At 35.1% G+C, this 72,089-nt stretch overlaps 1 protein-coding gene across 5 annotated transcripts; it reads right to left on the bottom strand.

The window, feature by feature from the left end:
• Nucleotides 1-29,621: 29,621 nt before the first annotated feature.
• On the bottom strand, nucleotides 29,622-39,396 carry LOC149260124 (uncharacterized). 5 transcript variants are annotated; one of them, XM_089379043.1, is made up of 5 exons: nucleotides 39,288-39,396; nucleotides 32,342-32,448; nucleotides 31,409-31,488; nucleotides 30,180-30,272; nucleotides 29,622-29,997 (listed from the first exon to the last, which is right to left on the bottom strand). In XM_089379043.1, the coding sequence occupies exons 3-5, from the start codon at nucleotides 31,445-31,447 to the stop codon at nucleotides 29,710-29,712; spliced, it is 420 nt and encodes a 139-aa protein (XP_089235169.1). In that variant the 5' UTR covers nucleotides 31,448-31,488; nucleotides 32,342-32,448; nucleotides 39,288-39,396; the 3' UTR covers nucleotides 29,622-29,709. The 5 variants fall into 5 exon arrangements, 4 of the variants coding, with proteins under 4 accessions (XP_089235169.1, XP_089235175.1, XP_089235160.1 ...); XR_016248028.1 differs by having other exon boundaries at nucleotides 29,624-30,007; nucleotides 32,342-32,400; nucleotides 39,288-39,394; XM_089379057.1 differs by having other exon boundaries at nucleotides 29,629-30,007.
• Nucleotides 39,397-72,089: the final 32,693 nt, after the last annotated feature.

Here is a 72,089-nt window from a genome sequence, read left to right as displayed (position 1 = left end):
GTGTGTGGATTGACTAGGAGCTCAACTCTTTTTCCCTTCAAAGACACCCTTTACATTTGTTCAGTCGACATTTAAGTTTCCAATTAATTAGTAGCTAGGGTTTTCATTTTTATAGTTAGGGTTTTCTCTCGGATTTTCAATAGTTAAGGGTTTGCCTTTCAATTATCAGTAGTTAGGTTTTTCTTTCCAATTGTCAATAGTTAAGGGTTTCTTTCAAATGTTGGTAGACTAAAAGATTAGTATTTGCAGTAGTTAGGGTTTTTCTTCTAATGGATGCCTATGATTGCAAGTTTAGAACAAGGGTTTGACTAGTGTTTGCAAGAATTCAAGAATGGTAATGAACAATTTATAGAGGAGTTTAGGATTTGGCTTTGTAGGTTTCTAAAGTATTGAAGTCTATAGACTGTAGATTGACATTAAATTTTGGGTCATATAGTGGAACCAACACCCTTTCATACTTCTTTCAACCGACCATTTTTATTATTGAAGTTAGCAATAACATTCTTGTACACCATTTCAACTCAAAATGGTTATTAGTACATTCATTTTAGATGACCTCTTTTATCTCAAATTTTAGCTATATGTTATTTTTTTTTATAATTATAATCCCATATAACTTAGCTACCAGAGGGATTAACCATAATGATCATATAAATAGAGGTGTTTCTTTTTTGCTTTCCTTAAGAATAAGAACAATAAGGTTATGAGTTCATGTTTTAGGAAGACAATTCTCCATTGTAGAATTGAAGAGCATGCAAATGTAAAAGAAGAGATTCAAATTTTTTAATTATTTTTTTAAGACTTTTGTATAATAATATTTGATATCCCTAACTTACCTTTTACAAAACATTTAACCCAAACTTGTATGTTTCTAAGTAAAAACCTCTCACTTTATAATAAACGTTAAAATACATCCTTTGAAAATTACTTTATATAAGTGTTTAATTATTATCTTGTTCTATCATTATCTAAAGCATTGATAAACTTAAAAAATTCATAAAATTTCTTAAAATAAAAATTGCAATCTCCTCTTTTATGTATATAACTTTTACTAATTTGAGTGATTGGAGACTTCCACTGTCATATTGTTAGTGATTTCCGGAATAATATTGTGTAACATGTGTGATGTGTCAACATTTTTTATGGTGACTTCATCCATCATCAAAGACCACACAGAGTTGTATGGTCACTAATGATGGATGGAGTCACCATCCAAAACGTTGACAAAATCACACATGTTACACAGTATTATTCCGGAAATCACTAACAATTTTTCTAATTTTTCTTTCCATAATTTTCATAATCCAATTTAAATACATATAATACCTTAATTATTTTCTATTTATATAATATATTTTACTTTAATAAATAATTTATAATTATATTTTATCAATTTTTTAGTTACAATTTTAAAATTATTATGTTAAAGTTTCCAAAAATATCTCAATCAATTTTTAATCCTTTTAAATTTTTTATTTTATAATTATTGAGAAAATATTATTATAAATTTTAAATGATTTTAAATTAATATTAAGATATAGTTAATAATAATTTAATAAAATCTTCCATTTCTAAATGCTCCAAATTTGTCCAACTAGGAATCTCTTGGGGATGGCATGAATCTCTTATAAATGGCATGTGTGACCAATCAACCCTACGAGAAATTATTTTGTTGGGATTTCGCTCGTATCATCAAGAATTTTAAAGGTCCACTGATATCATCACTCATAGGAAAAATTAAGCCGGGATGAGAACTTAGATTGACCATCATCTTTTACACAAATATATCAGGTTGCATTGCAAAGTATTAAGATCACTAATTTAAAGTTCACAAATGAGATTTAATTTTAAATCACGTTTTGGGTGATTCTTTCATTTTGAAAACCATTCATCTTTTCATCATGTTGTATGCATAAAGCAAGCCTCAAAGGCATTTCATATTACTATTTAATGTATTAAGTATATATTTAAATATTGAAAGTTAATGTATTAAGTATACATGAAATAGTTAAACATAAATATTATGTTCGTTGAAATTATTGTACACATTCCATTCATCATATCATTAATACCAGAGAGGCATTCAGTGTTTAGCGTAGTTGTTCGAGCTCACCCTCATCCCACCATAATTTCAGGCAGTTATAAGCATGAACCTTCATTAACAACATTAAATTCTTTGCGACAGACAACTCTAACATCTTATTGCATCCAACAACATATAATGTCCTGAGCTTCTTGAGTTGCCCCAACCTTGGAATGATCCTCAGCATTTTGTATCCAGAAACATCCAATTCCTCCAAAGATATCACATCTTAAGATGTGGCAGTGGTAGCTCCTCTATTCTTACACACCCCCAAACATCCATATTTTGAAGTTTTAACATACCACAAAGCACCCTTATTTGCGTCGATTTCCCACATTGCAGAAAATACAGGGACCGAAGGTTTGGGCAAACACACTTCGAAAATAATACCTCCAATGTTTTTGTAGAAAACCACAGTAGCATAAATAAGAATTTATCATCGTCATGGAATGACTCAAACGTATTCAACTCTCTACCTGTTTCTCTTTCTTCGTCAATCTTTTTAAATGGTAGTTCCAGCAAAGGACAACACTCCTTCACTAAATGTAGAAGATTGTTCATCTTTAGAAGTTCTTGTGGTAAGTATTCTATCTCAAGAAGTTTCATCATGATACACATAGTTATTGTCGGAAAACAACACATATTCAGACACAAAAAACATGTAAAGAGCCCGTAGTGAGAAGCACTTGAATAATTACAAGCAGCACACGAATAATTACAATTGTTTGACAAATTATGAAACTGATGCTTAAACGTTAGATTTATGAATCCCCAATTCAAGGACCGGTGCACCCAAAGCCCTCCCACCTGCGAAAACCTTCCCAAGTAGTGGCCCAAGCCCTACTCCACTATGCCACCAACAATGTGATCCCGTAGCACATCATGTTCGAAATAAAAGCAACGGCGGGACTGTTGGGGAGGCAGAGCCCCTGCAACATGCTAGTTTTTGATCTGGGCTATGACAACCTCCTCTGGGCCACCCTCACTTACGACGGGTGACAAATTTTTCTGGAGGAAACTGAGGATTAGATCGCGACTCACCAAGCACATAATGAGGGCCATGATAAGTTGATCCATCAAACCCTTCATCGTTGATTCTTAGGTCATGTACCAATGCAACATAAGAAACAATGCCACAATCACCAAAATGAAGAGCACATGAAAAGAAAGTTGTGACTAGTGTTGTTCATCTCTCTTCTCTGACATTTGAGATATCCATGGTGAATTTGGGCACCACCAGAATGACCTCCGCTAAACAGTTTCGGGAGCTGATGTTGAGCAAATAAATTAAAATATCAATGTTTTGGCGGGTTTCAAAATTCAAACCCAATTACAAAATTCAAAATGAGTGATGTATGGATGGTATGGGCACCGATGGTATGACATGGTACATAGGACACTCGCACTCAAAATTGAAATTTCAAATATCAAATAGAGTGCCACATGGGATAAGTATCACTAAATGTTGTGCTTTAATCAAGTCGTCTCGACCTATTCGTTGTTAGACTTCCGGGAAATGAAAAAGACGTCGCACAGAAAATAAAGTTGTCAGAAAATCAAAAGACCTTTCCCAAGGCTGCCCATGGCCATGTATGATGAACCAGGCAGCCAAAACCCACTATCAGGGTACTACCTCTCGTACTCTTAAGCTGTAATAAATATCCTATAGGCTTTATTGTGTATCCCACCAAAACTGGTCAAGGGATTCCTAGGCCTTTGGGAATGAACCTTGAGACCACCTCTACCTCAGATTCTAAAATCCATCTAGTAATTCCAAAGCTCAAAACCAAGATCAACATCCCAACACACCATGGAATTTTGAAAAAAGCAAGGCTAGGCTGAAAACCACTGTCATAACCCGGCAAAACCATGCCATCGGCAGCAACAGAACCATACACCAACATGCAAAGCCATGGATGTCAAAACCATCGAGGAAGTCACACATGCCATATGTTACCTGCAAGTATTCCTGCTAAAGCTGCTTGATCCTGCTCTTCCTTGCTTGATCCTTACTTTCCTTCCTTTCCCTTTTCTTTCTTTTCCTTCCTTACTCCAAAGCTAGAGTGATCTAAGAAAACTCTAAGTGTATAAGAGTGAGCGAGAGAGAATAATGAGAGAGCTCCAAAAATGAACTCACCAAGCTTAACACTAAGCAACTTCCATATGGAAGCGTGCATATATGAAATATGGCTTCCGTATATGTGCAACTTCTATATGCATATATCTATACAAAAGCGTGCATATATAGAATATGGATTTCGTATATGCACAATTTTTCTATATGCACATATATATGGAAGTTATCTTTTGTAAATGCACACTTCCATATATGTGTACATTGATAGAATTTTTGCATATACAAAGATTGCAAATATACAAAAGTCATTCTTCATATATGTACACTTCCATGTCTGTGTGTGTGTGTGTGTCTGTGTGCACACGCGCATATACAGAAGTCATCGCTTATATATATATGATATGTGTACTTCTATATATTCATGTAGATATGGAAACGTGCATATATGGAAGATGGATTATGTATATTTGCAACTTCTATATGCAAGCATGCATATACAGAAGATGTGTTTTGTATATGCGCAACCTCTATATATGCACATAGATATGAAAGTGTGAATATATGATAATGACACATGCATATATGAAAGTGTGCATATATAGAAGTTCCACGTATAATATATATATATATATATATATGCGTTGACTTCTGTATATGTGTAACTTTTGTATATGCACATATATATGGAAGCTTACATATATGGAAAATGGCTTATGTATACTTGCAACTTTTATATATTCAAAACCTCTATCCATGCACATAGATATGGAAGCATGCACATATGGAAGATCCCTTCCATATATATGTACATATACAAGAGTTGTACATATACGGAAGTCATCTTTTGTTTATGAACTCTTCCACTCCGTAGAAACTCTTGGGCTCCATGTCCTGCAACTTCTTCACGTCTGAGATGAAGGGCTTCATTTGCGAGAGCCTAGAAATAACTGTTTTCTCATATAAGAACAAAATTTTGGATGTGGAATCCCATTAACAGGCGCTCAGAATATCAGAGGACGACGATCTTTGGCTCGATGGGGATGTCTTCATGTAGTTATGAAACCCCACAACAAGGTATCCCATGAACATGAATTCGTTGTTCTTCAATCCATGGGCCAAAGCGAGCTTGAAAGACACGATGCCTCTAGCCAACATGCATTTTCCTTTCACCCTCCTTCTTGCTTTGAGAGTACTTTCTGTAAATCAGATAACATATCATGAGGGTCCAGCTAAGGATTGAGAATGATAGGGAGGTAAACTGGTGCTCATCAAACCCGCTTGACCTACTTTGTAGCCTTGAGAAACCTGGAAATATGCTTGACAAGGAACTGAATACCGGCCTTTGAGGTTTGGTAAACAAATTGTCGCCCCATGAGTTGATTTCCCTATTACTCTGAAACGTGAAAATTTGAATTTGAGAGAATTTTCTTGGACGTGGGAGTTAGATTGAAAATTTGAATTTGAGAGCATCGCCATCGGATTAATGCACATCGCCTGGCTGTAGCTGGATGAACAAATATTCATTTGGGGCCTGTCTTATCTGCTAGTTCAATTTGCATGCGGGGTTATCGGGAAATATGAGAGCCATCAGAAAACTAATGGTCATGAAATAACATGTATCTCATGGTAGCCATGCGGTAATAATCAGCCTGTACTTTTGAAGTGTATTAATGGACCTATAGGGGTGGAAATAAGCATTGCCACAAAGCAAAAGCACTTCCTGCATTGTCATGTCAAATCAAATAAATTAGTGGACATGATTGACATTTTACTTCATATATGACGAACACGACTACCTCAAATGCAAAAACCCGTTTCGTCACTTGAGAAAATACCATCATGCAGCATGAGAAAGTGGACTTGAGCACATTAAACAAACAGAATAATACATATTATTCAAATGCATTTCGTCCCTCCCTTGCTTTCTTGGCAACTGTCAACAACACAATGTTTAATATTGTGTTCCTCCCATGGACATTCAGTTAGTTCTTTAGTATTCAGAACATGTCGCCACCTTTGTTTTTCTTGTTGACCGCATATGTGCAGGGTCAACTTATTTTCTCCATATACTAATGGTTACCAGGGCCTCTCTCTCAGGGTCATCTTATTTTCTCCTGGTTATCAGGGAGTCTCTCTCAGGGTTGTCTTACTCTCTCCATATACTAATGGTTATCAGGGCATCTCTCTCCGTTGAACCTTTCTCTATTTGCTTTATAGGTATCTTAGGATAGTTGTCATATATACTAATGGTTATCAGGGCATCTCTCTCCGTTGAATATTTCTCTATTTGCTTTATAGGTATCTTCAGATAGTTTTCATAGGTACATGGTATTCATTTCAGAGTTTAAAAGGTGCCCAAATGCATTAAGATTTTGTGGGTATCGTTGTAACTAAAATGTATTACGCAAATTTTTATTCCTGCACTTGAATCTTTCCTCGATTTATATAACGAATTATCCTAGATTCCTTTCCATATTAAAATATCAAGGTGCTTTTGCCTCAACAATTTAAATGCACCCATCAACTACACTTTTGCAATCTATTCCAGTACACTTTTGTTCCCATGAACTTTTATTATATGGTGCATGATTTTATTGCACGCTCCATAGTGGACATAATAGGCCATCTTTTGCATTTCATGTTTCCAAATCATATTAACCTTACGTACATAAAACGTTGTGGGGAAGATTTTAAATATTAATGTTATGATGTTGTCTTCATTGTTTATTAATTTTACTTTTATTAAAATAGAAAAGTTTACTTCGTACAGAGTTTACATATTACAGATTAATGTTATGATGTATATGACAATCTAGTTATTGAGTGTTTATTTTTTTTCCTATTTTTTTTTTGTTAAATAAGTAACACAAAAAATATTTTTAGGAAAAAAATAAAATAACATTTTTTATTTGAAAAATTAGAAAATAATAAAATAATATATTTTTTTAATTAAAAAAAATAAAATAACATTTTTTTAAATTATGGTAATATTTTCTTTGTAATCGTAAAATTATAACTAAACAAATTATTATTTTATTTAATAATTTTAACTATAATTATCTATAATTAGATAAGGTTCTTGTTTTAGGTGACTAATTAAATTATACATCTATCCAAGACCTAATAATTTCCACTGGTCTAATGAAGTGGTGGAAACGACAACAAGAAACTTATGTACATGGACAAGGCATCACTATTGTGAATTATGTAATATTAGATATCTCTATATCTAAGTAAATAGTGATTTTTGACATTTTAAATTACCATAATCCTTCTAATCATAGACCTTTAACACTATAAACTCTAAAATGTGTCATGCATAAAAGTCTCTTTGAAGAGAACTTAGATAATAAAGGAACTTGCTTTTTGACAAAAATAAACTTGACCTTTCCTTAAAGGGTTTAAATACTAAATTAGATCTCCTCTCATATAAGAATAATATTGAAGACCTCTGTAAAACCTCCCATTTTCAAGAACTTGAATTGTTATGTGATGGTTATAAAGACCAATGCTAGTATGTGATAAACATGTGTTATTTGAATGTTTATATTCTATTAATAAAGTTATTAATGTATGATGGAAAATTCATGGACTGGCACCAGAGAAGAGGATGGAACTTGCCAAAATTGTAGAGGAATCAAATTTGTCATGATTTTTCCTAAGAAAAATATATATAGAAATATATGTGTGTGTGTGTGTATGTGTGTGAATCTCATGGGAGATAAAAATCGGGAATAAAAGCACTGCAAGTGGAAAATGCTGGATTTTAGCTTTAAGGAAAAACATGGAAAAATCATAAGCTGAGGTGAAACAGAACCACTGGATGCAGGACGCTACACAGGAAAAATATGTGAACATGATAATGATAAATAAGCATTATCAAGGGAGAGTAGAGGTTACTCATGCCTGACAAGTTGTCATAGCTCAGGGGGAATCAAAGGATTTATGGTTGGAAGGTATGGTGTAGTCAGCGATTGATTTTTCGAGCTAAAGTATATTGGTCAGAAAATTCCTAAGTGTGACTGAATGGTTTTATCATAGATATATGATGTTTTATAATGGATGCATGTTGATGATCAACTATCTTTCGTCGATGATTATTCTTATTAATTGCAGAGTTTCATGTTATGTTAATATTCTTCCTAGTTGCAGAGTTGAATATTATATTTATTAAATTCATGTTAAAGGTTAGATAATTATTGTAGTGTTAATATTCTTCCTAGTTGAAACGTTGAATATTATATTTATTAAATGCATACTAAAGGTTAGATAATCATTGTACTGTAAATATTCTACCTAGATGCAGAGTTGAATATTGTGCTTATTAGATGGATGCTAAAGATTAGAAAATCACTATAGTGTTAATATTTCGCAGAGTTGAATATGGTTTTATATTAGATGCATGCTAAAGGTTAGATAATTACAGTAGTGTTACTATTTCTTCCTAGTTGCAGAGTGGAATATTGTCCTATACAAGATGCATGCAAAAGATTGTTACCAACTGAGGTTAAATATTTCCTCTCAATTGCAGAGTTAAATTGTTGTGTTGTATCTAGTCATACTAATGTTTGGTTAACCACTGTAGTTAGATATTATTCTCAGCACAAGTTTATATAAATGATGGGTAGTGTATTGAATAGTAATTATATAAGGTATAATGGTTGAAGAAGGACCTGCATATTAAGGTGTTCCATGAACAGTTGAAAAGGAATATGCTAACCATTACGGTATTATGAACGACTTGGTTGCATGTAGGAAATTTTACAACTCATATAGTGAATACTAAATATAGGTATTTTGTTTTAATTAAATTGAAATTACGTAGCTAGCGTAGTAAAGAGAATACCACACAGATGAGCATGTAGGGGTTCTGAATGGGAATTTCATCCTTGAGATGGTCTTCTGTTTAAGGGAAATGGTAGAGTGACCACTTCTGTATATGCATGCAGAAGTTAAGGAAGTGTGGATGAAGATGAGGGAGACTACATAGGTAAAATGTAATTAACCGATACCCAACGGCCATAATATTTTAACTATAGATATAAGATAAACTGGTATTTCAGCAAGAATTAACTAAAATAATTAGACAAGAGGAAAAACATGATTCTTCCATTGGCATTCATACAATATTTCCATTCACATGTGTAGAAGAGAAAAAATACAGATGCGAATCAAAAGGAACCTAAGTTACTCTAAATTTTGAAAATAACATCCATCAAATTACAAGAAAACTGACTTAAATATCCATATTCATGAGGGGTGTTTAATTCAACTCTTTAGCAAAAAAAAATTACAAGATATCTTATAGTCCTGATCAATCTCGTATTAGAGAAAACACAGGGATAGACTGGAACAACCACAGTAACTCTCACTAGCTCTTATACATTCGGCATAGTCATTGTTGTATTCAAGCTAGAAATCAAATGTACATATAAATATGACTAATAATGGATCAACAAAAAGGAACTCAAGCCCTGTAACTAGGGATGCAAAATCACTTTTGGGTAGTAGAACCGCCACCACCAAAATTATGAACATCAAGGTTCCAGGGTAAAAACCCCCAAAGAACCAGAAATACAATTAAGTGAATCATGGATCCTAACCGGCTTCACTAGGTCGGAACCACACAGACCTCTATAGATAGTAGAACAGAAGCAATGGGGATAAAATTTCAAGCATCAAAACCCATTTTCAGCAGGAGTCACCAACCTGTTAAGTAGACAACCATCATGAGTTATATGTTGTAATCTTTCACATCTCTGTCTTAGATTTGTTGACCTGGAGTATACCTGGGATAAAAACAAACACCCACATCAGTAGAATAACTGAAAAACAAAACTGGGTTAGCGATTAAACAATACCAACCCTATTTTAAGGGAGAAATCATTGGTAAAAGGGTTACATGTGGAACCATGTGAACCTAGCACCACTCCTCAGACCTGCATGAGGAATCCAAAGAAAGGAATTAGAATAATAGGTTAAGAGAAAATAAAACAAGGAATCAAATGCCAATAATGGATTTTTCGAACTATCTAGGGAAGGACTCACCTAAGACTGGAGAAGCGCCTTTCGAAAGGGAGATGTGACAGTGAGAAAGTATGTGTATTCCTCTATCAGCATTAAAAAAAAATATGAACCAAAATGAAGTCTAGCCAGAGGAAAATGTGAATGATACAAGAAAAAAAGAATAGAGTTCATGGGTAGAAATAGAGAATAGAAGAATTACCCTACTTTGTCTGGGGTGGTCGCCTAACCGTGTCATTGCGGGACAAATCTTCTCTCTGTTATAAACCAAGGGTGGAAGGAGGAAAGGTAGATGTCCACTCTCTTATTAGAGAAGGGTATCAGCACCACAACAAGAAGTTGAAACCGTCCCCTCCACTTCGGCTCTGTAGGTCGCAAGAGGAAATGACAAACCCAACAGAGAAGATAGACAAATGAGGTTAGGGTTGGTGAGGATAATCTGAGCCATAGATCAATCATAATGGATCCTGAGCATTGAAACTCTCCTTGACCCACTCAATATTTAGGATGCATGCCTAAGAAACGGATACACAGAGTGTAGTCCTGTTGAAGCGACAGAAATTACAAATGGCATGGTGATAGCATGGAGTAAAAATTGGTTCGTAAAATATGAATTAAATGTATACAACTATTATGCACTGGAAAAAGACAAGTGCCTCTACCATTACACTAAGGGATGTGATGTAAGGAGGATAGAGTAAGGTAACATATATGTCATCAAAGCATCATCAAAATCTCATTACCGAGCTTAACCACATTAATGTACTCTAGCACCATGACTAACGTGGATCATTTCTCATCTACTCAACCAAAAATCACATAGTCTAATATTGAGGGTGAGGGCTTAGGACTACTAAGTTTAGGGGTGGGGTGTTATAACTCCTATAATAGCATAGATTGCACATGTAGTAAAGAAAAATGGTAAATAAAAAAAAAAAAAAAAATCTTCGAGTGAAAATTACGTTCGTTATAAATGGTATCAAAGCACAGTTCTACTTTGAGCTTGTATAGGGGAATCTACACAAAACAAACCCTACAGAAAAGAAATTATTTTTTATGTATGTGTATGTTTAAACTTACTATGTTAATTGTTTCTATCAAATCAGAATGATGGTGTAGGTGAGAAAATCTGAAATTGAACAAGTATGGAAATATCTCTGCCGCCAAATACTGAAAATGAGGAATTGTATGTGGAGATGGGGGAAGTTGGTAGTACTACTGCCATAATCTCTCAGTTGGTGGAAATGATAAAGTTGTTGCAATCAGAGTTAGTTCAACTCCGTGGCAGTAACGAAAAATTGCTGAGAACCAGTAAAGATCAGGAGAAGCTAATTCGAGAATGGATAGAGAAGTGTAGTAAAAAAAGTGTAAATCAAGAAGGTACAAGGAATATAGGATCTGACAAGTTGGGAAGTGGGGGAGAAACTGATCCTAAAACACCAAGGTCATATAATAAATGAAGGAAGGCTGAATTACAAGGTGAATTTATAAATATCAAACCACCAATGTTTGATGGTGAGAAAGAGGAGGATGTGAAGGCATGGTTGTTGAATATGAAAAAATATTTTCTAGTATACGAATATGAAAGAAACTTGAAAGTGCCATTGAAAATTTATCAATTTCAGGGTAAAGCCACTCTCTGGTGGGAGGAGTGAAAAAGTGTTCAAGCGCTAGAAGAAAAACAGTATCGTGGGAAGAGTTTCAACAACAATTCAAGGCAAGATTCCTAAGCGAGAGGTATTATGATGATAAGGCTAAGGAATTTCATGAGCTGAAATTGGGGAAACTAACTATGGATGAATTTGTAAGAAAATTCACCAATTTGTTGTGTTATGTACCTTATTTTAAAGAAGAGAAAGCTAAAATTCAATGTTTCCTAAACTTTTTTCCAGTCTCTTATAAGGAGAGAATTAAGTTTTGTTAACACAAAGACCATGGACAAAGTAATCAGAAAAGTGAGGCTATGTCATCAACAGTTCAAAATATAAAAATGAAGGTGGAAAACTATGGAAGACCAAGGATGGTGGAAGAATTGGTGGGGGAGTGAAGAAGCAAAAACTACTCTATTTGAGACATTTTGGTAGAGATCATTGAAAAAAAAGGCAGCTAGAGAATACGTACCCTTTCCAGCTCAATCTCACATGGGCTTAAGAATAACTGAACCGAATAGAAAAAGGTATGATGCCACCAAAGAATCACTAAGGTGTTGGGGATGTGGGGGACCTCATATGATGAGAGACTACCAACATAACTCCTACTCTATGCACAACATATATATAGTTCGGGAGGCCACTACAGTAAATGATGTTGCAAGGAGCATTCCAAGGATTAGCATCCCCTTGGAAAGCGAGAAAGTTGAAAATCAAGCCAGTATGCTTGAAATAGAAAGTAAAATCTCAAACTAGACTGTGTTTATTCTAATAGATCTAGGAGCTACCTTAAGCTATATTAGCCCCCAAACTATAGAAAGATGCAATCTAAAAACAGAAAAAATTAGAAATGTATGGCTAGTACAGCTAGGCATGGGAACTAAGAGAAAAATAACTCAGTATGTGAAACAGTGCCCTGTTGATTTTAATGGTTATTTCTCGGAAGTTGAATTGAATCTTCTTCCATTTGAGTCATATGACATATTAGTGGTAATGGAATGGTTAGAACAACAAGTTGTTATTATAAATTGTCTCGAAAAAATAGCGACATCTGTAGGAACTAATGGGGTCCTGATGGTCATTAAGGGAAAGTCGAAATTGTTAACGGTTTGATAAATTTCCGCCTTACAGCTAAAAATAAGAGACAAGAAAGGTTGTCAACTATATTTGGCATAGGTGGAGGCCAACCCTTAACTATATGAACAAGAAAAGTTGGAAACAATCCCAATGATCAAGGAATTCCTAAATTTTTTTCCAAAAGAAATTCCACAATTACCACCATCCAGGGATATATATTTCATGATAAATCTACTACCTAGGGCTATTTCAATGTCTAGGACTCCATATCATATGATAACTCCACAATTATTACAGTTAATAATGTAGCTACAAGAGTTATTGGACAAATGATATATCAGACACAACATTTCTCCTTATGGACATCAGTTCTTCTTGTGAAAAATAAGGACGATACATATAGAATGTGTATAGATTACCGTCAGTTGAACAAGTTAGCAGTAAAAAATAGATACCCCCTACCAAGAATAGATAATATATTTGATCAAGTGAGAGGGGCCTCAGTTTTTTAAAGGATTGACCTAAGAATGGGGTATCATCAGTTGCGAATTAAAGAGGAAGATATACAGAAGACAGCTTTTAGAACATAGTATGGGCACTATGAGTTCGTGGTGATAAATTTCGGTCTCATCAATGCTCCTATGACTTTCTTGTCTCTCATGAACAACGTGCTTCACTAGTATTTGGATCACTTTGTATTGGTCTTTATAGATGACATCTTGGTATATTCCAAGAATGAGGAGGAGCATCAAGAACATTTAAGGATGTTACTGCAAACATTAAGAGAGAATAAGTTGTACACAAAAAGTAGCAAGTGCAAATTTTTCCAAACCAGGATACAGTACTTGGGACATATCATATCTAAAGAAGGATTAGCAATTACAACCATTTTGGAATGGCGAGTACCAAGGGACATGTCTGCATTTCGTTCTTTTATGGGGATTGCACGATACTATTGCAAATTTGTGAAGAACTTTTCCAGATTGGCATACCTCATCACCTCATTATAGAAAAAGGCAACGAAGTTTGAATGGAGTGGAAAGTGTCAAGAAAGTTTCAATAAACTTAAAAAAATTCTTACCATGGCTACTGTCTTATGGATAGGAGATCTAGATCAAGAATTTGCAGTATGCATAGATGCATGCCTTGAGGGATTAGGAGGGGTTTTCCTACAAAACAATGCTATGATAGCCTATGAATCCCAGAAATTGAAAAACGCGAGCAAAATTATGTTGTGTATGATCTGGAGTTGGCTAAGTAATTCATGCGTTAAGAATGTGGAGACATTATTTGTTGGGTAAAAAGCTTGTTTTAATGATTGACGACTTCAGCCTTAAATATTTTTTCAGTCAATCTGACTTGAATGCAAGATAGGAAAGATGGTTAGCCTTCCTCAGTGAATTCGAATTTGAAATAAAACATATTAAGGGGAAGGAGAGTAATATTTCTAATGCATTAAGTCGACATGCTCAGGCTACAATTGGGCACATGGGAGTAAGTGTAAGAATGAATCTTGAGGAACATGTAAGATTATTACGGAAACATGACCCCCAATACCAAGAATTGCACAAGAAAATATAGCAAGGTAAGATAACAAGGTATGTGATAAATTCTAAAGGATTGATCACCTACCAAGGTAGATGGGTTATTCCTAATGGCACCCCCTCTCAAACAAATAATTTTTTATGAGAAACATAAACAGACATATGCAGGTCACCGAGGATACCAGAAAATGGCAATTGCATTAAGGAAACAATTTTTTTGGGCTGGAATGAAAAAGGAGGTAGTTGATTACTTGGCAAGGTGCTTGCAATGTCAACAAGTGAAAATATAACATCAGCTGTCGGAAACTCCGTTGAATACATTACATGCTCCATAATGGAACTGGGAAATGATTTCCATGGATTTCGTAACTGGATTACCAAGAACTCGATATCAACATTATTCCATTATGGTGGTAGTAGATGTACTGACAAAAGAAACCCACTTTATTCATGTACAATCCACCTTTGGAACAACGCAAATCATGAATATCTTCATGAAATATATTTTCAGATTACATGGTATACCAAAAATGATCATACATCGAGACACCAAGTTTACTTCAAAATTCTAGAAATCAATGTTTGAAAATTTTAGTAGAAAATTAAACTTCAGTACAGCGTACCACCCACATACGGATATGCAAACTGAAGGAAAAAATCAAGTCTTGGAGGACCTACTTTGAATGTATGTGATGGATAGACCCAAAAAATGGGAAGACTATCTACATTTAACTGAGTTTGCCTATAACAATAGTTATCAAGCTTCCATTAAAATGATCCCCTTTAAGGCTCTTTATGGAAGAAAATTCCATACCCCTCTCAATTGGATTCAACCGGAGGATCGATTGATCCTTGGGCCTCAACTCTTGGGTGAGATGGAAGAGACAGTGCAAAAAATTCAGAAAAATATTAGAACGGCTCAAGACAAACAAAAAATTTATGCAGATAAAAAAATATTTTTGAAGGAATTTCAAATCGAGGAACATGTGTATTTGAGGATTAGGCCTTACAAGAGTACCTTGAGTACTAGTAGCTGTGCTAAACTGGCACCACAGTCCTATGGGCCATTTGAAGTACTTGACCGAATAGGTTCAGTAGCATATCAATTAGCTCTACCTGCTCAGATTAAAGTACATAATGTATTTCATGTTTCGCTATTAAAAAATATGTGTATGATAGCTCTCACATAATTGATTGACATATTCTACAGGTGGAGCTCGAAGGAGATTTCTTACCCGAGCCACTCCGTGTTCTGGAATGGAGGGAAACTGTAGTGCAGAATCAACTCATATCTCAAGTTAAAGTGAATTGGCAACGCTTTACTCCTGCAGAGGGAACCTGGGAAGAGGAAGAGCTCATAAGGGCTGCTTATCCTGAGTTATTATGTGTTGAATAATAACACCAAGGACAATGTTAAGTTAAAGGGTGGGATGATGTAACACCTCCCATTTTCAAGAACTTGAATTGTTATGTAATGGCTATAAAGACATATGCTAGTATGTGATAAACATATTTATGTAAATGTTTATATTTTATTAATAAAGTTATTAATGTTATGATGAAAAATTCATGGACTGACCCCAGAGAAGAGGATGAAACTTGCTAGAATCTAAGAGGAATCAGATTCATCATGATTTTTCTTAAAGAAAAATATAGATAGAAATATGTGTGTGTGTGTGTGTGTTTACCCGGTGGGAGATAAAGACCAGGAATAAAAGAAATACAAGTGAAAAAGGAAGGCTTTTAGCTTTAAAGAAGAACAAGGAAAAAGCCTAAGCTGAGGGGAAATAGAACCCCTGAAGGCAGGATGTTGCCCAGGAAAAATATGTGAACATGAAAATGATAAATAATCATTATCAAGGCAAATTATAGGTTACTCATGCCTGGCAAGTTGTCATAACTCGGGGGGAATCAAAGGATTCATGGTTGGGATCAGGTCTAATGCAGTCAACCATTGATTTTCCGAGCTCAAGTATATTGGTCAGAAAAATCCTAGCTATACCTAAATGGTTTTATAGTAGAGGTATGTTGTTTTAAAATGGATGCATGTTGATGATCAACTATGTTTCCTATAGTTGTTGGTGAGAAATTTTCTAACATCATATTTACACTTTCAACTTTCCTTCCTATACATAAAGCATGCTATAGGGATTTATATTTAAAGAGACACATCTCATATTAGATGCTTTCTTTTCAAGTTCCCATATCTAACAAATTATTCTTTGAATTGTTCTTTAACTTGAGGCTCAAATTTTGGAATTTTTGAATGTGCTCTATTTGGAAACTTTTGTCAAATATTTAGCAATTGGCTGAAGAATTTATTTCTCTTAATATCCTAATAATTTTATATCACTTTGTAAAAATAGTGCATGGTATAATAGAATCATTTTTCCTTTAACAAAGCCATTGATACCATACATGTTGGCCTTTTCCTAAGAACATAGATGCAATATTGACCCTTTTTAAGGATGCAACCTAGTGTATATCGAAGTATTGCTCCATCTGGAAAAACCATGTTATAATATTTTTACCATCAAACTTCCTCATAGAATGTAGTAATTCCTTTTTGTTGATTTGAAGCCCTTATGATGTGTATCTTGGATTGAAAATTCATGATTATGGTTTCATGATTCAATATTTTCTCTCTCCAATTGTGATAACATACTTACCATATGATATTGAGTCTCAACACCATTCCTCTCCTAATGTTCATGATTTCCTTCGATCTCCATATAATTCTTTTATGGATTTTTGTATTTATTCCTTACTTTTGTTCATCTTATTTTTCCAATTCACCCATCATTTCTATTTTAATGTTTTCTTGAGAGCCTAATGAATCCACCTTTCTCAACATAAAACCATCGATTTCATTAAATTTGTTCTCTAATTGGGAGATGAACAATTAGGAGGCTTAATTGTTGTTGTAGGTTTTTGACCTTTCTTTGGATCCATGTGAGAAAATAATAATAGTACTCCTATCTTTTACATTTTCTAGTCACCTAAAAAAATGGAAATTCTAGTAAAAAATTATATTACTTTCAATTTGTGTACTTTTAAAACATTAATTTCGATAATATATGAATGGTTGACACTTTTCTTGATAGATCTCTGATATTTGAGCCCTTATGAATATGAAACATCAATCTATAATACTTTGGTATGTCTTCTCTACGATTCCACAACTCTAACCAAAATTTGATTTTCCAAGTAAATGTTATGGTAACTTTCCTAAAACTTGTTGATTTTTGGCCTCTTCCTAAGAGAAAACTTGTATAAAATTTCACATGTCCAATTATTTAAATATAGTTATGCAATTTTTAGTTGAGGCACATTTGTATGCCTTGTGTGATCTCTTAAATTTTTACAATATGAAAAGTCTCAGATAAATGTGATAGCAATAATATTAAGATGACCCATTTGAAATTGATTTCTAAACCATTGAGAAACCATCACTTACTTAAGACATATCTCTAAGGTATAACAAACTAAATTCTATTTTTTTTATTAGAGATACATAGAGTTTATCCTTAAACATAACAATATTGATATTTTTAATATCATCAATATTCCACAAAATAACTTCTTTATTGCCCAATTATTTATCCAAGACTCAAACATATTTATGCCATCCCTTCTTAAATCATTGGATATTTTGGTTGGAGTAGAAATCAATTTTAGGGATCCTCTTGTCATCCATGTTTTTTATCTTTTTATTATACATTAGTACCTAATTGTAGTTTTGTTTTGATAGGGGAAAACTCGCTTCTATGAGGAGGTTGGTGGATCCTCCTGTTGGCATCAAAACTATTGTCTGCAAATGGGTTTATAAAATTAAGTATAAGGTAGATCGTTCAGTTGAAAAAAAGAAGGAAGACTTGTGGCAAAGGGGTATTCACAAAACGAAGGTGTTGATTATACATAAAAATTCCCCCTGCAGATAAATGGGGCACTATTAGAACCTTATTTTCTATTGCAACTCAAAAAGGGATGGAAAATATATCATATGGATGTAAAAAGTGCATTCTTGAATGGTGATTTAAAACAAGATGTCTTCATGTTTAAACCAAAAGGTTTTCAGTTAAACAAAAAGAGAAAAAAGTATGCAAATTGGTGAAGTACTTGTATGGTTTGAAACAAGCACCCCAAGCATGGTATGAAAAACTAATTGAGCATCTTCTCAAGTTGAATTATAAGCATTTTGATCTAGATGATGCAACTTTATTTGTCAAGAAAATTGGAAGATCAATTGTATATCTAGTTGTCTATGTTGATGATTTGATGATCACATGGAACAATGATGATTACATAGAATCTGTTGAGAAGGAGCTACAAAATGTTTTTCTTATGACAGGTTTGCATTTAATTCATTAATATTTAGGAATTAAATTCAATGAAAAATCTCAACATATTTTTATTTCTCAGAAAAAATATGTTTTTCAATTATTGAGTAAACTTGGAATGCAGGATTGTAATGTTTTTCCTACCCCAACAAAGGAAAAGCTAAATCTTACTTCAAATGAAGGTAGAAGATAAAAAAAAGTACAAGCAACTTGTTGAAATTTTGATTTATATTGCTACTACTTGTCTTGACATAAATTTTGTTGTAGGAATACTTTCCAGATTTATTCATCATTCCTATGAAAGGAGTGTTCAAATATTTTAAAGGAACTCAATCATATGACATCAAATATTCCAAAGTTTCAGACATCCATCTCACTATTTATTCAGATGTTGACTTTGACGGTGATAAAGAGCATGGGGTGTCTACTTCTAGTTATTTGATGGCTCTTGGATCAGTAGTTGTCACTTGGAGATCACAAAAGAAATTTTTATTTTCTCATTCTAAACTAAAGCTGAATATGTTTCTGTAACACAAGATACAAAATAAATCATTTGGCTTTGAAAAATACTTGAATATTTGCAGGAGAAACAAAATTTTTCAACGCCTCCCTTTGTTAACAACATATCGCCAGTCCAAATGGTGAAGAATGCTAGATTCCATGACCGAACCAAATATATCAACACAAAATATCATTTGATTTGACATCATTTAGATCCCAAAAGAATTGAGTCTAACACATTGTCCTACTTCCAAGAAAATTGAAGATATTTTACCAAAGCATTGGGACGTGAAAAGTTTGAAAATTTCAAAATTTTACTTGGCATGTGAGATGCCCCTTCGAATTAAGAGGGGGATGTTAACTAATCCTTTACAATCAAAATGTATATTAGTTAGTATTAGTTCATTAGTTTTTTCCCTATATTTGACGTTAATATTTTATTGAGAAGTTATTCATACATAATTTTCTCCCTCTAGTTTTTCATTGCATAAATATTAGTTTTTGAAATCAATAAAACAATCTCTATTTTGAAGTTTATTTAATGGGGCATGTCTATATTATTTTATTTTAAAAGAGACATATATCAGCTTAACATTGATACATTTTCCTCATAACAAATTGTAAATTATATCACTCAACAATATCTTTTTTTTTTCTATTAAGAAAACTCTAAATATTATTATTAATAATAATTAAATTTAATAAATTACAATACAAATCAAAATTTATCTAATTTAACTAATTATGATATTACCATGGTGAAAATATCTCTGCTAAGAGAGATATACACCATCTACATCACACTTTTGATAAAAGCGAATAACGAGAAATAGAAGCTCAGCATGAATTATGCACTCTTGGTTTGGATTACCAGTCTCTCAATAGTAATAAACACAGTAAAAAGGAATTAATCGTAGACACTATCAGTAGAAACAATGAATTTTGAAAGTTGTTGAGCCTTTTAATATTTTTATTAAATCGCTCGTATAGTGTGCCACAATTATGAAAATTGAACAGAGCAATGTAAAGTTTACAATTACATATAGTGGTGAAGTGTATACAATAATTGTCGCTACTATTTTTGTAGTTCCTACAAGGACCTTCTTATGCTTTTGATCATCTACAAAACAAAATGAAGTTATCGCCATGGAAAATTTTAGGGGCTAATATTCGCATGAGGGCTAATTTTCCATGATTTTTCCAAAGAAATATTTTTTTTCCAATTTCTATTCTCTCTAAAAACGATTCGCCTAATTTTTACAATATAAAACTATTTGCCTTAAAAATAACCAACATTATATGGAGACTATATATAAAATCATCATAAATTTGAATAATTTTACAAATATATCAATAAATATTTTACAATTTTCATATTAGGGACTAGTGAGATTCACCAATGTCTTTAAACTTCAAGATAATTTTCCATCCTTAAAATTATCCCTGGCTATCACTATAGTCCCAAACACCACCAATGTGCAAGTGACCATGCTGGTTATTTTCCTCTACAAAAAATTTATATAGAGAGAGAGACAATAAGTCAAGGCCCTCCAAGGTGCATTAATTTTATCCAAGCGACTCTTCAGTTATGCTATTTACATTAAGCAAATATGTTGAAATTCCAATATCACCTAATATAAGAGAGATGTAAACAAAGCAATACTAGAGAAGAATCCAATGCCATTCACAACCATGATTATGATGTTATCCCATCCATTATTGATTAGCATGAAAATTGAGGCAGAGTGTTCTATTTTGGACAACATACGCAGAATTAATTCACTCAATTGAATTCTGCAATAAAGCAAAGATAAAAACACAATAAAATTTACACACGGTGAGAACAGGGAAAAACAAAGTGGTTGTGCCATAAAACTTAAGCCTAAAAACTATAGAAATATATCACAAAACAATATACTTTAAAGTATATTTTTGAATACATGAAAGATACATCCATATGAAAATGGAGGCTTCACAAAGTAAAACTATGAGTTCTTACTGAGATTTACACTCCACTAGGAGTTATGGAGAGTAACCTACTATGAACTCTATAACTAAATTATGTTACACACTGACCATAAATTTCTCCACTATTTTATCTCCTTGAAATATCAGTCTTACAATCGTCACATAGGAAAAGACTTCTACATACTTATTTTGTTCAAAACATACATTTTTAATATTTCAATACATGACAAGATAAAACATTTAAAACCTAGGATGGAAGTTTGTACTAAAATTTGATTTTTTGAACTTACAGATGCTGTGGAGTTCATATATCAACTATGGAATAAATGTGTGGACCATACATTTTACCAACCCTCCATTAAATGGCCATTTGTTCTTAATTATCTTATGTGTTGTAGAATGGGAAGTTTGTACTCCGGCTAAGAATTTCATTTAACCAATGCCCTTTAGCTTGCAAACAAAATCCACAACATGCAATAAAAATTTACTTGGTTTACTTACTCGTGTACCACAAATATGGTTGCTATCAATTTATTTAACGCTATGTTTGGGATTTATTTTCCAGCATAGAGGTAACCTGTAGAACTTGTAGAGAAGACAGTTGAAGAGCACTATTGTATATGGTTACCCCAGAAATCTCATTGTATTTCTCTTTTCTATCACCCTCTTGAATGTTTTATTGTTCACCAGCATCACCAAAAACATGTCATTCTGAAACCCAATATGGCACTTTATTCATAATCGAATTTTTATGTATTGATATTTTCACAATATATTCGCATTGGTGCTCCATACATGAAAATAGAAAAAGCACTTCCTGTAATGTCATGTCAAAAAAGAAAAATAAATGGACATGATTATGATTTTAGTTCATATACCACTAACACGACTATTCCATATGCAAACCTATAGGTCTTATGCAATCTATAAAAATAGAAATTCATATGTATGAGTATAGAGGACTAAAGCACAACTTAATATTAGGTTTTCGGTGATGCTTAGAGACCTAAAATTCCAACTCTAAAATGTACGAAGTTGTTCATCAGTTACTTGTTCTCAAATGTTGAGTTCCTTACTTGCATCATGACAAAAACAATACCTCTTAGAGAGGAAGTGGTGCAACTGGCACAAGTCTTGTGATTATAACATTTACAGTATGGGAATACAACTATGAGAGGGTGGGTGTCTAAAGAACTTTTCTTTCTCTCTGTCTCTGCACGGATATTCTCTCACTTGTTGGACACCAATTAAAAAATCGTAATGCAACATCAAAAAGTGGACTTGAGAAAATTAAACAAATATAAAAGTACATATTACTCAAATGGTTTTGGTTGATCATACCTTTCCTTCCTGACAACTGTCAACAACAAAATGTTTAATATTTTTTTCAATGCCACACAATTAGTTATTTATTTATATATTTTTTACTATCTGATCATGATTTCTATTGATATTCAAAAACCAAAAATTACAACTGACATTCTTTGTAGCATATTGTCAATGTTGTCAACCAGAAGTTATTATTCGCACAAGCCCAAGAGTGACAATTTCCTAGATGTACAAAAAAGACCATAGGTACTGACAACTAGATATAATGACTACACAATGATAACCATTGGTGAAACATACATACTACAGTAATAGAAACAAACATAACATAAGAGAACCAGAAAACATGAGAACCCAGAACATAAATCTGGATAGTGGAAGAGCATAGGTAGAGTCATTCATCAAGGATGAATACTAGTTCATCTAGAGATGATTGTCAACTAACCATATTGAACGATATAGCATTGATGATCACTTCACCATTCTAGGGCATTGTGGAGTCAGTATTTGACTCTAAATTAATGTATCACTCAATTTTGTTCATCCAAACTGTGATGTCATCCATATCATATTTGATATCCCTAATTATTCATTTGGTTTCCTCCTGACCCACAAATATCATGTAAGTATCAACCTATTTGTCCCTCAGAACCATGTGGAACAAAGAGGCCATTTTCCTGTGTGAGAATATTGAGTGAAGGAAAAATAACCAGTGTTTTCTACATTTGCCTAGGTCGAGTACCCACTTTGTTTTCCTTTCACAAGCCTTGAAATATGAATGGTACATTATTACACAAAATTATCTTGCCTCCATGGATTAAATTTCCTGTTGAACCTCCAGAGGCATAACATCATAAAAAAATTCCACTAACTTGCATCCAAATAGATGGTGTTTTGCATGAAGACACCGTAGATGATCCTCCCCTTCTACTGATGAGTTGTTTTCGTGGTTGCATCAAACAAAAAAACCTGTAGTACAACTTAACCAAAAAATATTGGGATAACCCATAATTAATTTTTCAATGGATGGCTAGGTCAGACCGTGACACAAAACCCTCAATTCCCAAGAGATTGGACACAACTAGCGGTGAGAAATACCTAGTGTAAACTTCATCCACATACCCATAATAATGAATATTCCAACCAAACATGACTATATCGAATAGGACTTAAAAATATAGACAATTCCTCCTCTTGACACATTGTAACATACCCCTGGTGAAATTGCATTAGAGGAAATTTGAACCTAAAAGTGGCCTCATAAGGAAAAATAATAAAATAAGAGCTCTGAATTTTGGAAGGAAAAGAAGAGAATTAGTTTTTTTAATTGTATTTCTAGCTTATCTCCTTATAGGTTTACTCAAATTTCAAGTGTAGCCACCAATTGGATGCATAATTAAATTTAGTATTCAATGCATACCCATTACGCATACTTTTGAGAAGACCCACATTGATAAAAATTGAAGATACATTAAAAAAGTGTGTTTAACATGTTTTTTAAATGTATCTTCAATTTTTATCAATGTGGGTTTCTCAAAAGTGTGCATAATGGGTACTAGTTGGACATGAAATTTAATTGTACATCCAATAGGTGTCTACACTTGAAATTTAGTAAACCTTTAAGGAGATAAGACAAAAATACAATTAAAAAATATAGTTTTTCTTCTTTTCCCTCCAAAATATTTACATTTACCCCTTTTTAACTTTAAAGGATTTTGATTGGTTTACATATTATGACATGGAAATTACTTGAAACATTCATAGGCACTTTTAGGCTAAAATTTCTTGTAATGAAAGCTCACAGTATTAAAATCAAATAGAAAATAAACCACGGTACTAGACACCAATAAACAAGACTGGTAATTTAAAGGATAAGCCAAAAGGTTTGAGGGATTGCAAGTCTACTAACGAGAGTACTACAACAAACAAAAAAGAAGGTCTAGTGGAGGAATGATGCAGAAAGCACACAAAATACATTTGATAGACACCCTTGACCCCACAACCCTGTCAACGACAATGATAGAGGGGAAAATACATAGAAGATACGATCTGAAATAACCACCACCCATAACTATATCCCTTAACAGAACTCGCACTAGGATGTCTCGACAAAAAACACAACAACACAATCTGAAGTTACACCATATGCAATTAAATGACATAGACTGATCGCATGACCACCTGAGCCCTAAATAGACCATCACATACCTGCTCAATGCTGGACATAATTAACAAGAATTGACCATGATAATTATTATCATAACAAGCAACTCTTAAAGTGTTGTGACCATGGAAAACACAATCCACCTACACATTCCTTGAAAGAATGAAAGAAGCATGGTGCCACCCTACAAACACTGGTGCTCTTCACCACCCTACAGTTGGGTTGTGTTATATTCTTTCCAGGACTAGCCCATGTAGTTAATTGGGGGGTTAGAGTGGGGGTGGAGCCCCCCCTTCGTTGTGACCATTGTGTAGTAGGGGGGTCACAGGGGGTTTGAGGAGTGCAAGTAACCCCCCTCTATGAGGTCCGAGGTAGCACCCCAATTTTTTTTTTTTTTTGACGTTATATTAGGTTGGGCGAACCTACCTATGGTTTTGTGCATGTTTTTCGCACATGGTTTTGGACGCGATGGTTTTCTATCCATGGTTTTGGATGCGATGGTTTTCAATCCATGGTATTAGATGCTTCGGCATGTATAAATATGTATTATAATATTGAAAGGAACATAATGGAAAAATCAATTTGGTAGTCCCGATTTTGGGATCCACGAGAACATCTCTATGTATATGTGTCTTATGTGTTATGCTCTCACACTGTTTATTTTCTGTGTTTTAGAATTCATATGCAGGTAATTTATGTATGGGGTTAAAACCTACACCTACAACAATGATAGAGCCTATATATAACTAAAATGTAATGGGACCAAATAAATTATCCTGATATCTTACCATAATCCTTGGTTCCAAGATAGAGATGATAAAAAAATTTTAAATAATTATACCACTTAAAACATAATCCACCAATGCATACCCTAAAAGAGTCATAATTTTTTGGCACCACCCTATAGACGTTGATGCTCTCTGCCACCCTACGTGCTCAATAGAGCCTATATATAACAATATTGAAAAGGCATGGTTAAACCATGAAACATAACAGAGCCTTTTTCATTCCTTCACGAAGCACCAAGTGTTAAACCCCAACCTGTGCTTCTTGTGCCCAAAAACACCCATAATTCGTGTATCATAAATGTTGTTCGATCTCCTGTTAGGGAAAATTTTCCCTATCTCCATTCTCCCGCAATCCTAATCCTCCAATCGTGCTTCAAAAACCTTAATTCTTGTTTGATGGTGTTGTCATAACCCACTACCTTGTACCATAATCCTGAAATAAACGCCACAAATAAACCACCATACAACACCCAAAATTAACACCTTTGGCCTTCTCCATGCATTGGGGACTTTGTGCCAAGTGGGTGGCTTAGCACACTCTCCCAGGGTCATGTCCACCTTCACCACTGAAATGTGTTACATGTTACTCATTATTTTCTTATTTCTTGTTCACCAGAAAACTGCCTACCTGAGATCGTTGATGGTTTGGCATCAACTAAACACCCACACTAGGGATCAACCTATCAACTCTTTTCCTATCCTATGTTGCCCATTGTTGTAGTACTAGGATAGAATTGAATGCTATAGCCATTCATACCACTCTTCCTTGAGAGCTACCTCAGTTTCTCTACTTTCCCATTTGGCTAAAACATCCACTACTTTATTAGCTTCACTCTTCATATGAACAGGGATAACATAATCAAATTGTAGTACGAGTTACCCAATGTTGCTTTCTATCTCTTGCCAATTCTGGTTGGAGATCGCTCTTTTAGGAAGGTGACCCAATAGAAGTTTGTGCACCATGTTGGTCTCAATTTGAGAGTCCCCATGAATTTTCAATAGACATATTCCTCTTCCTGCAGCAAGTTGAATTCCTTATTCCAATGCCCGGAATTTCAAAATGTTTTTTGTGGATTCTCCACATGATAATGCATAAACACACAACATATTCAATTGTACGTCTCTCAATATCCCTCTAATAGATGCAACCCCTGGGTTTCCCTGATGAGGCTCATTAATAGGTACATCATAAGGGTCATAATTCCATCCTCAATCTTTAGAACCATCTATTTCTCACATTTATTTATATTTTTTGTTATATTATGCTTAGTGAAAGGGGTAAAATATGTTTTTCTATGTCATGTGGCCTAATATAGTTTAAATGCAGGAAATGGAGCAATTTTGAGATGATTTCAATGCAGGATCTTGGAGTAGACAGTATAGAGAGATTCTAGGAGGTTGTCCACCTCCTTAACTCCATCAGTCACCCAAAATCACCACACACTCTCTCATCATCTTGAGGTCATTGGTAGCCAAGCAAGACGAGGTCATTGGAAGCCAAGCAAGTGCAGTTCAAGAAGATCTAGATCCACCCTTCTCGAGTTTTGGGAGACAAACATTCCTATTTTCTAGGGAGTTGTTAGTAGATACCCTCTTGTATAAATAAACATGCTAAAGAATGCATTAGGATTCGAACTTTGTTTTCAACTAAGAAGTTATTGAGCTCAAGCACTTGATACTGTTAATTTTTACTAGTTATGTGATGTATTTGACATTGATGCAATGATAATGAGAAGTTTCTTATTGATCCATAAATGAGTTAGTTCCATATGGTTGAGGCTCTTGGGTTTTGGCCCAACCCCAATGGATTAGGTCCCACTTATGTATTGGTATTTATTTTTTGCTTAAAATGTTTATTATTTTTTTGCATTTCATTAGAACATAACCCCTCAAAAATCTTGTGATTTGAACCTCTATCTCATTTCTCTAGTGGGAGCATGAACGGAAGAATCTATAATCAAAGCCCAAAAATGTTATGTTTATGATTTCTTGGAAGAAGTTCTAAGTTAGTCATGCTATTTTGCATGTGTTTGTTGTAGCGTAGAAGTTTTTTTGTTACTAGATCAGAGTTTTTGGCATAGATTAGATGGTATTTAAATTCAACGCATCTCTTCCACCATTAGTGTTATGGAACCAGCTCAAGAAAAGATAGAAAAGATAGATCAATGCCTTAGAATTCAGCCTCTTCGAGGGGACAACCTCCTTTACATTACATAAATGAACAATTCTTTGATGATTCAAATGAAAAAGCCTCCTTTCACTACAACAAAACCAGCGATTTGCGCCAGATTTAGCGCCAGATTTTAGTGCATTTTTTTTGTAATTGTGATGAGCAACCTGGCGCTAAATCTAGCTCTATTGTACAATTTTTAAAGCGTCCTTCTTTGCACCTGGTTTTGCATCATTTTTCACGCTAGATTTTGCATCATTTTTTACACCAAACTATGCATCATTTTTTGCATCAAATTTTGAACCAAGATTTGCATCTTATTTTATGACAGGTTTTGCTTCTAGTTTTGTGTCATTTTTTGCATCTATTTTTCATTCTCTTTTGCTTCCTATTTTGTGTCATTCTTTGCTTCCATTTTTGCACCATCATTTGCATCAAGTTTACACTGTATTCTGAATCCAACTTAACGTCTTTTTATGCATCCATTTTGTGTCAGTTTTTGCATCTAGTCTTACGCCAGGTTTTGTATCTAGTCTTACACTAGTTTTTGCTTCTATTTTTGCACCAGCTTTGGTGCCTATCTTTGCACCATGTGTTGAATTTGATTTAGCACCAAATTTTGCATCCATTTTTGTGCCCATTTTTGCATCTTTTTTTGGACCATTTTTTACATCCACATTTACGTTTGATTTGTCTCCATTTTTCCCATCTCATTTTGCACCATATTTTGCTTCATTTGTTTCATCCTATTTTGCATCATTTTTAACACCATCTCTTGCATCTAATGTTACATCATTTTGAGCATCCAAATTTGCATTTATATTTGCATCTTATGTTGAGTCATGTGTTGTGTCCACCTTTGAATCTTATTTTGTGTCTAATGGTACATTCAATTTAGAGCCATTTTTTACGTCTACTTTTGTATTTGTTTTTGCACCAAGTTTTGCATCCAATTTTAAGCTATTTTATGCCCCTTTTTGCACCATTTTTTTGTGTCTACTTGTGTCCAATGTTGCACCATTATTTACACCAACTTTTTCATCCAATTTTGCATTTTTTTGGTGTCTAGTTTTACATCATTTTCACCATCCAAATTTGCATCTTTTTTTGCCTCATTTTGTGTCCACATTTGCATATAATTTTGTGTCTGAGTTCGAGCCTAAATTTGCATGTGATTAGGAATCATTTTTTACATCCAATATGGCATGCTTGGTTTCACCTTTTTTCAGCCCCATTTTGCATCTTGTTTTATGTATTTTCTTACATCTTTTTTTTTTCCTTTTTTGCACCCAAGTTTGCATCCCAAATTTACACCATTATTTGCATCATCATTTGGCATATTAATTTGTAACATTTTTTGCTTCTTTTTAATGCTCAAATTTGCATCTTATTTTACATCTAGTTGTTGTCTTTTTTTGCATCTAATTTGGTTCCCATTTATGTGTCCTTGTTTTTTCCCAATTTGATATCCTTTTGTATGCCATGTTTTGTTCCCTTCTTTGTGTCAACTATTGCACAATTTTTCACTTCTAACTTAAAACACTTTGTATGCCAATTGTTTGCATTTTGTATTAATTCCTAGTTTAACATCCAATTTTACTTTCAATTTTGCATCCATTGTTACATCCGCATTTGAATTCTTATATAGAGTATATTTTTCTTTACATATATGACCCCCTTTATAGATTCATAGTGAAATATATGATAGTTTCTAAATATCATTAAAGCAGATATCACAATTCAAAATCATTTGTAAAGAAATTTAAGAGAAATTGACAACATCCATCCAAAAAAATAACAATGTGTCATTAACAATTTTCAAAACATGTATAAAATAGAAACATAATACTAATAAAATCAGTATTATTTTTAATCAAAACAAGAAAATTCAAATATGATTAACAAATCAAAATATTTCATGAATATCGTTATTCTACGATAAATTAACAACATACATAAATCAAACTCATCGTATGATTACAAAATCAAAATGTCTCATTGATATAGGGTAAATTCACAACACCCATCTAAACATAACAATGTCATTCTACACAATAATTTCTTCATAAAAAACAATGCATGTGCATGCCTAGCTACCACCACCAAGATCATCCTCATGATCATCTTGACCATCCTCATTACTCTGATCCACATCATCACCAACACCGCAACTATCATCATCATCTCCTCCTTCACCACCATCATCCTCATCCTCATCCTCATCCTCATCATCTCCTGATATATGTTGAACATAATTTGGATCATCGTCTTGGCAATCATTACCTATAGCATTCTGACAAAAAAAATCAATATTACATGTTAGTATTAATTACATAACACAACGCATGTTTTTGTTATACAATGTTAACCATAAAATGAGGTAAGATATAATATCTAATAGTACTAAAAAATAAAATGAAAATATGGTTTAAAAGTATATTGGAAATCCAACTAAGATTACATACCATAGAGTCCATCCAAACAACAAATTCAACCCATCTCTTTTGCTGCAGCACCTCCTTTTCCAAATGATTTGGAGGTCTTCCATATTTTAGTTCCTATCAATCAGTAAATAGGGAGAAATTAGATAACAATGACTTTCTTCTAGTACAAAATTTATTAAAAAAATATCACATGTTTAATATACTTACAAAGGTTGTTATCAGTGCTTTTAAACCTTTTTGGCCACTACGATGAGTGACTTTTGTCTTGGTTAACCTCGCCTTGGATGCCTTGTCCTTAAACATAAACCAATTCAATTTATTTTCACACAAATACATGTCTAAGATACTTATAAGTATTAATACATTCTAAATAATGTTTAATGAAAAATTCAATACCTTAATGCTCTCATTGCCAACTTTTCTTTGTGCATCCAACTTCTCATATGATTTTACAAGTTCTTTCCATACTTTAACTGTATGTCAATAGGTCTTTGTTTCAGTCTTTGATCTTGAGGCATTTTTTTAATTTTTCTTGTTTGGTTGCAACGAAACCTCTTACAATTGAGCGACATTTGCAATTTTATCTTCTTAACCGACCAACCGGTACCAAATTCATTCTCTATGTCTTGTACCACCATCTTTTTTAGGTGAAGTGGAATCTTGGAGAATGTGAGGTGAAGATGATCTCTAAATCGTTGAAGGCAGGAGTCCTTTAGCCTATTTAAGAATTGTTTTCCTGCTTCTGTCCTTCTTATCTCCCCTGAGACAGGGTCATACTCTATCTTGGTACCTAAACTACCAATAGATGATGCATAAGCTGAGGATGAACAAGAATTTGCAGTCCCAGGAGTTGCCATCACACAAGATGTTTCAACACAATGTTCTTCATTATTGGTGTTTGATGTCAATAACACTTTTTTCGATTTTTTTCTTGATCCAAGAGAGGATGGGGAACTAATGGATTCTCCTAAAGCTTGTTGATTACCTGGACCTAGTTGATTAGCTTCAGGGGATTTTGTCTTAAGAAAATGCATTAGGGATTCAGCATCCAAAGATTGAAGTTTTTTGAGTCCTTCTATCCCAAAAACATCTTCAAGCAAGGACTCCGTTATCGGATTCTTTCCCTGTCCAAATTTCAATGATTTACCACAAAGTATAATTATAAAATTATAATTCTAACTTCAAACCTTAAACAAAAAATAAAACATATTATATTATGCAATTATTCTATAAAAACAAAGTAAGCTTACCTTTTCCGATCCACTTGCACCTCCTTCTCCACTTGCCATATCCTCAAAGTAGAAGAGATCGATAGAAAAGGATGTTCTCCCTTAAAAAACAAAGGATTGAAGGTGAATAATCTCAAAATGGCTCTCTAGGGCGGAATTTGCAAACAACTTAGTTAAAAATCCAAGTGACAATTTCTATTTTGACAATTTCTTCCTTTCTTGGAATCAGATTCTCCAGTGCTAAATGATAAAATGGTTCAGCTCTTATGCTGTCATGTATATAAAAGACCTCATGCCATTGTTCCCCCCTTCATGTTTTTTCCTAAAAAAACATTACCCTTTTTACATAATTACAAAATATAAAAAGCAGCGGATTTTTACATACTTACATAATACAAATAGCAGATTTTTAGCAATTAGAAATTAGATTTACCAAATTTCCAAATGTTTTTTATCTAATTACAGAACATAAACAGCAGCAGATTTTTACCAATTAGAAATTTCTAATTGGTAAAAATCTGTTGCTGTTTGTATTATGTAATTATGTAAAAATCTGCTGTTGTTTATGTTCTGTAATTAGATAAAAAAAAATTGGAAATTTGGTAAATCTAATTTCTAATTGCTAAAAATCTGTTGTTTTTATTACATAATACAAACAGCAGCAGTTTTTATCTGCTAAAAATTTGGAAGATGAAGATCTTATTCAATTTCTGTATTTAGTTTCATGTGGCAAGAACAAGATTCTTCTAAAGGAACCTAGCACTGCAACAATATCTACAAGTGATAATTTTGAATTCAATCCTCCCTTTTCGCACAAGTTGAAAAATATTAAGATTCCACTTACAGATATGAATGCAAATGAGAGGAACAGAGTGATCGAAAATGTAAAAGAAGACAAACATTTCTAAAAAGATTCAAGAATAGTTCTCATCATGAAGGCTAGAAAAATCTTACCTCAGCAACAACTATTGAGCGAGTGTGTTGAACAGCTCCAAAGCACATTCAAGCCCGAACTTAAAGCAATAAAATCCAAAATTTAGGACTTGATCTCAAAGGAGCACCTGGAACGTGACAATGAAAATAGTAATTTATTGAGATATATAGCCTAATATTGCTGATTGAGATGCAAGTTGAAAACAAATCTGTAATGCAACTTATGGTTAATTTTGTTTTATTTTAGAGAAATAAAACATATCACAGATTGGATTTTCCATGTGAGTTCGATTGACTAAAATAGAAATACTCTGTTTTGTGATAGAGGATAGAAATACATAAACTAACTGTGGCAATTCATTGCCAAAATTGTCAACTCCCCCTGATTCAGTCACTAATGGAGACTGCAGAGCATTTTCAAATGGTGTGCCAGTAACAACCTTATCATTATCTTATGTAAGCTCACGATTTGTCAATGGCGTACTACATTTTGGTCCAAATAATGTGTACAAGCAAGGAGATATATCATGGCCCTCAGTATGTCCAAGAGTCTTCAGTGGTGTGTCGAAGGATTCCATCCTCTGTTCCAGTGTAGGTGATGACATATTCTGTGAAACAAATTGTTTACTTATCTCTTGAAAGGAAAAAATGAAAAAATGTCACACATACAGTGCACCAACTGTGTACTATGTTCCTTAAGATGAATCTGATAAAGAAGATGGAAAAATATGAAGTTCATACACAATTTAGCTTACCTTTTTAGAATCCATCGCTATTGTCTCATTTTCTTTCTGTAGATTCTACAACTTCCATAAACTAAGTTGTCCCACCAACCCAGCACAACTCTCCTTTAATGAACTGTGCATAACCTCATCACTTCCTATGGAGTGCCTTGGCCTGTAAACGGAAATGGTATCTATGGTTTTCTTTGTGCTTCCATTAAGTTTTCAATTCATCGGCCTTCTGGAAGGTGTAGCATAGAATGACTCCGAAAGTTGTCCTTGTAAGTCCAATTGCAAAGTTTGCAATATATTGCTCAAAGTCGGTATTCTGTCTACAATTTGGTTCTTTTTGAATCCCCTTTACTAGGAACATTCATATCAGCCAAAATAGTAGAACCTTCAGCTACTTCTCCAGATTCTACAGGATTTTCTGTAAGGAGATTACTTTCAAAATGCTCTGTCCCTTCCAAAACCATAGCGTCCTTCTCCATGACAGACACGTAGTCTCCAAGTAGGACATGCAGTGACGAATATTTAGTCTCTGATGTCACATCATTTTCTATAAGCTCAAGCTTTTTCACTGGGGTATCATATTCTAGTCCCTCAACATGTTCAAGCCTCTTCAATGGCTTATCCAGGGAAAGTTGTTGTTTGCACACACCTTGTCTTCTAGAAGAGATTCATTCATACTTAAACAAGGGGATATATTGTAACTTTTTCTAAGTTCTGAATTTTTGGATCGAATACTAGAGTCCAGGCCAAATAAGGTGCTTAAACAGGTTGATATATTATATCCCGGCGTAACCTCATGGATCCTCAACGGAGTATCCAGTTGGGAAGGTTCCTACTTTCTCACCACAATCTGTATATTTTCTCCAACTTTGAAATTTTGGTTCTCTCCAGCTTCCTGGCCATTGTTTCCCTCAATTTTGGCAGGGTCAATGAATCCCTCATGTTTTCTGTTGTTGTCCATATCAAACAAATTTTCTCTAATTGGACCTGCAGCAGTTATGCCATCAATAATAATAATGCTTTCCTGGCATGCTCCCTTCATGGATTTGACTAAAGATCAGTAGCAGGAGTTACAGGTGGTCCAGGTTCAGGAGTAGTAGCAACAGTAGCAGCATCATAGGGAGTCTCTTAGCTAAGTTGTTGATAGAATAGATCTAGATCCAGTGGTTGATGAAGCTATTGATTACCATCATCATGTTGAGATTGATGACCTATAAGCAGTTGCTATTTTAGTTCCATTACCCGGAGCATACCTGAAAGTTAGAGAGCCAAAGCATCCATCTACTGAAATTTGGGTCAATACCTGGGATAGCCAAAACCTACTGAGTTCTTATTTGCTGAGAAGGGATTGAAGCTAGCTTTTGGGTGAGAATACGAAGCCTATGGTGGGCACTGCTCTGTTGCTCCCTCTGGTTCATCTACATGACATGTTGGTTACTGTATCGATCAGAGAGAAAAATGCATCTCATTCTAATAGAGAAATAGGTTGATCGTGAAGATCAAAATAGAAGTTTCGGGTGAGGTATAAGTGGAGAGGATCCTTGATGTGTTCTTTTAGGAGCTCGAGTAATAGGTTATGAGAAACTTGGTCGAAACAGCTAGAATATCTGCATGCACTAATTGCTGAACCCCGCTCCATCGTTGAACGTCTAATAAGAAAGAAAGAGTGATTGATATTGACGACCATTGATATTGACAAAATATAGGAAGGTTTAGTTGTCAGGATAGAGAATCTCAAAAGGTGGTAAACCCTACTACTAATACTAGTATGAGTAATTACAGCAGTTGCCTGTATGCATTCACTAAAAAGAAATAATGCTTTGCTTGCTCAATCGACTAGTAATAATCCACATCTTACACTTTTGAAAGCTTTCATGTAGTTAAACACACATCCATTGACCACCAACCGTCGAAACATGTATCGTATTATGAACGAATTACTAGATCCCCTCCATAAGTCATATGCAATTATGTTATAACCAACCTAATGAATGCAGAAACGATACAGAATGCTGTGAAATGCGTCTCACTCTTGCTTAGACCCGCGGGTCACGAAGAAAGAATTATAGATCTTATTCACAGCAAGTAGGTGTATACTATGCATCCATGGATGGAAAGACAAATTGCACCGGTGAGACCAGGTGATGCCTTAGAAATTTTTGCATACCTCCCACCCAATCCAATTTGTTCAATTTCTCGTCGAAAGTAGCATAGATCAAAAGAAAATGTCAGTCACTGAGAACATCAAAATGACTATTGACCCACCCACCCCAATCCCCGAATGAAGTCGCTTGTCTGCATCTTGAAAGGATATCTGGCTGTCAAAATGGATGTACTAGGACCCTAACCATCTTGTGCTTGCCTGAAACCCCCAACTCCAATGGTTTTTCAGACTGGTTATGATTTGAGGCGTTGTGGGGGCCAAATATGATTATGTGGCTAGAATTATAGCTTATAGAGTAGCTTTATGGTATGGTCAATATTTTGAAACGCTAATGGTGGTGACCATTGAGAGGGATAGATCTATAAAGATCTTAGAGGCTAGATCAGTGTGAAAGAGGGAGAGAGCCAACAAGTACCATGGATAGTGAGTAGGTTTCATATCTATAGTCTCTTTATTACAGGATGGTATAACATTACTAATCAGTGAGGCACATAGACCAGTGTACATGTTTCCACCAAGAAAGCTCATAACACAAAGACTAATCACCCGGTTGGATTCTTCCCTGCACCTGCTTTGGCTGGATCGAATCCCTATATCGGGAGTAGTGCCAGCGGGGAGGTGGGCCGGCATCTAGCTAGTCCAAATCATCCATCCAGGCACATCAATCTCAATTTTATGTTTGAAGTGACAGGCAGGCCCCTGACTTATAAAGGGTTCATTCATGTGCTCGTTCTCGCTTATTGATCAGATTACCTTATGGATGCTCGACACCTTGATGAGGTCTGACCTAGATCGGATGCCCAGCTATATCGGATGGGCGGTGAGATGAGGGATGTTTCTGCTCAAGCATTGATTGACTAAGCCAGTTTTTTCCTACAGGATTCCAATCGGGGCCAACAGGATAGATAGATTGGGATGATTCCATCCATAGGTTCAGATTAGTGCGTCGCCCTACTTACTATTATCAGGCGACTCCTATTCTTATTTGATCTCTTCCAACCTTTTCACAATGTTAAGCAATTACCGAATCCACAATGGCTGGCAAGAGCACCCCCAGCTTATTCCTATAGCTATGGCCAGATCTTCCAATCACCTGGGAAAGCCGAACAAAAGAAAGTGAGGGGCCCTACCACTCTAGGAGCAATCAGCCAGCACACCGGTGCTCCACCTACTGGCCAAATTAGATATAAAAGGAGGACGTTAATACCAGTTCCCCATTCATCCCGGAATTCAGATCTTTTGACCGGGAATAAGAATATCGCTTGACCAATCTTGCACATAAAGACTCGTTACGTAACGTATCCTCTCTCTTGCGACCGAAAGGAGCTAAGGAACCAGTCACTAAGATGGGTGGGGTTCATGAAAGCAGTAAAAGGAGCTAAAGAGGGATCTCCTAGTGTCCAAACAGGACTAACTGCTTAAAGACTGGGATCTGCTAATGACAGATTTCTCACCCGGGGTCTCAGGATCAGCATGAAAATATTGAAACCATATTCCACAAAAGTGAGATCTTGAAACCATCCAGCATTCTCTCCCAAGTTCCCAGCATCTGGGAGATGAAGGTTGGTATTTCAAGTCCTTCACTTTCATACCTCCGACGAGTGGATTATCCAGAACGAGGTTTCGAGAAAGGCAGGCAAAAAAGAAATCAGAGTGTTTTCTGTATTTGGTAGCATCTGAAGTTCTGGTCTCCAACAAGCTAATCGCTCCCACTAGAAAGCCATAATGAAATTTCCATATGTGATATGTATGTTTCTACACTCAACATCTGCATTGCACTCCTTATAAACCATCTCCTAAAACCACTGTATCAATGCATACTAAGCTCACCAGAAATCTTTCTAATAATGACCATAGCTCCTGTAGGGATGGTATCGCCATAATGCATGCCACAGCAGTAACACACTAAAGCCTACTAAAAGAGAAAGCTTGGATTGTGGTGTGACTCCCTAGCATATGTGTTATATAATAATCCACCTCTATCCCTCTAAGTAGCTCTATAATGTATCTCTCCTCGCATCAGTGCCAAAATATGTCGCAGAGAAGCAATGTAGGTTGATGCCATTCATTCAAACCGACTTTGTTGTAGAGGAACGTGTCAGTCAACCTGTGTGTTAATGTTATACATATTGCAGAGGAACAAAGTCTTATACATCGTGAGCCATATGAACTGTGTAGAGCCAAGAGCCATCGGTAATAGAATTGGCAGTAACAACATACCAAGCAGCTCTACTACTTCTGTTCAATGAAGCTACGAAGATGAGCTGTGTAGAAATTAAATTAAATCTCTGAGATATTTTCTAAAGAGAATCATCAATACCTGAACAAAATAATGCATCATTACTCTCCATAAGATTTGGCTTATCTAATGGATCACTAAAGTCCAGTACCAAACAAAGAATTCAAGCAAGAAGACATATCAAGGCCTTCTGTAAGCATAGGCATCCTCAATGGAGTACCCATGTTAGAAGGTTCCTGGTTGCTAGCCACTGTGTCTACTTTCACAAGTTGTATATTTTCTCCAACTTTGAATTCTTGTATCTCTTCAGCTCCATTCTGTACAGATTGTTCTTCTTGGTCATCCTTACTACCATACTTGAAACAAGTCATTCATACTACAGAAATGGAGCAGCCCCGCTGCTAGATAAAGCTCAAACTTGATGAAGATCTTCTTACTGTTATTCAAAACTTTTTGCAGGGTTATGATTTGAAACCCTGCTTCGACTGAAACCCCAAGTGATTAAGATAGTTTTGATTTTGAAATGCTAATAGTACAGACAGTTGATGTCAACAATATCACTGACTGCCAGAACGATCTGCCCATGCATACACTCTTCCTTGATTATGATATTGAAGATAGGCAAAGGAGTTAATACCAATGAGATAGATCAATTCTTTAGAGAATGAAGATCGGTGGATACTCCTGGACTTGTTATGGAGATTGAAGACACAGTAAAAGTCTGACATTACTTAGAAGTGAAGTCAGATGATCTTTGGTATCATCGATATTTGTTCCTTTCACTTCTTCATAGGCACCTTACTAGCTAGTGCCAGTGAGAAGTATCAGTGAGTTCTGAGGTAGCAACATATATTTTCTTACTATTCCAACTATATGCCCTAGACTTGAATCTATACAGTGAATTGTCAACAATGGTGTCTTGTCACTTAAAAAGAAAACTCAACAGTGCCTTGTGTATCTTAAATTCAACAAGTTTATTTATGCTGATCTCTGTAAGATTACAGTCTTCATTAGGAGTTCTTTCCATGGTCATATAAGATGATGCCATTTGATGCTATTGGTTAGATTACATATAAACATCGAATTCTCAACAATGGTGTCTTATCACTTAAAAAATACTCAACGGTGCCTTATGGATCTTAAACTCAACATGTTTATTTATGCTGGTCTCTGTAAGATTACAGTCTTCATTAGGAGTTATTTCCATGGTCATATAGGATGACGCCATTTGATGCTATTGGTTAGATTACATATATATGGAGTATCGATTCCATATTAACTATGCATCAGTGCCAAAATATGTCGCTGAGAAGCAATGTAGATTGATGCCCTTCATTCAAAATGACTTTGTTGTATAGGAATGTGCCAGTCGACCTATGTGTTAATGTTATACATAATGCAGAGGAACAAAGTCTTATACATCGTGAGCCATATGAACTGTGTAGAGCCAAGAGCCATCGGTAATAGAATTGGCAGTAACAACATACCAAGCATCTCTGGTACTGCTGTTCAATGAAGCTACGAAGATGAGCTGTGTAGAAATTAAATCTCAACTAAATTTGGAAGATGAAGATCTTATTCAACTTCTGTATTTAGTTTCATGTGGCAAGATCGAGATTCTTCTAAAGGAACCTAGCACTACAACAATATCTACAAGTGATAATTTTGAATTCAATCCTCCCTTTTCGCACAAGTTGAAAAATATTAAGATTCCACTTACAGATATGAATGCAAATTAGAGGAATAGAGTGATTGAAAATGTAAAAGAAGACAGACATTTCTGAATAGATTCAACAATAGTTCTCATCATGAAGGCTAGAAAAATCTTACCTCAGCAACAACTATTGAGTGAGTGTGTTGAACAGTTCCAAAGCACATTCAAGCCCGAACTTAAAGCAATAAAATCCAGAATTCAGGACTTGATCTCAAAGGAGTACCTAGAACGTGACAATGAAAACAGTAATTTATTGAGATATATAGCCTAATATCGCTGATTGAGATGCAAGTCGAAAACAAATCTGTAATGCAACATATGGTTAATTTTGTTTTATTTTAGAGAAATAAAACATATCACAGATTGGATTTTCCATGTGAGTTCGACTGACTAACAAAGAAATACTCTGTTTTGCAATAGAGGATGAAGAAGTTTTCCAGGTCAGCTAATCAGTCACCTAGTTCGACCTTAAAGAGGAGGGACTTAGATAATGCACAGTTTTTGTGCCACAACTCATCAGAGGAGAGAACACTGCTCGACTCATGCTACTGTTCCTTAAATTTTGTTTTATGTTTCAGACAGGGAGTTCCATCCCTTCGTCTACAAGGAAATAAAATAAAGTGGCGATGGATCGATATAGAAGTTAAAATTATTTGGATCTAAAGGAGTGGTGGTTTTATCCACTACTCCAGCTAGTGCCTAAAAAATATAAAATTTGGGTTTGGTGGTTGTGAATTCCATTGTCACTGAAGGTAGGTATAGCCTAATTTTGGTCTCCACCAGAAACCTATCAATTACTTTGGCTATACCCTCTTTACCCTTCCTTTCATTACACCAATCTTACAAGTAGCATGCACTTTTAGAACCTAGTCAAAGAGCCCCCAACTCCAATGGTTTTTCAGACTGGTTATGATTTGAAACCCTGCTTCGTCTGAAACCCCAAGTGTATAAGATAGTTTTGATTTTGAAATGCTAATAGTATTGACAGTGGATGTCAACAATATCACTGACTGCCAGAACAATCTGCCCATGCATATGCTCTTCCTTGATTATGATATTGAAGATAGGCAAAGGAAATTATACCAATGAGATAGATCAATGATTCAGAGAATGAAGATCGGTGGATACTCCTGGACTTATTATGGAGATTGAAGACACAACAAAAGTCTGAAATTCCTTAGAAGTGAAGTCAGATCATCTTTGGTATCATAGAGATTTGTTCCTTTCACTTCTTGATAGTCACCTTACTAGCTAGTGCCAGTGAGAAGTATCAGTGAGTTCTGAGGGAGCAACATATCTTTTCTTACTATGCCAACTATATGCCATAGACTTGAATCTAAACAGTGAATTGTCAACAATGGTGTCTTGTAACTTAAAAAAAAAACTCAACAGTGCCTTGTGGATCTTAAATTCAACAAGTTTATTTATGCTGGTCTCTGTAAGATTACAGTCTTCATTAGGGGTTCTTTCCATGGTCATATAAGATGATTCCATTTGATGCTATTGGTTAGATTACATATAAACATCGAATTCTCAAAAATGGTGTCTTGTCACTTAAAAAATACTCAACGGTGCCTTATGGATCTTAAACTCAACATGTTTATTTATGCTGGTCTCTGTAAGATTACTGTCTTCATTAGGAGTTATTTCCACGGTCATATAAGATGATGCCATTTTGACGCTATTGGTTAGATTAAATATATATGGAGTATCGATTCCATATTAACTATGCATCCATGCCAAAATATGTCGCAGAGAAGCAATGCAGATTGATGTCATTCAGTCAATCTGACTTTGTTGTAGAGGAACGTGTCATTCGACCTGTGTGTTAATGTTATACATAATGCAGAGGAACAAAGTCTTATACATCGTGAGCCATATGAACTGTGTAGATCCAAGAGCCATCGGTAATAGATTTGACAGTAACAACATACCAAGAAGCTCTTCTATTGCTGTTCAATGAAGCTACGAAGCTGAGCTATGTAGAAATTAAATCTCAACTAAATTTGGAAGATGAAGATCTTATTTGACTTCTATATTTAGTTTCATGTGGCAAGAACAAGACTCTTCTAAAGGAGGAACGAAGTCTTATACATCAACCTTGTGTTAGTCAACCTGTGTGTTAATTTCATACATAATGCAGAGGAACAAAGTCTTATACATCGTGAGCCATATGAACTGTTTAGAGCCAAAATATATATACAGAGGATTGTGAGACACATATGTGCAGTGAAGCCTACTATGTCGCAAAGGAACAATGTCTCTATGTCAATGTGATCATTGATGAATGGATGAACAGTGTACAATGTAGTATACAAGAGATGGGAGACTGTAACTGAGAGCAATAAGAAGGTCCCTTAAGAACAATAAATATTTAGAGAGAGAGACTTCCTGTGGCGAGAGTCATGTAAAAAAACCTACAAACTTTGTAACCAGTCATTACATTAGAGGGAACAACACATCAGTATTATCATTACTGAGACAATCCATCTTTTATCTGGAACAAAATCATACATATCTTGATGAGGGAACACATTCTTGCAGTCTACAAAATCGATTGAAATTTCTGCTTCTGTTTCAAGAATAGAATCAGTTATACCTGAACAAGGGAACATATCCCACTGCCACCCTGACCCGTGCACTTTCCTTCTCTCCTACCACCAATAGCTTCAATAACTTCAATCTAACGATGATCTGGTATTGCTGGCCCTTTTTCGTTCCCATCGCGTCCTTTTCTGTTTTTGGTAATCCTCCCAAGTCCTCTCCTTCCACCTTTTTTCCTATCCAAATCAGGGTTTTCCCAGAGCGAATGTTCTATTGTCAGCATATTGAAGATGGAGGAGATCCATAGGTTCCAGCGCTGGCCCTTTTTCGTTCCCACTACGTTTTTTCTGGTTATCCTCCCAATTCCCCTCCTTCCAGCTTTTTTCCTATTCGAAATTGAGGTTTTCTGGAGCGAATCGGAGTTTCCTACCGCGAATGATCTACGAAGTTTTCTGGAGCGAATCGGGGTTTTCGTGTGCGAATGATCTATGATCAGCACATCAAACATGGGAGTGAGATCCATAGGTTCCAGCACTGGCTTTTTTTTCATTCCCACCGCCTCTTTTTTGGGTTATCCTCCCAATTCCCCTCCTTCCGCTTTCTTTCCTATTCGAAATCGGGGTTTTCTGGAGTGAACGGTCTGGTCAGCCCATTGAACATGGAAATGAGGGGCGGATCGGGGTTTTCTGGAGTGAACGGTCTGGTCAGGCCATTGAACATGGAAATGAGGGGCGGATCGGGGTTTTCTGGAGTGAACGGTCTGGTCAGCCCATTGAACATGGAAATGAGGGCCATAGGTTCCAGTGTAGTTAGGGCAAGCCAAAAAACAAAAGTCATTGTTATTGCCATCTATTGAAATTACAATAATATGTGATAAATACATAAATAAATATATATATATATATATATATATATATATATATATATATATATATATATATATATATATTATATATATATATATTATATATATATATATATATATATATATATATATATTCATCATCTCTAATTTTTTTTTTTAAAGAACTATTAACTTAACAACTAATTTTAAAATTCTTTTATATTTTTTTTTAAAGAACTATTAACTTAACAACTAATTTATAATTATTTTTATATTTATATATATACATATAATATATTTATATATATACATTATATATATATATATATACATATATATAAATAAATAAAATATATATATATATATATATATATATATATATATATATATATATATATATATATATTATATATATATATATATATATATATATATATAATTAGTTAGTTATACTTCTATAACTAGTTAATTATACGTTTTTTCTAATATTATATTTTCTATGTATTTATTAAATAGTTAATACTTTTAGCTATCTATTAACTCAACAACCAATTAAATTAAAATTACTTTATACATATAATTTATATATTTATTTGAAGGTAAGGTCCCTTATTAAAACTAACTTCCATTTAATTTATTAAATAATTATATATATATAATTATATATATATATATATATATATATATTATCTTGGTCCCAAGTCAAATTTAACTGTTGATCTAGTTAGCTGTTGGAGGCTCTGCTCAAACTATTTAACATGCAAAGTTGGATCTGATTCATCAACTTGTCCTGACGATGAACCACACTGGTTGGTTCGAAACACCTAAACAAATGATATATCTTGTGATTTACGCTGGAAAAATTTCTCGTAAAGTACACATTAAGAAAGTTTGTGCACTCCTATATGGATAAACATGCTTATTATCTTTCATGAGTTTCATCAAATATTTAACATATTATTCATCAACTTTATTTAAATATTCATCATCTCCAATTAACAAATATACATTAAGCAAGTTCATGCACTCTTATATCGATAACATGCTTATTATTTTTCATGAGTTTCATTAAAGATTTAACATATTATTCATCAACTTTAGATTTGGCGAGGATGAATTCTAGTATATTACCAAGTGTGTTTTTTTCAATTGTAGTTCTTACTTTCATGATTAATTTGGTTGTAATTTTTACTTCCACGATTAATTTAGTCTAAGTTCTCTAGGTAGTCATTAATGATCTATTCAGTGCTCTGTGGGGGTTTTACTTTTCAACAAATATGAAGTATCTATGTTACATTGGGACCTAGTGACCTTGTTGAAAAACCCTAGCAAACATCTTTGAAACCATTTACTAGCACTAGTTGAACTTGAGATATCTCAAAAACTAAAAGGAACAAATAAGGGTTTCTTTGCCAATCCACTCATAACCTAATCCACTTTGGTGATGAAGGGAAACCAACTATAAGATATCAAACACCTTCCCTCATGCACAGTGCATAGAGGCTCTACCCCTGTAAAGGTTTGAACATGTGTTGTTTACATTGTAGTGCCCATAGTTGTACCATTTATACTTTACTCATGTCTCTTTGGGAGGAATAGATCACTTAGGCATCATTTTAGGATTTATTTATTTATGAAATAATTCTTTTAGTCATTATTGACTTAGGTTGGAAATGCCATAGTGTTTTTTTTCCAATAAGAAAAAAATATTATTTGTGTATTAATATTAATGCAAAGGTGTAATTTAGATCATCTAACATATATTAAATATGCTTCACATGTATGACATGGTAGTATAATATGTTCAACATCTAATGTTCGCTAAATATTGAAATCTCCATAGGATTCAAACAACGCTATGTTCCTAATGTACATTCAAACTAGATAGGCAACTTGATATCCATGTTAAAAACTAGTATATATCCAAAATTCAATAGATATGACCCTAATAATCAGAAGTGTAGATCTGCATGAAAAGTTAAGACTTCAACTCGGGTTCAATCATTATCATAAGAGTGTCACAACAATGGTGGAGAATTTCATAATTGAAAATGCAAATAGCTAACATGAACAATAGAATGGTTGAAACAATAGAATAAGAAATAAGACTATAACAATTCCATAGATGACTTTAATAAAAATTGTTATCATTGTTGTGTATTGCAGGTGCTAGGAGAGGCCATGGAAACAAATGAATTTATTTCCAATGAAGACACACAACATGATTTAGGGCATCAGGTACTTGAATATTGCATTAATTTATGAAATATAATAAAATGAAATTTAGTTCCTGATCCTTGTTTTCCTAAACCTAGTAATATAAATAGTTTATTATTCAAACTTGAAAAAAAAATAATGCATGTCGTTGATTCTTTTAGGTGGAAAATGTGTTTTCAACAAATAAAAAGTTGAACCCTTTTACTGTAAAACAACCAAAATATGTACACAAGGGTGGACACCATACTGTTAAAGCACATCGCATGAGAAAGTGGGTGGAAGAAGATATGACAATTGAGTCTACAAATACAATAGAAATTCGTGGCAATGAACAAGAGGTTAGTCATGATGATAATACATGGAATGAATACTTTGATACAATTGTTATACTTTGTGGGTGTTATAAATAAGTTTAGTTATAAATTAATGGACGATATAAGTACATCATATAGTCTAATCTCTAACCTTGGAAAAAATAATGCATGTATCAATTATTTTAGGTTGGCAATGGAATCAGAACAAATGAGGAGTTTAATCATTTTGATAGACCAATACAAATACCTGCATATGGAAGTGGCCTACGTCGTACAGTTAAATCACGCAAAAAGAAATGGGTGGAAGAGGATATGACAATGGAGTTTGTAAATGAAATAGAAAATCAACACAATGAACAAGAGGTTGGTCATGATGATACTACATGCATAGATGAATAATTTGAGACAATTGTTGTTTTTGGATGTTCCTAAGGTAGAAAATCTAAGAATATGAAATAATGTGGCTTGTTTTTAAAATAATGTGTTCAAAAATAATATTTTTAATTTATTGTATACATGTATAATGTTGTTTTGTTGAGTAATTTATTGCGTATATCTTTGAAATGGATCCATGTTCTATACAGTAATTGCTATCTAACATTAAATAATGGTTGCATTTAATTATAGGTAAACGATGTTGATGATACACCTATTAATGATCAAGATCCAACTAGACCATTAAGAATTCAACGAGATGATCCAATTCATCCTTTAAACCATACTAGGAGAAGAAGAGAAGCATTGAAGAGAGCACTACCACGTGAAAAATTTGAGGAACTGATGAAATTAGCATACATTGATGACATGCCATCCACTACTCAGAGTAGAGATGTCGATGGAAATGTAATGCATGAAGAAGGATTGAACGAAATGTTCACAAGTTTCTTTGTGGATGGAAACAATGATGAGGGTGATGATCCTATGCATAATAATGATGATGCTGATATAGAGGGAAACTACCGCCAACATAATTATGATGATATCAACATCAATGCATCAATTAAGCAAGCATCAAAGACAGTGGTGTTCAAATCGGGTGCAAGTAGAACATCCAAGCTTTCATGCACATTAATATTATTGGAAATCAAGTCATTATTTGGTTGGTCAGACAAGAGCTTCACTACCTTACTAAAGTAATTATTTGAATTATTTTTCTAGTTTTGCACTGTCAATTTGTGTCCTCAATTAGAATATAAGTACTAACTTCATTTAATTTAATTTGAGGTGGATTTTACATTATGGTATATAAACAACGTTATAAATGACATTTTTAATGTGTAGGTTTGAAAAAAAACTTGCAGGGCTCTAAAGGATAAAATATTCCCTGAAGATAATGTGTTGCCATCAACTTGTAGAGAAGCGCGTCAATTGTTAGTCAAGTTGGGGATTGAATATAAGCAAATTCATGCATGTAAAAATGATTGCATCTTATATAGAGATGAATATAAAGACAATGAAGAATGCCCTTTTTGCAAAGAGAAAAGATATCGTACGGATGTACAAGGTTCTATAGTTCCAAATAAGGTTTTACGACACATGCCAATTATTCCTAGACTAGAACAGATGTTTTGTTGTAAATCTCTTGCACAATTGATGGATTGGCATGCAAAGAATAGGAGTAAAGATGGATTCATGTGAATTTCTATGGACTCCAAAGCAATGAAACATATAGAGGAAAAATGGCCAAGAAAATTCAAGGATGAACCTCGCAGTATTAGGTTAGGACTTGCAATGGATGGAGTGTGCCCTTTCTCTTTCCTAAGCTCAAATTATAGTGTTTGGTCGATTGGACTGATAGTATACAATATTCCCCCATGGATGAGTGTTAGAAAGGAACACCTTATGCTAACTCTCATCGTTCCAGGAAAACATCAAGTGAAAAAAATGGATGTTTACATTGCACCTTTTATTGATGAGATGCAATTGTTATGGAAAGGCATAAGAATGTATGACATATCACGTCCTCCATCAAATAGGTCCTTCATGTTTTATGGCATACTATGTTGGACAATTCATGATTTCCCAGGACTTGGTGTTTGTTCTGGTAAGAGATCAAATAATTTGCATATTCGTAGTACATCATAATTTATTTTCAATTCAAGTTGTATATAAGTATTACATTATTATTGTTTTCTTATGTAAGCTAGTTATTGATTATAGGGCTACAAACAAAAGGGATTTTTGCATGTCCAAGATGTGCAGAACAATTTGAGGGGCGATATTCTAAAGATCTACACAAATTTATATATGCAAACAACAGGGTTTTTCTACCACCTGACCATAAGTTCAGAAGCCGCCTAAAGAATCAATTTGATGGAAAAATTGAAAATAAACCTCGTCCCAAGGTTATGGGTCCATCTGATTGGCTTAAAATGTATGGAGATGCTGAATCAAAAGCTTGGAACCATTTTTTTTGTCATGATCATTCAATTGAGGAACCAGAACAAGTTATGGTTGAAATGCCAAAAGGAATGAAAAGGAAATCCATATTTTATGATCTCCCTTACTGGAAGGATCTATTAATATCTCATTTACTAGATCCTATGCATGTTTTCAAAAATGTCCCTGATTCTATTTTTCGACATATATCTAGAAAAGATAAAGACACTTTGTCATCAAGGAGGGATATTGCTCTTTCACGTACCAAATTTGATAGAAGACATTTGTGGCCAAGTAAGGAAAATGAATCATATGCAGAAGCTCCATGGATACTAAAAAGGAAAGAGTTAGATCAACTAAAAAATGTGATTCGTTCAATAAGAACACCCACTGGATATGGATCATCATTGAATAAAGCTTTTACAGTAGAGGGACATATCACAGGATTCAAAACACATGATTATCACAATTTTATGAAGGTATTAACATCAATTAATTGTTATTCTTATCATTTACTTACTAAAACTTATTTTGATATATTATGATAAATCAATACTAATGAACTATAATAATTTGGTTTGATAGCATATCATGCCTCTAGCAATAAGAGGGGATTCATGCCTTACAACTGACTTAAGGAATGCCATATGTCGATTGTCAGCCTTTACGAGGTATGTGGTCGCTTGATATTTACAAGGTTTTACATGGTATGAAATGTTCCTCTATATGATACAATGATATATTATATCTCATTCTAAATGTCACTAAAAATTCATACTAACTTAATGACAATATCTAATTAGGTGGGTGACCTCTAAAGAGATCCATGAGTTTGAAGTGCCAAGATGGAAGAAAGAAATCACAGAAATTGTATGTGTATTTGAAAAGGAGCTCCCTACAAGTTTCATGGACCTACAGGTCCATTTACTTATACATCTAGTTGATGACATTGAAATGGCAAGTATCATTTCAACAAGATGGATGTTTTTCTTTGAGAGATACATGAAAACCCTAAAAACATATGTCCGACAGAAGGCACATCCAAAGGGTTGCATGGCTGAAGGGTATGTACTAAATGAAGCATTTTTCTTCCTATATGAATTCCTTGGTAAAGATTTTGAAGATGGTGCACAATTTTGGGATCAAGAACGTGCATCTGATATTATAGATGGAGAAAAGCCTCAAACTAATGGTGTTCAAGAAGTAATTGGTATGTAAAATATTTATTATTATAGTTATTTTAGAATCATTTACTATATCATTTTGGGCTTCCCGAATTGAAAGAATAATATTTTAAGTTTGAATTATACATGTTGATTTTTAATAGGTGTTGATGAAAGTGTTGTGCTCAACAAATTTGTCCTCTACCAAATGGAATTCATGAATAAATGGATTGATATGTATGATATAAAAAGGAAAGAAGTGTTAGAAGCAAGGAAACAATTTAAGATATCAAACCCAAGGAATACCCCACTTCCCACTAATATTTCCGGTCAATGGGAAAAGAATGCACAATAGAATGGGTTTCTAAACAAATTCAAAACCAAATAGATGAGGAAGGAATAGATGCAAACATAATAGAAGATGAGATCAACATGTGCAGAGGATGTGAAAAAAAGGTAAATTTTGAATTATTACAAAATGTTGCTTGAATACATTAATCACATTGTTAACTATTTAACTATGCACAATCATATTTAATTTCACTCAAGTAAATGGCTTGTCACAGGTGAGGAAGTATCCTGCAATGTGGGCATACGATCATCAGTATCATGTAGAAAGGGTAGATGCAAAAAGACGATCCTTCGATTGTGGGGTCATGGTTGATTTCAAGCAATCAAGTCGAGCAAGTTCAAAAGATAAAAATGTTATTGAAGGGAATCTTCAATACGTTGGAAAAATACAAGAAATTATTGAGTTAGATTACCGCTCTTTCAAATGTATTAATTTTAAATGTAAATGGTATGAAGCATTTGACAGGACACGGAGACATGATATCCATAATGGATTGTTTTCTATAGATTCATCAAAATACCTACCACTGGATAAGGAGCCCTATGTTCTACCAATTCATTGTGAGCAGGTATTTTTTCACTAAAAAAATATAAGAAATATAAGAAATAATGGTTGTATGTAATTTTGTAATTCATTTTTTATTGTGGATATATACATTCTCATTGATAATAAAATTTGATACCATTGGAGATCTAATATATTTATCTTCTTCACATGTAGGTTTTTTTCTATGAAGATATTTTGGATCCAAAATGGATATTTGTCATTCATTATGATCCAAGATTAAGGCATATATTCGAAGATGCCTCAATCAATACAGAGAAAAGTAACGATGACCAACCAAATATAGTTCAAGAATCGGGGAACATAGAACAAATTGGCATCAATGATGATGTTCAAGATGATGATGTTCAACCAGAGGACTGTGAACTAGATGATGGTGACAACATTCCTTTAGCAGTATGGAGAAGCAGGGCTAGAGGTGTATTTTCACAAAATGATAAATTAGATGAGGCAATTCACCATGACAACCAACAATTTCCAAAGGCAAATGATCTTATAGAAGAAGGCAATATTGATGATATACAATATGAAGATCAAATTAATAGATCTGGTAACACTGATATTTTTGATCTAGAAACAACTTTTATTGATACAGAATATGACGAAGGTGAAGATGAGGATGATCACAATATGACTTTAGCAGAATGGTTTAGGAAGAGTAATATTAATTTCTTGCAAGAACATATGAACATTGACAAGGAAGCATTGGAAGACATAGATGCAGATGATAACATAAATGAAGACTTCTAGATAATTTATAGGGTATGTAATTCATGTTTAAATAAGGACAATTATTATGTCCCATTTTGAAATGATTCATTGTTATTTGGTTGTAATAGTCATTTAATTACCATGTTTAGAACTCATAATCTAAATTGGTGTTTTGAATATTCTTATAGGTATACTCATTACTTGATGCAATTAATGTCATGAAAATGTATGTTAGTTAATATGGTTTGTTGGTTGGAAATAACAAGCTCAGTTAGTTATATAAGAGTTACTATGGTTAGTTTCATCTATTAGTTGAAAATGGTTAGAAATGATATGAAGTTATCACTGAGACAAAATGAAAATAATTTATGTGTGCATAAATTGTCACATATTGTGAATATAGACAAATATAGCTTAACACACAAATATAACTTGTTAAGTTGAATTTATGGAATTAATTAACACAAATATATTAAACTACACTACAATAAAAATTCGAATTATTAAGGATATTTGGATGGGTAATGAAGGTGATTCAAATTGTCTACTGAGTTTATTCATTTTTGTGATCAATAATAACTTTCCCACACGTAGGTAATATTTTCCCCATGTAGGGAATCCCTAATGGCATAGGGTCCCTATCATTGTATTGTTGTCATCGTTATTTTCATTTAATCATCATCCTCATTGCCATTGTCATCGTCATCATATTCACCATCGCCACCACTATCTTAGGTCATTTTTGATGACGATTATCATCATATATTCCTTGGTTTCTAATATATATATATATGTATATGATGATGATGAGAAAAAAAAAATCATTGGTCATAAAAGCTTACCATACTAGACTATCTTTAAAGGTAGATCAAATTATTTTTTTGCACACTTCCAAAACATATGGTTTCTATTCCAAGGTAGATCTTGAACACATTGATGAAGGCAACTTTGTCTTGGATGTATCATCCAAGCATTCTGTATATTTACAAGTTCACTTGTCATTTTCATTGTTTTTTGAAATGTTAAATATTTTCACGCATGATATACTGAATAGTTAATGGACACTAGAAATAGTTTCCACGGTTGATATTATTCTACTTATATGCTCTTTGTAACTGAACAAAATTATTAATTTTGTCTTGAAAATTAGACTTGTAGCACAAAGAAAATGGTTGGGAATTATTTAATGACTATATCAATTCACAACTACTAACAATTTTTTTTGCTTCCTCCTTAAGTTTTGCAACCCAATTTGACTTAAATTTGCTTAACAGTGAAAAACCATTTGTCAATACTTCAGGTTTTACAAAATTCCTATAAACAACTATATCTACTTGGTAATCTAAAAAATATCAACAAATTCACAATCTCATATATTAGTCAGAAGAGGCCATCGTCAAAGTGAATCAAATACCAAGAATGATCTATGTCTGCTAAAACCTATAATCACATTGTTTCCCTAATAGCAACTAAAAACTTCTATACCTAGTTGTTGAACTTTTGCAACCAATTATAAACCTTCAACAAGAGGTAGTTTTCTAACGAGAATTCTTGCCATATCTTCCTTGGTTTTACGAGGAAAAAGAAATAAAATTTCATTTGTTATCAAAGGTAAACCAAATTCATTATTTGCATACTTCCAAACCTAGGGTTTCGTATCCAAAGTAGATCCTAACCACATCAATGAAACAAAATTTGTTTTTATGTATCATCCAAACATTATGTACAATTACAGACTCACCTCTAATCCATTGTTTACAAAAATGTTGAATATTTTCATACATGATATACTGAACAGTTGGACAATGAAAATAGTTGTCATCGCTATTCTTCCATTTATATGTTTTTTGCAACTTATTTGAAAGAGCAATTTTGTCCCAACAATTAGACTTGTAGCATAAAGAACATGGTTAATACATATGATTAGACCAAAAACTAGTTACTACCAAAATTCAACCAAAAAAGAAATTACTGCATAAAAATAGAATTAAAAACAAAAATATAAAAACAAAAATTTCCCAAATTAAAAATAAATAAATGATAAACTTTTTTTTACCAAAATTTAGTGATTTTTTTGGTGCTAATACTAACATCACCATTACAACAAGATATTTTTCTAGTGCTAATACTGCCATTACAACAAGATATAAGAGGGATATAATGCAAAAAGTTTAATAATAATATGTATGTAGAAGATGGTCTTCAGACTGGTGAATTCATGATAATCAATGGGACTACAGTCAAAATAATTGGATGTTATTTACTTTTTTATATAGATTGTCAAAATAATTGCATAAATCGGTTTTTTTTAACCAAAATTTAACAAAAACTTTGCTAGTGCTAACATTAGAACCACCATTACAACAAGATATCTTTCTAGTGTTGACAACACCATTATATTAAGATACCTCAAGAGAGACAGAAAATCTAAAAAGTATGATAGTAATACGTATCCAGAAGATGGTATTGAAACTAGTAATTGTTCACGAATCCATAAGATTGTAAGGTCATTCTCATTATCATAATCATTGTCATCATCATCACATCCTTGTCATTGTTATTGCCATCATTACATTATGATCATAATCACCATTCATGCCATCATCATCATCATTATGGACATTGTTTGCAATTGTTCATAATTGTAGATGTTGTAAGAAATATCATCAACCCAAAAAATGTGATCAGTGCTAGAAAAGGGTTGTTTAGGACACATTGATATACATAAGAGAAACAACAACTCTATTTTTGAGAGATGATCAATGATGATCATCATCACCACCATTATCATCGTCATTGTCATTTTTATCATCCCCATCATCATCATTAATGTAATTTCTATCGACATTGTTGTAATCATCATCATCATTCATGCCATTATAGTTTTTGATGATGACCTAGATGAAAATGATGATGATGACACCAAAGATAATGCTTATGATTATGAAAATGACAACATCTAAAATTGGGAAGATTTGCCAACGTCATTAGCATCGTCATCATCATAATCATTGCCATCATCATCATTGTCATTGTAACCACTATCGTCTTTATCATCATAATCACAATTCATGTCATCGCCATCATCTTCATTTTCATCATTGTCAATATTATTGACATTGTCATCAATTGTTTATAATTGTCAATGCCATAAGGAATATCATCAATGCAGAAAATATGATGAGTGTTGGAAAAGGGATGCAAAAGCGAACATAGAAATGGGGGCAACAATAGAAGTAAAATTGGATGAAAAGTGGATACAACATAAGTAGATGCACAACAACATGAAAAACCTGACACAAAAGTGGATGCAAAAGTAGATGCAGTTGTCAATGCAAACTTGGATGCAAACATGAAGGCAAAAGTGGAAGCAAACATGGGTCCAATGGTAGGTGTAAAACTTGGCACAAATTGTGGTGAAACAAATGTGGATGCAACAACGGACACAAAAGCAGATGAAAAAATGGATGAAACAAAAGTGGATGCAATAGGGGATGCAAACGTGGAAGCAAATGTGGTTGCAATGGTAGGCGCAAGATATGGTGCAACAAAATTGGATGTAACAATAGACAAAAAATATGCAAAATAAGATGCAAAAATGGATGTAAAAGTGGAAGCAAACATTGATGCAACAGGCAAAACAAAATTGGATGCAAAAAATGGATACAATGTAAGTAGATGCAAAAGTAGATACAAAACGAGATGCAAAACCCAATGCATAAACCTGACACAAAAGTGGATGCAAAAATAGATGCAATATTTGATGCAAAAGAGGATGTGAACATGGATGCAAAATTGGAAGCAAACGTGGATACAACAGTGAGTGCAAAACATGGTGCAAATTGTGGCATAACAAAAGTGGATGTAATGATAGATGCAAAAAAAGAATCAAAGTATGATGCAAATGAAGATGTAAAAAGGGATGCAAAAAGTGAAATTTAAAATGGGTGCAACAGTGGATGCAAAATTGTGTGGAAAAGTGGATGCAATAGAAGTCGATGCAAAAGTAGATGCAAAACGAGACACAAAACTCGATGCAAATCCTGGTCCAAAATTGGATACAAAAAGGGATGCAAAAATAGATGTAGTAGTTGATGAAAACCTAGACGCAAATAAGGATGCAAACATGGATGCAAAATTATAATCAAAAGTGGGTGCAAAAGGAGGTGCCAAACTAGGCGCTAATTGTGGCACAAAAATATTAGATGCAATAGTGGGTACAATAATAGATGCAAAAGAGGATGTAAATATGGATGCCAAACAAGATGGAAAAGTGGATGCAACAAAAGTAGATGCAAAATTATATGCAAAACTAGACACAAAACTCGATGTAAAACTTGGCGCAAAAGGGATGCACAAATGGATGAAAAAATGGATGCAAAAAATGATTTAAAAAAGGATGCAAAAAAGGATGCAAAAGTCGATGCAACAGTTGATGCAAGTGTAGGTGCAAAAAGTGGATGCAAATGAGGATGCAAAACTATGTCAAACAAAATTAGGTGCCAAACTTGATGCAAAACCTGGAACAAAACCTAGTGTAAAGGATGACACAAAACTTGGCATAAAATTTGGTGCAAAACGTGGTGCAAAACCTAGGGCAATACCTGGTGCTAAACTTGGTGTAAGATTTGGTGCAAAACTTGATGCAAATTTTGTGTCAAGTTTTGCACCATATTTGATAAATGGATGCAAATAGCACCAAAAATGGGCTCTAGATGCAAAAAAAGAAGTAAAAAGGGACGCTAATCGCTGGTTTTGTTGTAGTGTTTCTATATATAGGAGTCTAAGGAGTCACAATATAATCCAGCCGACCTAACAATAATAATATAAAGCCACAAAAATAACAATAGAGGGATTCCATGGGGCACAGAAATAACAACATGGGGGTAATAGGGGCACAACAATATAAATAAGGGGTATAACTACAATAGTAATGGGGTAATCACTAGTATTATAGGGACCCAACATGCCCCTCTCCTTCAAAAAAAGTGTTGTCCTCAACACTTGAGTAGTTCTGGATACTTCTGCATAAAATTCTCATCCTCCCATGTGGAATCTTCAGCGGATAAGTTCTTCCACTTGATAAGATACTCTGAAATTGATCGATTTCGTAGCTGTCGAGTTCTTGTTTCTGTGACTACTTCTGGTTCTAATATAATTTTTCCTTCCTCGTCAAGTTCTTGCAATATTGTTTGAACTGGGAGCTTGTCGCCTATAACCTTCTTTAAACGTGAAACATGGAAAACTGGGTGCAATCGAGAAGCTGCAGGAAGCTCCAATTTGTATGCCATAGTACCAATCTTTTGCAACACCTTGTACGGACCACAATACTTTGGTGATAATTTATTATCCTTCTTAGCTTACTTTAGGGACATTTTCTTGTATGGTTGTAGCTATAGGAATACCCAATCACCTACATCAAAACTTCTTTCACTGTGATGTTGATCTGCCTGTTGTTTCATTCTATTTTGTGCCAATACGAGGTTATCCTTTAAGAGTTGGAGGACTTGTTGTTGATGTTCGATGTGATGTTCCACTGCCTGAACCTTAGAATTTTCTCTTAAATATGATGTGATGGATGGTGGTTGATACCCATAAAGTGCCATAAATGGGGTCATTTTTTTTGCTATATGGAAGGAAGTGTTATACCACCATTCAGCCAGAGGCAACCATTTGACCCATATTGTCTGTTTATCAGATACAAAGAAATGAAGATATCCTTCCAAACATTTGTTTACTATCTTATTTTTCCCATTAGATTGAGGATGATAAGATGAGCTATGAGCTAACTGAGTACCAAGACAAGAAAATAATTTTTTCCAAAAACTTCCAGTGAAAATGGGATCTTTGTCACTTACAATAATCTTTGGGTTTCTGTGTAGCTTTTGAATTGTTTCCATAAATGCAGTAGAAACTATACTGGCTTTAAATGGATGTGATAATGCACAAAAGTGTGCATACTTGGTAAGTCTGTCAACTATCGCCATGATTACACTCTTTCCCTCAGACTTGGGTAAACCTGTGATAAAATCCATTGAAACCTCCTCCCAACATTGGCTTGGAATGGATAAAGGTTGTAATAGACCCGGTGTCTTAATTGTTTCAACTTTATTTTGTTGGCAAACCAAAAATTCCGCCACAAACTTTTCAATATCTGATTTAAGGCCATCCCAAAAAAATTCCTTCTTAACCGTGTGGTATGTTTTTAAAAATCCTGAGTGCCCTCCTAAGGGAGAAGTGTGCAATTCCATAAGAATCTTTTGTTCTAGCTGGGAATTCTTACAGAGGTATAAGCGATCTTTGTACCATAACGAATCATTTTTCCAGCTAAATGTATCAGACGTACTGGAATCTTGTTGTAGCTTTCGAATAAGTGCCCACACTTCTTCATTATTCTTCCATTCCTCCCCTGCTTAGTTTATCCAATCTGGTTGGATAATATAAATGGCGCACAACAATTCTTCCACATCCCCATCCTTTCTTGAGAGTGCATCTGCCACCACATTTTGCTTCCCTTTTTTGTAGATCATTTCAAAGTCATAACCCAACATCTTTGTGACCCACTTTTGTTGCTCTTCATAGGATAATCTTTGTTCTAAAAAGTATTTAAGGCTATCATGATCCGTTTTTACCTTGAAGTGTCTTCCCATTAGGTAGGGTCGCCATTTCTTAAGTGCATGGAGTATTGCCAACATTTCCTTCTCATAAATAGCTTTGCTTAAAAAATTTCCCTTGATTGGACGACTTTCAAAAGCAATGGGTCTTTCATCTTGCAAAAGAACAGCACCAATTCCATTTCCTAAAGCATCACATTCCACAATAAATGTTTTTTTGAATTCCGGTGTAGCTAAGACCGGTGCTTGGCACATTGCCTCTTTAAGATGCTCAAAGGCCTTTGTTGCTTCCGGAGTCCATGAAAATGCATCTTTCTTCAATAATGTTGTTAGAGGTGTTGCTATTCTCCCATAATTCTTAAAAAAATTGCGATAATACCCTGTCAACCCAAGAAATCCTCGTAGATGCTTTATGGATGTGGGGATTTTCCATTCCTTAATGGCTTTAATTTTGCTAGGGTCTACCTTAACGCCTTCATGAGATACAATATGACCCAAATATTCCACCTCCTGGACTCCAAAGAAACATTTGGATCTTTTTGCATATAGTTGTTTCTCCTCCAATAGTTGTAGCACTTTGTCAACATGTTCAACATGATCCTTCCAAGACTTGTTGTAGATTAGTATATCATCAAAAAATACTAACATAAATTTTCTAAGGAATGGTTTGAAAATTGAATTCATCAAACCTTGAAATGTTGAAGGTGCATTGGTAAGGCCAAAAGGCATGACCAAAAATTCATAATGACCCTCATGAGTTCTAAAAGCCTTTTTCGGAATGTCTTCAATCTTCATTCTGATTTGATGATAACCCGAACGAAGATCCAACTGGGTGAAGTAAATTGATCCATGCAATTCATCCAGTAATTCATTAATGACAGGAATGGGGAACTTATCTTTAATAGTGAGCTTGTTGAGCTCCCTATAATCAGGACGCATGCGCCATGATCCATCCTTCTTGTGCACCAATACTACTGGAGTGGAGAAAGAACTTTGACTTGGTTGAATTATACCAGCCTCTAGCATTTCTGCAACCATACATTCAATTTCACTTTTTTGGACATAGGGATATCTGTACGGCCTGATGTTTGGAGGAACACTTCCTGGAATCAGATGGATAGCATGATCATGATCACGCATAGGTGGGAGACATTTGGGAGTCTCAAATACCTTGGAATGATTGTCCAGGACTTTTTGGAGATCTGGAGAAATAGATGATTCCGATGTGGAAACATCTAACGAACATAATTGTGAAATTACACCTCTTTGCTCCTTTTTTAGAAGCTTTGTCATACCATTAGAGTTGATTATCTTTCCTGGTTTCCCTATAATACCCCTTAATTCAACTTCCTTTCCTTCCGTAGAAAATTTGATGAAAAGTTCTTGAAAATTAAAAGCTATTGTACCCAAGGATTGTAGCCATTGGACTCCTAGTACAACATCAGCACCTCCCATTGTAATGGAAAGCATTGGGCTAGTCAATACATATTATCCCATGGATAGCTTGATATTATGGCACCTTCGAGAGAAATTTATTGTTCCTCCATTTGCAATCATCACTTGACACTCTGGTGCTGGATATAGGAAGAAATTCAATTCTTTTGCTACCCTACAATGAAAAAAATTGTGGGTGCTTGCTGAATCAATCAACATTATTACCTTTTTCTTCTTGATTTGTCCTTCTATCTTGATGGTTTGAGGAGTGGTAATTCCCGCCAATGCATTACAAGATATGGTCGGATTTATTTGTTCTTCATCTAGGCTTTGCTCTTGGAGTATATCTTCTTCTTTTGACCTTTCTTGCTCCTTCTCTTCTTCCTCTTCACAATCTATGTAGAATAATTTCTTCTCAGCACACTTATGACCTTTAGTGTATTTGCTATCACAACTATAACAAAGCCCTTTTTCTCTTTTTTCTTCCAATTGTTGTGGTGTCAACCTTATAGGTTGTGGAAGACTAGGGGCAACAACACTTCCGTCTTTATAGTTGTGAGTGGTATGCTTCCTGGTTGCCATAATTTTGCTTTCCATTTTTGTTGCTAAACTGAATTCCTTCTCTAATGAATCAGGTTCCCAAAGGCGAACATCATGTTGAATATTATCCTTTAAACACCCTATGAACACATTAATCCTATGCTCCTCTGGAATATCTTTTACCCTTATGTTCAATTTTTGGAAATCCTCAATGTGCTCCATTACTGAACCCTTTTGTTTGAGACTTATCAATTGCCTAAAAAAAGTGTTTCTTTTTGTATCTTCATAATGTGCTATCAATTCTTCCGTAAAAATTGCCCAAGTGATAAATTATTTACGAGATCGAAGCCATTGATACCATACAAACTGATTTGGTTCCAAATATACAGTTTCCATACGTACCTTTTGTGTGTTTTGCACATTATTGAGATCGAAGAACTGCTCCATCTCTAAAATCCATGTGGCGGGATCCTTGCCATCAAACTTCCTCAAATCGATTTTTGAAATATGGTGAGTCTTCAATCCAACATTAGCGTCTATGGAATCATGATTAAAATTCCTTTTATTCTCATCATGAGTTTCCTTTAGTACCCTTTCACCCTTAGGCACCATTTCTTGTAGCAACTTATTCATATTTATCTTCAATTCGTCTATGTCTGACTTCAAATCTATCTTCAAATCATCCATCTTAGCTTCCACGTCAATCATCTTAGCTTCTATTCCTTTCTTTAAACAGTCCATCTTAGCTTCTACACCTTTCTTTAAACCATCCATCTTAGCTTATCCATCTTTCTTTAAACCATCCATCTTAGGTTCTGTTCCTTTTTGTGCAAGGGATAGTTGTTGCACTTGGTCTTGTAATTTTGATATATCATGTTGCATTTCTTCCTCTTCTTCATGAGTCATGCTAGAGCTTTCAGGTTCCTTACTAGGTGTTTGCATTTTCTTTCCTCGAGGCATCAGTTACCAATAATAATGCTCTACTATGCCCTTTGAATTCCTTCAAAATAAATTTTCAAACCAAGCTTAAGCAAAAATTTAAGAAAATCTACACACCTTTTTTCACTTTGTAGGAGCTGGATATTGCCTCTGATGTATCTCTGTACTTTCCAATCATATACTTCTGAATTTGTGATCTGTAGTAGCCCTCTGTGTCCTCTTTCCAATGCCACAAGTCTGACCCAAATTGGATTCTCCAAGGAAGAGTTATGTGAAATCTCCCACAGTGACTTGCTTATAGACTAGTTCAGTAGAGAAAAATTTACGACGTGCTGCGAGTCATTATTTCGACCTTTGGATCTAAAAGATGCATACAAGAAACTGCAATCCGTCCTCTTTCTGTACCTTCTGACGAAATTTCAATCCGATCCCCAGAGAGAAAGTTATGACGATTTTCCCCAGGTCACCTGTTTTGAATGTAATTCAGGAGTCTGCAAAATGACCGACTTCCTCAGATCATATCTCCCCAAATATCACGTGAAAAGCTCTGAAATTCGCACCCAAGTTTCAGCACAATTTATTCTCAAATGAGCTTTTTTTGTGACTTCTGAAACATCACAGAAAAAAATTTATAGCGAAAATGCCACGACGACCTGTTTGGAGCAGCGAAACCCTAGAATCCAAAGCTCTAATACCAAATGTTATGGAACCAGCTCAAGAAAAGATAGAAAAGATAGATCAACGCCTTAGAATTCAGCCTCTTAGAGGGGGCAACCTCCTTTACATTACATAAATGAACAATTCTTCGATGATTCAAATGACAAAACCTCCTTTCTATATATAGGAGTCTAAGGAGTCACAATATAATCCAACCAACCTAACAAGAATAATATAAAGCCACAAAAATAACAATAGAGGGATTCCATGGGGCACAGAAATAACAACATGGGGGTAATAGGGGCACAACAATATAAATAAGGGGTATAACTACAATAGTAATGGGGTAATCACTAGTATTATAGGGACCCAACAATTAGTTATTTTATTTTTTCAATGATAAAAGAGTATGTGCATGTGATGTTGCAGGTTTGTTTGGATCTGTAGGAAATGAAACTTTCACCATCTCCATCCAGAACTTCTTCACCCTATTTGCTGAATACCAAAATTCTATTCTTCAGCTCAATCCCTTACGTCATCATGAGCAACCCTCTTAGTCCAGAACATGTCTTCTCGAGGTGTTCAGCTTGGCTAGGAGTGTTGGCCACCTTTCGTCCATCTACCACAACCTCCATCCACCTTTCCATTCCTTGATTTAATCATTTCTACCTCCCAAACCTTCTCGGAAACCTTATTATGGCATTACAAGCCTTCATGTAGCATTACAGGGCACCTATAGTAGCTTCTTGTAGCATTCCTGTAGTAGCATGTTCTACCCCCTATTTTTACCTATGATGCAAGTTTGACTTACTTTAGGAGTAGGTTGATGCCCAGCTTGGACTCCATGAACAAGGGAGGCACCTAGGCCATTTGATGAGCTTCATCATTTGGTAACTATATGGACCTTAATACACCTCCAAGCTTATTTAAATAAACTCTTCTTATAATTTCTTATATATTTTTATCATATTTTGCTTAATGAGATGGGTAAAATTGAGATGTTATGTCTAGTGGACTAATGTGCAATGATTGTAGCTTTTTGAGAGTAAATCATGGCAATTTTGGCTAATGAAGGGCAGAAAATCAAATAAGACAAGGAGGAGATATTGTAGGAGATATATCATCCTCATTTAATCCTCACTCATTCGAATATTCCTCCATCAAGTCAAACTAGCTCGGAGTTGCAAGAAGCCGAGTCATGAAGATCAAAAGCCAGTCGAGCCAGTGACAATCAAAGAGCCAGTTCATCTTGAGTTTGGGAGCCAAGCCTTCCTAGATTTAAAGAACTCGTTGGAGACTTCAGTTGCATGAATAAAGAGGTCTAGAGCCTCATTAGGATTCAAATTTTGATGTAAAATCACTAAGCATTTTCGAGTTCAAGACTTGTAGAAGACATTGTTATGTAATTTTTTTTATATGATAATGAGAATGAGCATTTCCTTGATCCAACATTCAGTTGACTCAGAGGGCTGAAGCTCTTGTGTTAGGGCCCAACCCTAGTAGCAAAGGCTCCTCTCCTGGTATTTGTATGCTTAGTTGGTTTCATAGATTAATGGTTGAATTGTTTTTAGCATTATTTCGTTGCAAGTAGTTGTGGGGTTGATCAGTTTGCTTCCATTTGTGCATTGCATTAGTAGTATCTTAGGATGATAAAGGAATATCAAAAAGTTGATAGTAGATAGTGTTGGCCTTAGTCCTCCCCTCAGGGACCATGGTTTGAGGAAAGAACTCGTATGCAGCCACAAAAAGATAGAATTTTGATTTCTCGTGGAATTCAGGGTTTTTTGCTACTTAGGCTAGAGCATTTTATCAGTTTTCAAGAATAGGATTTAATTGTCATTTCTGATATCTTCAACCTTGTATTATATCTCATATTGTTTCAAATTATTTTGTAAGTGTCTCCATGCATGAACTAGGCAACTAAGTAATGGAATTCTATTTTCTTTAGTTGATCGAAAAGCTTTCTTGTTTGACATGATTTATGGATAAATGAAAATGATTGATGCAGTTCAGGAGTTTCAGCAGTGCAGAGAGATATTTCATGACCAAAAGCCTCATCCTAACCTCATCCATCTATGATTATCACTTTTTCCACTAACTCCCTCACCAAATATGTCAGTCCATAAGAACACTTCTCCAAGTTTGTTGAGCAAATCCAAGCATCTCACAAACTCTATTTTGATCTCTGCAGGAGTCCTAGCCACTCCCTTGCCTCATTTCTCCCACCATTCACCTTCCCTAAGCCCTACACAACCTTCCAAATCACTCTTATTTCTCTCGGTTGGATCCTGTAGGAATATAGGGGATCCTGTAGGAGCATTAGGACATCCTGTAGGAGGCATTAGGACATCCTGTAGGACGACCTATAGTGGACTAGTTTAAGGCTGAATTGTGGAAAAAACACATAGGCAGATCGGAGAAGACCCCTACTTTCCTCCTAATCCATCTGACCATTCACCATCATCCCTAATCCACCTACCACATCACCAAGAGGATTTAACATTCATACTTTTCACACAAAAAAGGGACAAAAAGGAAAAAAGAGTTATGGTGTTTATTTTAATGCATAGCAGTAAAGTGTTTGGTTATTTTAGATTGCATTCCTAGGGAATTAGGATTATACATATTCTAACTTAGCGTTCATTTAAAACAAATCCTACTAGCAATTAGTTAGTTGAGTGGTGTGTTTAAGCATTTGTTCTCAGTTTTTCCTTACTACAGTAGACAAGATTTCAATTAGTAGAAATATCCTTTTTCCCAATTGGTAATAAAGCTTCCTGTGAATCAATAGAAGGTTTTCTTGATAAAACATAGTGGTCTATTGCCAGCTTAGAAGTGACAAAGAGCGGATGCATCACATCTGCTTGTGTATACAACACTGTCACCTGCAAGATTGTACTAACCCCGGGTTGATAAAGAAAAGTTGGTAGCCCCAGGAGTTGCAGCATTCATGTTTCAATATTGGTACTCATCACTTTTTGCTGCGATTTCCAGGGAGGTGTCTGAGTAAGATGTGATTTCTACTTTATTTATTCCATTTCTTATATATGACATTCTACTGTTAGCTTCATTTCTGCAAAAGTAATTGTAAGTTAGTTTTTTTTCTTTTCCATTCTGCAAGTGAGATTTCATTCAAGCAGTGACTTACTATTTAGTTTGTGATTTTAATTCTAAAATTAGTCTCAAAGCTTGAAAAATCCACAAAACAAAACAAAAAAACTTCTTTCATGCCTTGTAGGAATAGTGATAACTTAGGGAAATTTCTACCAAATACCCCCACCACTTCAAACAACCAACCTTCCCTCTTGTTCGATATCTGTGAATTGGAGGACCTCTTCAGTGAAAAAGAAGAGATTTTTGAAGAGCCTACAGGGGGAGAAGAAGAAGGAGAACCCATTCCAACTGACCTAATGGCTGAAAATAGAAATGATAAAGGAGATAGAGAAAGAATTTAGGGTGCCTTTCCCATCAGAGAAATTAATGGGGATACCAAGATGAAAAACATAAGCCCCTCTACTCTTCCTCATTTCCATGGCCTAACCATACAAGATCTAGATACTTTCTTGTTTGATTTTTTGGTCATATGAAAAACTTATGATTAAACCACTAATGAGAAGATATTGAAACTATTCCCATCGACTCTCAAGGATGCAGCTCTCTGTTGGTTCACGAGTTTACCTAGGGATAGTATCACAACCTACGCTCAGATGCATCAAACCTTCAACAAAAATTACTAAGACTACTGCAGGTCCAAAGACACTAAAGAGAAAAATTTTAGGATGACTTTGGGGCATGATGAATCCCTAGAAGATTATGAAGAAAGATTCCAACTTAGCTACAAAAGGGTCAGGTGCACACTTGATCCTGAGTCACTAAAGCTAATCCTACTTCGATGGGTAAGGGAAGATATTTTGGATACCCTAAACCTACTAGAAGGAGGGTACATCTACCAGCTACCCTATGAAGATATCAATATTTTCTTTAGGAATCATTCTAGGGTGGCTAGGAAAATGGGTAGGGGTAGTCAACCAATGACCAACCCATCCTCTTCCAACACATCCATAAAAGGTGAAATAGGAAATATGCTAGAATATTTCAAGAGTGAAATGTTGCAAACCCTTTCCCTACACATGGACACTATGCAATCAAGAGGAAGTAGGAAGAATCAGAAAGAGCATTAGCCATATTTTGCCCTAGATGCACAAGGAGGCACCCTAGAAATGAATTTCCATTAAACCTGATCGAAATATGCCCGGTCCGTGAAGAAAACCACTCCACAGACAAGTTCCCTTCTCTACTTGGACTAAAATCTATGTCTCAAGGAACTGAAGGGGTGACTGAACTACTCTGCTACATAAATCAAAGGAGACCTCATGGGCCTCGGCCATACCAGTAGGACATGTAAGGGTCATCCCATGCATATTACAACCATAACCAGAACACATACATTCCCTCTTAGGGACCCCCTTCTCATCCCTCTTGGTCTACACCTCCTCCTTGGTATTTTTCACCTGAATACCATTCCCAATTGATTAGCTAGTCATTTTAACCATATACTCCACCAGAGTCTCAGTGGAATACACCACCCCAGGGGTAGAGGCCCCCATACAACAATTCTCCAACTTTATTGCCTTCACCTCCTACTCAACCACAACTTTTATACCCTACTACACCTAAAAAACCTCATATGCCTACCCAGCCAAATCCGAACTCGAGCAATAGATAGGCACATCAAGTGTACAATGGAGAGAAATCGTATCCTGCTTAAGTTGTGGAGATTCAAGAAATCAACCTATTTTTGGGAGTTTACTCCCGGACAACCAACCTCCACCTCCACCTAGGGAGAGTGAGGAGGAAAGAGAGGAAAGCATGACTAGATTGAATCCACCACCCTTTCCTGAAAGATTAACTCATCCAGTCGAACCTACCCCAGAAAAAAATGAACTTCTAGGTGAATTGAAAAATATATGTGTAGAAATTCCACTTCTCCAAGCCATCAAGGATGTACCTATTTACAACAGATTGATTAAAGAGAAGTGTTTCAAACATCCAGGGAGGCGAAAAAGAGACACCCCTACCATTAATGTCATTAAAGAACTATCCAACTTAATGCTGGGGCAGGTAATTTGCCCAAAGTATTTGGACCCTAGAAGCCCTGTAGTATATGTGCAAATTAGTGGCACCATTGTCCCACACACTTTGATTGATCATGGGGCTTCCATGAATGTAATGACTAAGGACTCCATGCTCAAGCTCAATCTCCAGGGTTCATTAAGAAAGACCACAATGGTCTTGCAACTTACAGACTGCTCGACAGTAACCCTTGAGGGGATTGTTGAGGATGTGATGGTCTCCATTGACTCTTGGGAGTACCTTGCAGACTTCCTAGTTCTCCAGCCTAAGGCCAAGCTTACTGGTTATCCTCTCATACTTGGGAGGCCTTGGTTAGCCACTTTCGATGCCTACATTAGCTGCAAGGCTGGAAATATGACTATAAAAAATGGGCATCTTTCCAAGCAGTTAGTCTTGTACCCTCCTGCTCAGCCATCTCTAGAACATGAATTATGCTTATGGCTAGAAGAGGAGGAATAAGATGAAATCTACTCATCCCAACTCTATACCTTAGAAACATCCATGAGAGGAGCACAACCGGATGAAGATCATTTGTTTGAGCACATACTCCAAAGTCCAACTCTCAACACCTTGTACCTAGAGGAAGTAGTAAAGGAAACCAATAGCAACCATTATATTGATCTATGCTTAGCTGATTCAAACCCTACCCATGTCAAAACAATACAATTTGGCCCAGAAAGGACTTTGAAAATAAAACCCTCTCTTTTTGTACACCAAGAAGAAAAGTTATGCAACATGCTAAGGGAACATCTCGATGTCTTTGCTTGGAGTTACAAGGAAATGAAGGGAGTGCACCCCTTGATGTGTACTCACCACATTTATATCAAAGAAGGTTGCAAACTAGTCCGGCAACCCCAAAGGAGAATGAATCCATCTCTCAAGGATATAGTCAAAGAATAACTATAAAAATTGTTGGATTCAGGATTCATTTACCCTATCTCGAGCAGTGAATGGGTTTCTCCTTTAGTGTTGGTTCCAAATAAAAATGGGAAGTGGAGGATTTGTGTCGATTACATAGAGTTAAACAAAGCCACAAAGAATGACCATTTCCCTCTACCTTTCATTTACCAAGTGCTAGATGGCCTGGCAGGGAAAAGGTTTTTCTCTTTCCTGGATGGCTTCAGCGGGTAAAATCAAATCAAGGTTAGCCCAAAGGACCAGGATAAAACCACCTACACCTGTCCCTTGGGTACCTTCACTTATAGGGTCCTTCCTTTTGGCCTATGCAATGCCCCTGCCACTTCCAAGAGGGTAGTCCTGAGTATCTTTGTTGAGCTAGTCAATGATGCAGTAGAAATTTATATGGATGATTTTACATCCTATGGGTATGATTTCCGGGAGGCTCTCTCCAACTTCGGTAAGGTGTTGAACAAATGCAGTGAAATGAACCTATCCCTTAGTCCTAAAAAATGTGAGTTCTTAATGATTGCATGGACTGTTCTAGGTCATTTAATATCCTAGAAAGGACTGTAGGTGGACCCAAATAAGATAGCCATATTCCAAATGGTCCCACCTTTGCAAAAACAGAGGAATGTCAGAAGCTTTTTAGGTCTAGCACGATACTATAGGAGATTTATAAAATACTTCAGTAAGTTAGCTTCTTCTTTATTTGGGTTATTGGCCAAACACTCTGAATTTTTATGGTCATGAAGCTATCAAGAGGCCTTGGATGCCCTAAAGGACAAGTTGACCACAACACCTATTCTCCGAGGCCCAAATTGGGCCTTTTCTTTCCATATACATGTTGATTCCTCTCACAAAGCCATAGGAGAAGCTCTAGGCCAAATGGATGACAAGTTAACTTATGTCATCTATTTTATCAGTAAGAATCTGTCAAAGGCCGAACTGACCTATACAGTGGCTGAAAAGGAGATCCTAGTTTTTGTGCATTCATTGAACAAATTTATGAATTACATTACAGGTTATCAAACATTTGTACATACTGACCATGCCACAACTAAATACTTGATGAATATACCCGATGTAAATGCCCGGATTATTAGATGGTTACTTTTATTACAATAGTTTGATATAACTATTATTAATAATCATGGCAAGGAGAATGTTGTTGCAGATTTTTTATCCAGGTTGACTATTCCTACAGGGGAGGAAGGAATGGTTGATGACCAATTGCTGGATGAAGAATTATTGGCCATTTCACCTCCCTCTCCATGGTTTTCTAACGTAGCAAATTACTTGGTGTCTGCATAGTTTCCACCAAACTTGTCCTCCAAAGGGAAAAGAAATATTGTGAGGAAGAGTGCCCCATTCACTTGGATTAGGGGCAACCTCTTCAAACCAGGCCCGAATCAAATTCTGAGAAGATGTGTCAGGAAGGAGGAAGTATTTAACATGCTTCTGACCTATCATGATGAGCTTTGTGGAGGTCACTTTGCAGCCAAAAGGACAACATTAAATGTGCTATTATCTAGTTACTACTAGCCCACTCTTCACTAGGATGTGAGGAGGTATACTAGTTAGTGTGATCGATGCCAAAGGATGGGAAAACCTACCCCAAGGGATGAAATGCCTCTGCAACCTCAAGTGGCTTTCAAGCCATTTGACAAGTGTGCCATGGATTTCATTGGACCCATTGACCCTCCATCAGGAAAAATAAGTACATCATTGTATGCACTAACTATTTAACCAAGTGGACTAAGTCAAGGCCATCAAAGCAGCAACAGAGGAAAAAGTGGTTGAGTTCTCAAGGGAAAATGTATTTTATAAGTTTGGGTACCCTAGAGAACTGGTAACTGATCAAGGCAGCCAATTTACATCTCACATGATTGAAAATTTAATAACCGAGCACAAGATCAAGCATAGAATATCCACTCCTTACCACCCACAAGCTAATGGGCAAGTGGAGGTGACCAACAGAGCACTAGAGGGCATTCTGACCAAAGTGATTAGAAATAGAAGAAAGGATTGGGCAGGTAGATTAGTTGAGGCCACTTGGGCCTACAATACCACCTAGAAGACCACCATTGGATTCACTCTTTATGATTTTACCTATGGGATCAAGGCCCTGTTTTCCATTGAATTTGAATACATCACCTTATGAATGGCAACAAAACTAGATCTAGATGTCACCAGGGTGCAACAAGAGATATTGCTCCAGTTGAATGGGTTAGATGAGTTTAGAATGCAGACACTCCTACACATAGAGGTGACTCAAGTTCAAAGGAAGATCTGGCATGACAAGAACAGAAAGGAAAAACAATTTCAAGAACTTGATTGGGCTCTGTTGTGTGATTCCAGATATAAGGATTTTAAAGGTAAGCTAAGGACTAGATGGTTAGGGCCTTATGTCATAGAAAAATGTCATGATAATGGTTTTGTACAGGTAAGAATCATTGATGCAAAGGCCATTCCTTTACTTGTCAATGGGCACATATTAAAGGTCTATAAGAAGCTCTTGTCAAAGCAAGAATTCATCAATGGCATCAGCAAGACAGTGATGGTGGTGGATCATGTTTCGTTTTCTACCCCATGAGGCACTTGAGTCCCATTTTTGGGTTGAAAACCTCTTGAGGCAGCCCATTGGTGTCAAAAAAAAAAAAAAGATCTCTGAGTGAAAACCTGTTTTGAGGCACCAAAAGCAAGGAGCTAGGATGAGAACCTCTTGGAGGAAGACTAGTTCTTTATATATATATATATATATATATATATATATCTATATATATATATATATATATATGTATATGTATATATAGAAAAGAAAAAACTTTGAAAATGTTGTTTGCAGGTCAATAGGAGGAGGATCAGAGCAATAAGAGAGGAGCAGAAGGACCTATACAATTCATGTTTTCATTCCTCCATCCCATATTCTTCATCATCCCATCATTCCCTCCATTTATGAACTAATCCAACTCAGTTTACACGACCTCTGTGTTTTCTATAGGATTTTGTATAAACCTACAGGATTCCTTGAAAACCTACAGGTTGATTCTGTAGGAATTACAGTGGCTTAGGAATCCCAAAGGAAAGTGACCCTAGAGCAAGGGGATGACTAGCCTATGTCAAAAAATAAAATGTTACTCCACCACTTAACCACCATGATTACCCCTTCATTCATCTAATAAGTCAGTTCCAAAAAGATTACAATTTTCAAAAAAGAAAAAAAAAAGAGGCAAACAAACAAACAAGAAAACAAAAGCAAAAAACAAAAGAAAGAAAAAGAAGAAAAACAAATAGAAGAAGGTGAGAACAGAGGATAAGGGGAGAATACCTAAAGGCTATACCTCTCACCTACCAATCACTAGACCCCTTCTCTACCCATGACAACAATCCTCATGATCCAGGAGTGAAGAAAAGAATAAAAGTTTAGGGCAGAGGTAGTTATAGGACATCCTATAGGTTTCCTGTAGGAAATCTTGTAGCAGCTTATCCCACAAAAATAAATTTCACAGGTTGCAGTCATCTTCAGCATAGAGATCCTATTGTCAAGGAATATCCTCCAGAAGTTAGTAGTAGCAGGGGAATCATCGGTATCACCCTCCAATACCTGCACATCAAAGGAGGCAAGCATCAAAGGAGGCCAATATAAAAAAAAATATTAGAAAAACATATGCAGCAAATACACAGCATAGGGACATCATTCTCCAACAAGCAGCATCATTAAGGCATATTACCCATGGGTATGTCATCTCACTTAAGCTCTCTCATTAGCATAATATGATAAAAAAATTGGATTGTGCAAGAGTTGGTTTTATAAGAAAAGGTGGTCAGTTAAGTTAGCCACCTTCAGCCAATCGACAAGGAGAATACAGTTAGATCACTACACACATGGCAGCAGTCAAATCAGAAGAAAAAGGAGATGAGGCCAAAAATGGTTAAGTTACGGATGACTGAAGTGGGAGATGATTATGAGGTAAGGAGGAATGATGAAGTGGTAGTGGGACCAACGGTCAAAAAGTGGTTGCTCGTACACCGGTAGCCAGCACACCATCCCACACAATCACCCATATGAGGAAATAAAACATTGATTCCCATGAAAATGAGGCATTCAAAATATCGAGGATTCATTGAAGCAAGGTTTCTCTTGACTCTTGAAGCAGTGTCTATAGGAAAGACAGTGAGCATTTTTTAGTGCAGGAGCACCTATAGGATCCTACAGAAAACCTACGGGATCATAGAGGAGAACCTACAGGATAGAGCTAAAATGTCTGAGTTTTACCTACACAACTTGGCCTTAACAGATCTGAATGTGTGGGTCCCAAATTCAAAATTAGGGGACTTTCAATTGATGGATTTGGCATCATGGATAAATCATGAGGAGGCAAGAGCTACAGAGATGAAGAAATTAATGGAAATAGAAGAGACAGAAGCCCTCATGATAAGAGCTCAGCAATCAAATCCAATGGTTGTCATCAACACCCACAACCTTATTGCAAATGACCCTAAGCTTGCACCTAGGTACCTTGCTGCCTAAGAGAAAGTAGTCACACACTTTGAAGGCATGTTCAAGTTGTTAGGGCATGACAACATGCAAGTTTTCAAAAAGAGATTAAACACTTTTCCCTTCGGCCTGAAAATCAGAGAGTACCATTCTCCCCAGAGAATGAGAGAGGCAATAAACAAAACACCCATGTACAAGAAAGCTCTACAACAACTCAAAGTCAATTGGACTAGCTTGAGACTCAATCCACCACTGCTCTTAGGAATGTTGGAAGGAAGGAAGGAAGGGAAAGAAATAAAGCAGTAGGAAGAGATAGAGAGAAGGCGGGATTCTATTCACAGGAAGAGGAAACTACAGCAGAAGCATGGGATGTTTGGGAAGCCACTAGAGCAATGACGGACATGGATATAGATTGAGTTTCTCAAAGGATGAGAAACACTTTCAGTAGGGGGCTGATGATGAGCCTCATCACTAGTAAACTATATGGACCTCAATATGCCTCCAAGCTTATTTAAGTCAACTCTTCTCATAATTCCTTACATATTTTGATTATATTTTGCTTAATGAGATGGGTAAAAGTGAGATAATATGTCTAGTGGACTAATGTCCATTGATTGCAAGTTTTTGAGATAAAATCATGCCAATTTTGGCTAATCAAGGGCAAAAACCTGAATGAGACAAGAAACAGATATTGTAGGAGATAGATCCTCCTCATTTAATCCTCACTCATTCAAATATTCCTCCATCAAATCACACTAGCTTGGAGTTGCAAGCAGTCAAGTCATGAAGATCAAAATGTAGTCGAGCCATTGAAAATTAAAGAGATAGTCCATCTTGAGTTTGGGATTTGAGCCTCCCTATATTTAAGGAAGTCGTTGGAGACTTCAGTTGTATAAATAAAGAGGCCTAGAGCCTCATTAGGATTCGAATTTTTGATGTAAAAGCACTAAGCATTTGAAAGTTCAAGACTTGTAGAAGACATTGTTATGTAATTTTTCTGATATGATAATGATAATGAGCATTTCCTTGATCCAATGCTGAGTTGACTCAAAGGGTTGAAGCTCTTGGGTTAGGGCCCAACCCTAGCAGCAAAGGCTCTTCTCCTTGTATTTGTA

This window comes from Pinus tabuliformis, chromosome 6 (assembly GCF_031772625.1).
Source record: "Pinus tabuliformis cultivar Carrire ecotype Pingquan chromosome 6, CPIR1, whole genome shotgun sequence".
Lineage (NCBI taxonomy): Eukaryota > Viridiplantae > Streptophyta > Pinopsida > Pinales > Pinaceae > Pinus > Pinus tabuliformis.
Note: the sequence above shows the minus strand (reverse complement) of the source record. Positions and strands in the feature narration are given on the sequence as shown.

What these genes read in the sequence shown, in the direction of transcription:
- LOC149260124 (XM_089379034.1), bottom strand. Translation starts at nt 30,494, where the DNA reads ATGTATTTGTGTGAAAATAAATTGAATTGGTTTATGTTTAAGGACAAG. An exon ending in AAGCACTGATAACAACCTTT is followed by an intron (nt 30,273 to 30,365) that starts GTAAGTATATTA and finishes ACTGATTGATAG; the next exon opens with GAACTAAAATATGGAAGACC. An exon ending in TTGTTTGGATGGACTCTATG is followed by an intron (nt 30,008 to 30,179) that starts GTATGTAATCTT and finishes TTTTTTTGTCAG; the next exon opens with AATGCTATAGGTAATGATTG.